This window comes from Cannabis sativa, chromosome 9, assembly GCF_029168945.1.
Source record: "Cannabis sativa cultivar Pink pepper isolate KNU-18-1 chromosome 9, ASM2916894v1, whole genome shotgun sequence".
NCBI lineage: Eukaryota > Viridiplantae > Streptophyta > Magnoliopsida > Rosales > Cannabaceae > Cannabis > Cannabis sativa.
In genome coordinates this window covers 23433724-23505812 of record NC_083609.1, presented here as the reverse complement: position 1 = coordinate 23505812, position 72089 = coordinate 23433724, and the positions used below count along the sequence as shown (strand labels likewise).

The 72089-nt window shown below is 32.9% G+C and overlaps 3 protein-coding genes, 1 long non-coding RNA gene, 1 other non-coding gene and 1 pseudogene across 5 annotated transcripts; 2 read left to right on the top strand and 4 right to left on the bottom strand.

The window, feature by feature from the left end:
* Positions 1 to 9626: 9626 nt before the first annotated feature.
* LOC115721525 (small nucleolar RNA R71) lies at positions 9627 to 9734 on the bottom strand. The gene has a single exon (XR_004012541.1). It is a non-coding gene; the product is annotated as a small nucleolar RNA R71 (small nucleolar RNA).
* Positions 9735 to 29793: 20059 nt separating this feature from the next.
* Positions 29794 to 31475, bottom strand: LOC133030912 (uncharacterized). The gene is made up of 2 exons (XR_009684445.1): positions 31175 to 31475; positions 29794 to 30281 (listed from the first exon to the last, which is right to left on the bottom strand). It is a non-coding gene; the product is annotated as an uncharacterized LOC133030912 (long non-coding RNA).
* Positions 31476 to 34003: 2528 nt separating this feature from the next.
* LOC133031304 (uncharacterized) lies at positions 34004 to 35640 on the top strand. Its single transcript, XM_061104784.1, has 2 exons — positions 34004 to 34071; positions 35064 to 35640. The coding sequence occupies exon 2, from the start codon at positions 35074 to 35076 to the stop codon at positions 35638 to 35640; it is 567 nt and encodes a 188-aa protein (XP_060960767.1). The 5' UTR covers positions 34004 to 34071; positions 35064 to 35073.
* A 6893-nt stretch (positions 35641 to 42533) lies between these two features.
* LOC133031303 (uncharacterized) lies at positions 42534 to 43419 on the top strand. The gene is made up of 2 exons (XM_061104783.1): positions 42534 to 42719; positions 42832 to 43419. The coding sequence occupies exons 1-2, from the start codon at positions 42534 to 42536 to the stop codon at positions 43417 to 43419; spliced, it is 774 nt and encodes a 257-aa protein (XP_060960766.1).
* A 10717-nt stretch (positions 43420 to 54136) lies between these two features.
* On the bottom strand, positions 54137 to 55964 carry LOC115721048 (vacuolar-processing enzyme-like; annotated as a pseudogene).
* A 2254-nt stretch (positions 55965 to 58218) lies between these two features.
* LOC133031302 (hexokinase-2-like) lies at positions 58219 to 58906 on the bottom strand. Its single transcript, XM_061104782.1, has 4 exons — positions 58902 to 58906; positions 58599 to 58749; positions 58365 to 58514; positions 58219 to 58275 (listed from the first exon to the last, which is right to left on the bottom strand). Exons 1-4 carry the CDS (start codon positions 58904 to 58906, stop codon positions 58219 to 58221), a joined length of 363 nt encoding a protein of 120 aa, XP_060960765.1.
* Positions 58907 to 72089: the final 13183 nt, after the last annotated feature.

The window sequence follows — 72089 nt, the reverse complement described above, 5'->3', positions numbered from 1 at the left end:
CAAAGGATGATCTCCTTCGAGCTTGACCAAACGAACATAAATGGTGGAGTACTCATTTCACATAAGCTGAAATATCATTTATACGAGGTCAAGTGTTTTAAGGAATAAATACATTGTAGGGTGTAACGGTAATTTAATCCCTTTACAGTGTAGATCATTCATATAGAGGATCATTGATCAAATTAGGATTATAACAATGGATAACTAATGATGTGTCTATATGGTGGAACAGATAGAGCATTCTATATACTGAGAGTGCAATTCTAAGTTCTATGCGTGGATTCAACGAAGAATTAATAAGTTAGTGAATTTTAGTGCTAAATTCTTGATCTACTTATTGGAAGCTCGGTTATATAGACCCATGGTCCCCGCACTAGTTGAGATAATATTGCTTGTAAGACTCATGTAATTGTTTTTGATTAATCAATTATAATTCTCAATTTAGACTATGTCTATTTGTGAATTTTCACTAAGTAAGGGCGAAATTGTAAAGAAAGAGTTTTAGGGGCATATTTGTTAATTATGATACTTTGTATGGTTCAATTAATAAATATGATAAATGACAATATTATTTAATAATTATTTATAGTTATTAAATAGTTAGAATTGGCATTTGAATGGTTGAATTAGAAAATTGGCGTTTTTAAGAAAATCAGATGCAAAAAAAGATAAAACTGCAAAATTGCAAAAAGTGAGGCCCAAATCCACTAGTATAGGGCGTGCCACTTTTGTAGGAAATTTAAACTGATATTTTCATAATTTTAATGCCAAATAATTCAAACCTAACCCTAGTGGAATGCTATAAATAGATAGTGAAGGCTTCAGGAAAATTACACTAAAATTTCTAGACTTTTCTTCTGACACTTCTGATTCAGAAAAACCTGAGCCTTCTCTCTCCCTATCTTTGGCCGAACCCACTCTCTCTCTTCCTCTTGAATTTCGAAATCCTTAGTGTATGAGTAGTGCCCACACACAACAAGTGATACCTCAATCATAGTGAGGAAGATCGTGAAGAAAGACTTTTAGCAAGAAGGAGTTTCAGCATCAAAGATTCAGAGAAAGAGATCCAGGTTCAGATATTGATAATACTCTGCTACAGAAAGGAATCAAGGGCTAGATATCTGAACGGAAGGAATCATATTATTCTGCTGCACCCAATGTAAGGTTTCCTAAACTTTATATGTGTTTATTTCATCGTTTTAGAAAGTTCATATTTAGGGTGTTAATAAACATACTTGTGAGTAGATCTAAGATCTTGGTAAAATAAATTCCAACAACTGGCCTCAGAGCCATGGTAATTGATTTACTTGCAAGAAATTTGGACTTTAAAACGATTGTTTGTTTGTTTTTGGATGGTATCATGTTGTATTGAATGTTATTTGATGATTGATTGATGTTTGTGAATTTTCATGAAAAATAATTGCGATTCTGTTTCTGGAATTATTTTTATTGGATAGTATGGAAAAAATTAAGCAAGTTACTTTTTTACAGAACTCAATTTTGATTTAATTTGAATTAGTTATGATTTTTTGAAGATTTGAAAAAATCGGAGCTGTGCTGAAATTTTCCTGCGATCGCGAAAACTGTCCGTACAACTCACAATTTTCTCGTTTTTCTTCGATTTTTCATGCTTTTTCATGGAATTAACTTCCGATTTTTTGTGTAGTTCTATATTTATACTATTACTATTCCTAATTCAATTCTAATTATTATTATGAATTAATTTAATATTTTTTAAATTTAATTCAAGATATTAGTGTAATTTGAATTTAAAATAGTTAGTATTTATCTTTTTTGCTTAATTATCTATCTTATTTTTAAATTTGATTATACCTTATCTTATTTTTAAATTTAAGGTCAGATTTTAAATTTTTAAATTATTTTTTTTTAAATAATTTGACCTTATTTAAATTTAAAATAAGATAACTATAATCATGTAATTTTAAATAGATATAAGATATTTTGCTAACTTTTAAATTTTGTTATTTTATTTATTTAAATTACATTTAAAATCTGAAAAAGATATTCATTTATCTTTTTTAATTTTTTATTTAATTTTTATTTATAAAATAACATTTAAATTTTAAAAGTAGTTAGCAAATTTTGAAATGATATTTAGGTTGGTTGAAACCTAATTTTTCAAAATTGTAGGTTTAATTTTAAATTTAATTTTTTTTTTAAAATTACGAATTATTCAAATTTTTTTAAAATTTTCGAAAAATTATTTTTTATTTAATTAATTATTTCGAAATTAATAATTTAATTTAAAATTAAATAAATCCTACATCCAACTATCCAGCTAACCTTGTTGCAGGAGTATGTGTTTTAGCTTGTTTGTAAGTTTTCAAAACCTATTATTACTTGATTGCAAATAGCCATGGTTACCTTTTGCCAGATCTAATGATCTGATGGCTCCCTTGGTCAAGTTAATAATTTGTAACATGTATATTTACAATCTTCTTTCATCTGTGTATGACCTAGCAACATGATAGGACCCATCCAAAGTGTGCCTGTGAGAGCCTATGTGTTTAATTTTATTATAGATGCATATAGGTTGATGTTGCTAAAATAAATTATCATAGTTCTTGATAGAATTTATTTAGGCCCATTTAGTTTTTGGGCGTATTCAATTAATAACAGTTGTTCTTATTAAGGTTAAATTCCTCTCTTTTGGGCCTTATGTGAGAGTTGGGAGCCATAGTAGTGGGTACGACATACTGAACCCAGCACCCCCTCACATGAACTACCCCAATCGTGAAGGCCCATTTGCCTGATTTGAATAACTGTACTAGGTTAATTAAACTAGTTTAACCTAATAAAATTGATTAGCAACATAATTAATTTCATTTATTTTGAAATTAATTTAAGAAAAATATAGTTTAAAGAATTTTTATTCTAAGCTAAACTATATGTATTTTCTTATATTTAATTAAATATAGAATTATAACCATCTAGATTCTTTCTGAAGCTTAATTCAAATTTTTCATTCGATATTCCTATTTAAGTTGATATTTAGTTATTTCTAACTAATCAACTTGAATCTGAATATCTTTTGAATTTAAAATTTCAAAATTAAGTTGAGTAATTTTAGGCATTGGTTATTAAGATTCATTAGATATTTTTTAAGTTAATATCTCTTCGAATATTAACTTAAAATGGAATATTTTAGATATTTTTTAAGTTAATATCTTTTCGAATATTAACTTAAAATGGAATATTTTCAAATTAAGTGGTTACAACTTAATTTTTAATATTTAATTAAATTTAAATTTGAAAAATATTTAGGTTCTAGATTTTTTCTAATACAACCTAAATTAGATATTTTTTCAAATTTTGTGGAAAAGATACTTAGTCAAATAAGATATTTTCTAGATAGTTATTTCTAGACTACTTATTATTTCTAATATTTAAAAGGAAAATATTATACATTGTGAAATTAAATATTTAAATAATTAATTTTGATACAATTTATTTTAAGTATATTTTTCCTAGTATTAAACTAGAGATTAATAATTAAGTCTTCTCTACACTTAATTATTTATTTCTTGAATTTAATACATTTAATTAATTTGAAAATTAAATATCTAAGTTGATTCTCATCATGATACTTAAATATTTCTTTTTCATGACACTTAAATAAATAGAAAATTATTTTTAGTTGAAATTTATTTTTTCAACCAAATTTAAATAATTTTCAAAATATATTTTTTCTTTATTAATCAAATTTCAAAATTGCATTTCTTAAATGCTGGAATTTCGAATTTTATTTGAAAAATAGATTAAAGTTGTAAATTATTTATTTTAATTTTGGACCAACTTAAATCAATGATTTTTTCATTTAATGATTAATTAAAATAAATTGAATTAAAGTATATTATTAGAAATTGAATTAATTAGTCAAAGGAAAATCTAGATAAATGATATTTTTGCTTGAAGTATTTTTCTAGTGTATTTAATTAAATAGAAAGTTAATATTTAAGTTGATTTTCATCATCATACTTAAATATTTGAAATTTTTCTTACATATTTAATTAAATAGGAAAATTATATTTTTTGTTGTAAATTAATTTTATTAATTAATTTTAGGCCAACATTAAATTAGAATAATTTTTCCAGGATTTATTTTTGATTTTAACATGCATTTTTCGAAAATTGTATTCATAAATACTTTAATTTTTCGAAATGCAATATATATTTATAAAAAATAAAATTTGAGTTGTAAATTAATTTAAATTAATTTTGTAACAACTTAAATTGAATATTTTTCTAAATATTTATTGGAAATTATTACTAAGATGGAAATAATTCATGTTATTTTCTTATCCATCTAAGTAAAATTTATAAATATTAAATTAAAATTTATATTTAGAATTTTTCATTCTAAATTGGAAATTTTAAATAAATATATATTTAAAATAAATAAATTAAACAAAGAGAATCAAAGAAAATGCAACTCACTTTAAATAATGAGCTTGATTATTATTAAGATATTCGATCTCCATTGTTGGTCTTACAAAAGTTAAATGTTTTCAATATAACCTCGAGATGCTAGACTTCGTCCCCCTATGGATGGTTATTCCTTGAACGCATTTAACACCGTAAGATTTCATTTGATAAGTGTTTTGTGAGTTTTCGTCTCTATTTAGACTCTCCCCTACGGTGACTATTTAGAGATAAACTCATAAAACATGAAACAATGGTGGAAGCTCATAAAATAAGAATAACCTTGACTCTCGCCTACCGGGACAACGTTGGATTCTTATTTTGATCGAATAAAAGGTTGCTAGAATGGTTTCTATTTTAGATGAGCTGACAACTCTATTCAATAAATGATACTTTGACTCTCGCCTACCTAGGGACCTTTGTATCGCCTTGTTGAAAACCTTGGAAATTATTTAGGATTGTATGTTTTAGTATTTTCACTAGTCATTCCTACTTGCTATATGTTTATAATTTTTGAATTGTGTATGAATTTATATTGAACCATGTTATTTTCTGTTATTAAGTTGTAGTTTAATTTCGAATCTTCATTGTTGGTCTAACATGTTTGTTTTTCTAATGAGATAAATCCCTAATGGATTTTCACCATTAGACATACATAATAGTGTAAGATCTCGAAAGATAAATATTGTATATGCAACATCTAGCTGTTCATCAATTGATGACACCTTAGACTAGTATTTTTACAATATGAAACAAGAAGATAACATAAATAAGATTACTTTGTCTTTCGCTAATCGAAGCATCGTTGGATTCTTATTTATAAACGAAATTATCCTAATTCCTCTTAGCTTATTCATTTCGAATTAGCTCAATAATATATCATTGGATGAATGGTCTATAAATCATTTCATGTCATTATATTTTCTCTTAAGAATTTAAATGACGCATATGATTATAATCCCGAAATTCTATTCCCAATTGATATAAATCCTCAATCTTAGAAATCTCCTACTTGTATGGGCAAATCTGACTTAGAGTTTGTATTAGTAGTGCTGGTCCAAGATAGAATTACTCATTATATTTGGTATAAATTTAAGTCTTTGACTTTAATTTTAGATTCCAAATAGAAATTTTCTTATATTTCTAATTCCAGAATACAATACAGTTACACTTTCTTAAGTGTTTAATATCCATCTTCTATTAATAGATTAAAACTGTATGGAATATGAGTTAGGTATTCTGTGACCAGGATCCACTTGCAGTATTCTAAGAACTCTTTGGTGTAACTAAACCTATGTCATCAATAGACACTACCACATTTTTTTTTATCTATGGCATTTGTATCTTGTTCATAGTGAATTTGACAAGATCAATCTCTGCAAAGAGTTAATATGCCTATATCCACTGAAAGTAGTTCATCTCATTCGCAGATGGATGTACATTCAGGGGTGGTTATGAGTTTTTCGTTGTATTCTTAAAACGATAACTCTAGATTATACCTTTTAGCAAAGAAATTTGAAATGTTTGAAAAATTTCATTAATTTCTAGCAATGGTTAAAACCATTAAGGTAAGTGGTTAAAGATCTTGCGAACTGATAGGGGTGGAGAAATAGTTAGTAGATATGCAGTTCAAAGATCATTAAATTGATTTTTGAATTATATCCAAACTTACCTCCCCAGAAATTTCGAGTTGCATGTTGATGATTAGTTACTAGTCGTTGCCTAATTCCTTCTATGGTAATACAATTTCAGAATGATTTAATGGTTGTATACTTAATGTAAATCATTACTAGATTCATGGATGACCTAATCAAAATCTTAAGAAAAGCTAGAACTGTTAACCATGGTTTGTTAGCTATTCTAAGTGATTAGGGGTGGACCATCCCATTGTCAATAGATAAGAAAGTGTTTGTTCAAACAAATACTACTTTTCTAAGAAAATGACTAAGTGTGAAAACAAGTAGCAAATAAAGGAGACATTTAATTCTTGATTCCAAAAGTGTTCTATCATCTTATTTGATATATGATGATCCCACTGCCTCTGTTGTCTTGTCACAACTGAAGAGATTAATACCATTTAGTTTTCTTAGACATAATTCACGGTACCTTGTCGTAGTGGGAGAGTTTCTAGGAACTCACCTTCTCATGACTTGGGAGACACTAGTGATTAAAATCCATTGTGAGTTTAAACAAGTAATGGATTGTCAAGATAAGAAACTAAGAAGAAAAGCCAATAGAACTATAGTTTTATCCATTCACATGGAATAACCTAAAGTTTTCTATTACAAGGACATAAAAGGAAATTTTAGTTAACAAGTCTATTCTATGGTGATTAGTGGTCAAAAATATCATTTTATTGATGTTAAAGTTTAAATTAAATTAAGTTTTGATTAATATTTTCATGAAATTAATATGATATGTTATATAATTGAAAATATTATTTTAAATTTAGTTTATGTTCATTTTGCAGGAAAGAAAATGATTTTTGGTAAAGTTGACAAAAGGAGAAGCCCAATAGCATAAACCCATGAGAAAATCTAAGATTGATTTTATTCTCTCTAGTTTGCACAACTCAATAGCAGTTGTAAAATTGGATCACATTCAAAGAGGATTAACAATTTTGATTGATTCCATTTCCCTATGAGTACGACATGTGGCAAGGAAGTTGGGGATTGTAATTTAATGGCCACGTTCAAGATTATCTTCTTTCTGATTTGGCTTAATCAAATTGTATATTTTCAATTTGATTAGTTGTTGCTGACAAGGAACGTCTCAAGCATGCCTCAATTGTGCGCTTTAAATTTCTAATCCCAAAAATTAAGCTATTTTCAATTTAAATTTATTCAGCTTTCCTTTTTAATTCTATGCATGGATTTTATTTCACATTTGTGTCTCCAAAAACACTATATAAAGGAGACCTCTTGTACACATTTGGTGTGTAATTTTTCATTGGCAAAAACTATAGTAAATTTTAGTTTTATTTTATCTATCTCTTCTCATATTTTCTTTTTAGATTATTGTGAGAATGACTAGCATTGTTGGCTAGTTTCCTAGATAAGGTAAAGGATGATCTTATATGTGAGGTAATATTTACTTGTGTTTTGATTCACCAAGTGCTTAAAGTTTATACATTTGAGTAGTATATTTTTCTTCTTTTTTTTTATCTCTATATTAATATATTTATCTATCTAGTATTATATAGAAATAGTCATGCTTTTTCTATGTGAATATGATTAGGATAAATATACATTAATATTATAATTTTATGATTAATCTCTTATTGCATTATTACCAAACAAAAGGTATATTGTCATTCTTAGATTTTTCATAAGATTATTTTCTACAATCTTAATGTGAGAGTTCTATATTACTCAAATACATTTTTTTTTATTATATGTTCTTCAAGTTTTATCTTCCGATTAAATTATTGGGAAGTGAATAATTTAATTGTGTTATATGTGTGAATCAAAACCCAAATAAATGAGCCAAACATATAGGTGATTCTTGAAACCTTATCATTTTTTTTATTATAATTTTCTACCAATTTTATTTGCTTTAAATTTATTTTCAAAATTTTCTCAAAAACCACCAACGATTTATTTACTTTTTGCGCTTAAAGTTCTACTAATCACTTTTTGATAAGATATCTCTCTGTGGACACGACCGCCCATGCTACACTACAACAACCGCTTTGTGAAGACAAGTTTGGGCGTAATCAAATTTTGGCGCCGTTGCCGGGGAGATTGAAATCAAAACTTAGTGGACTTTTCAGCCAAGAGGTAAGTCATTCTATAATGTGTATATATAACACTTGTATTTTTTTTTAATTATTAATTTTTCTCTTTGTGTCTAATAACTTAAAAAAAAAAATTGTCATATTTATTATACGCTTATATATTTATATACATATATTTTTATTTTCTCTTTTCGTTCAATTATATATGTGGTATTAGTTATATATAATATATATATTAGTCATTAATTTTTTTTTACATATTTTTCTTTTCTTTTCTACATTTATTGTGTTCAAATTATCATTCATTGTTAATTTTGTAATTATTTGTCATTTATTATTTTTTTTCTTTAGCTTTAAATTTATAGATTTCAAATTATTAGGTTTAGTCCCTTAATTTGTGTAACCTTAGGTTTTAGATTAGCTTTAATTTAGGTTCCACCTCTTTATTTTTTTAAAAAAAAAAAAAATTCATAAAATTCTAAAATAAAATTATTCATAAAACTTTATAGTATTAGGAACAAAGTGTAATGCAACAAGTGGTAAAAACTGAGAGTATTCTGTCTAGAAAGATTGGCTTTTAAGGCTTGTGATAGAGTACCCTCTACACTTTCCTGGGAACCTTGGTTCTGTCTAGGAAAGTGTGGGACGAAGCGGTACCTTGGCAACCTTCCCAATCGGCCTGGGAATATTTCTTGTGTATGCCCTTGTCTTATTACATTTTTGGACTTATTACTATTTAAAAAAAAACCAAGCTTGTTCCTTCAAAATAAGTAATTTATTTTACTTATTGGTCATTTGGTTAGAAATATTTGAATTGTGATTTTTCATACTCACTTAGTACCCCGGGGAGTCTGGTGAGGCATGTAAGATCATTTCAAATTGTCCAAATTTACCAAGAAACAAGTTTAACAAAAAAAAAAAAATTAAAAAAAAAAATTAAGTGAATGAATCGTCATAGAGATGAACTAGGGAGATTTGTAAGGAGACCCAACACCCCTAGTGATAACTCTTCCGATACATCAAGCATTGCCTCTCCCACCTCAACAATTGCTCATAATCCATTCGCCATGGCCCATCATGATGAAATTCAGCAGAGAAGTCTTAATGACTATCTCCATCCTACTCGCACTCCTACCCCTTCTTGTATCCTCTTTCCACCTAATATGCCCAATTTTGAATTCAAACCTGGCATGATTCAACTCTTGCCAAATTTCCATGGTTTAGAAAATGAAAATCCTTATGTGCATATTAGGGAATTTGAGGATGTGGTAGCCACTTTTTATAACCAAGCTAATATCGCGGATACTGTGCGATTAAAGTTTTTTCCCTTCTCTTTGAAGGATAAAGCTAAAAGCTGGTTATACTCTCTGAGACCAAGGTCTATTGGAACATGGGAAGAAATGACATCATCATTCTTTCACAAATACTTCCCTAACCACAAGACCAATGGTTTAAAAAGGCAGATTTCTACCTTTTCCCAAAAAGACAATGAAACTCTTTATCAAGTCTGGGAAAGGTTTAAAGAACTGTTAACTCTTTGTCCCCACCATGGTTATGAAAAATGGCGCCTAGTTAGTTATTTCTATGAAGGCCTCACTAGTCGTGAACGCCAGTTTATAGAAATGACGTGCAATGGTGAATTCCTCAAAAAAAAAACCTGAAGAAGCCTTTGAATATCTCAATGAGCTTGCAGAAAAATCTCATACTTGGACTGGTCCAAGTGCTACTGAAAGCACTAACAGAAATCGACCAGCAGGAATTTACCAACTAAGGGAGGAGGACAGTCTCAAAGCCCAAGTTGAGTCCTTAACAAAGCAACTTGAGGCCTTTAAAAAAAAAAGTGGGCAAGGACTGAATATGGTTGCCAAAGCAGAAATACATGAGCCATGTTTTGTGTGTGGAGAATCGGATCATTTAGCTAAGGATTGTTTAGCCTTTAGAGAAATGAAGGGGGTTTATGAAGAGCAATGCAATGCCTTAGGGACCTACAATAAGCCATTCTCTAATACGTACAACCCTGGTTGGAGAAACCACCCAAATTTCAGTTGGAAAGATCCCAACCAAGCACAATCTTCCGGAGGGCAATGGAGAAATGAGCACCAAAATCAACCATCAAAAGCTCAGCCTGCTCCTCAATACAATTCTCCACCTCAAAGGAGTTCTCTTGAGAACACCGTTCAATCATTCATGGAGGAGCAAACTAAAATAAATCGCCAAATGATGGAAGAAATCAAAGAAATGAAGAGTCAATTTTCAAAATTGACTGGGTCCTTGGCTATTTCTGAAAGAGGCAAACTTCCTTCTCAGCCTCAATTCAATGCACAAGGGCAACATATGGCTCAAACCTCCAGCTCTAACGATCAAATAGTTAAGGAGGCTAATGCCATCACAACTAGAAGTGGTAAAACTTTGGAAGATCAACCAATAACAGCTACCACTTCAAAATCTCCACATGTTGTCCATAAAAGTGTGCCATCCAATGCTTCTGCAAAAGTTCCATTTCCCCAGGCTTTGAGACCTGCTGGGAAAAATCTTGAAAATCGAGGAGAAATCCTTGAGCACTTGACACAAGTGAAGATTAATCTTCCTTTGCTTCACGTCATCAAACAAGTGCCAACCTATGCTAAAATCATCAAGGATCTTTGCACTGTAAAAAGGAAGCATCATGTCAAAAAGACTGCTTTCTTGACTGAGCAAGTTAGTGCGGTAATTGAACAAAAGACACCGCTGAAATACAAAGATCCTGGCTGTCCCACCATTTCTTGTCAAATCGGGACTCATGAATTTAGTCAAGCTTTGCTAGACTTAGGAGCGAGTGTTAATCTCATGCCTTATTCTGTCTACTCGCAACTTGGTCTTGGTGAAATCAAGCCTACTTCTGTTGTCTTACAGTTGGCTGATCGTTCTATCAAGAAGCCTCGGGGAATTGTTGAGGATGTTCTTGTTCAAGTTGACAAATTCTATTACCCCGTGGACTTTCTTATCCTGGATACTCAATCTGTGGTTAACATGGAATCCAAAATCCCTATCATACTTGGAAGACCTTTCCTCGCTACAGCTAATGCCCTTATTAACTGTAGGAATGGTCTAATGAAAATATCTTTTGGGAATATGACTCTTGAGGTCAATATTTTTCATGTTGCAAAGCAACCACATGACGATGATGAGTGTTATCAGACATTTTTGATTGACACGCTCATTTCTGAGGAGATTCAATTGCAAAAAAATTCTGATGATCTTGATGAACTCTTCTCAGTTTCTGAAAGTTCTGGTTTTAATGAGTCAATTAATGAAATTTCTTGTTATAAAGACTCACAAAACGGAAGAGCAAAGTTTTGGCAGCCTCGATTTGAAGAGCTACCTGGTGAAAGGGAAAAGCCAAAACCTTCTACTGAAGAGGTTCCCACTGTTAAGCTAGCCCAACTACCTGAGGGTTTAAAACATGTTTTCTTGGGAGATGGTGATACCTTTCCTGTTATCATCTCGTCCAAACTTGATCCTTCACAGGAAATGCAATTAGTCAAGCTACTAAAGAAGCATAAACCTGCAATAGGTTGGACGTTTGCTGATATTAAAGGTATTAGCCCTTTAATTTGCTCCCATAGAATCAAGTTGGAGGAGGGAGCAATCCCTCGAAGAGATCCTCAAAGAAGACTGAACCCCACCATGAAAGAAGTTGTGAAAACTGAAGTGTTGAAACTTTTGGATGCTAACATCGCTTATCCAGTGGCTGATAGCAAATGGGTCAGTCCAATTCAGGTAGTACCTAAGAAATCGGGTGTAACTGTTATTGAAAATGATAAAGGGGCCCTTGTTCCCACAAGGACTGTGACGGGTTGGCGCATGTGCATTGATTATCGAAAGTTGAATGCTGCCACCCGTAAGGATCATTTCCCACTTCCATTTATCGACCAAATCCTTGAACGTGTGGCTGGGCATCCTTTTTATTGCTTTCTTGATGGCTATTCAGGCTATTATCAAATCGAGATTGCATTGGAGGATCAAGATAAGACCACTTTTACATGTCCTTTCGGTACTTATGCTTTTCGGCGTATGCCATTTGGACTGTGTAATGCACCAGCCACCTTCCAAAGGTGCATGATGAGCATTTTCAGTGACATGGTTGAAAAATGTATGGAAGTATTTATGGATGATCTAACAGTCTTTGGAAGTTCTTTTGAAACATGCCTTCTTAATTTAGAAGTTGTTTTAACACGATGTATTGAGAAAGGTCTTGTACTCAATTGGGAGAAATGCCATTTCATGGTATCTTCAGGCATAGTCTTGGGACACATTGTCTCCGAAAGAGGGATTGAGGTAGATCAGTCTAAGATTGATCTCATTTCTAATTTGCCCACTCCAAAGTCTGTCAAAGATGTTAGATCTTTTCTTGGGCATGCTGGTTTTTATAGGAGGTTCATCCAAAACTTTTCAATGATTTCTCGTCCACTGTGCAACCTCCTCGCCAAAGATGCTAATTTTGAGTGGACACAAAAGTGTGAGGATGCATTCCGAACACTTGTTGCAAAATTAACGTCCGCTCCCATCATACAGTCACCTGATTGGAATTTGCCTTTTGAAATCATGTGTGATGCAAGTAATTTTGCTGTTGGAGCTGTTTTGGGACAACGAAGGGAGGGGAAACCTTTTGTTGTCTATTATGCAAGTCGAACTCTTAATAGTGCTCAAATGAACTATTCCACTACTGAAAAAGAGTTGCTTGCTGTTGTCTTTGCTCTTGACAAATTTCGAGCTTACTTGATTGGTTCACCTATTACGATCTTCACAGATCATTCTGCCCTTAAGTACCTCCTTTCCAAAAAGGATACTAAGGCGCGCTTAATACTAGTGGATCCTTCTATTGCAAGAATTTGACATCACAATCAAAGACAAGAAAGGTGTTGAGAATGTCGTCGCGGATCACTTGTCTCGACTTGAATTTAGTGATTCTGGCGATGATCCACCTATTCGTGATGATTTCCCCAGATGAACAAGCTCGCTTGCTGTTACTAAGTTACCGTGGTATGCACACATAGTTAACTACTTAGTAACAGGTGAACTTCCTTCTGAGTGGAGTTCACAAGATAGACGCAAGTTTCTGGTCGAGGTGCGCAATTTCTATTGGGATGATCCATACTTGTTCAAGTATTGCCCCGATCAGATCATACGAAGATGCATCCCTGATGATGAGGTGTCTAGTGTTTTGAACTTTTGTCACAATGATGCTTGTGGTGGTCACTTCTCTGTGAAGAAAACTACTGCAAAAATCTTACAGTGTGGCCTTTATTGGCCCACTTTGTTCAAAGACACCAACGAATTTTGTCGTTCATGTGTGAGGTGCCAAAAGTTAGGCTCTCTATCTCGTCGTCACATGATGCCCTTGAACCCTATTCTTGTGATTGAGATATTTGATTGTTGGGGTATAGATTTCATGGGACCATTTCCATCATCTTCTGGTTACCTTTACATTCTCCTTGCTGTGGATTATGTTTCTAAATGGGTTGAGGCTGTACCTTGTCGAACCAATGATAATGCAACAGTTACCAAGTTCTTGAAGGAAAACATTTTGTCAAGGTTCGGTACGCCTCGTGCTATCATTAGTGATCAAGGCACACACTTTTGCAACAAGTCTTTTGAGGCTCTCATGCGGAAGTACGGTGTGCTCCATAAGGTTGCTAATTCTTACCATCCGCAGACCAATGGGCAAGCGGAGTTAGCCAATAGGGAGATAAAACAAATTCTGGAAAAAACGGTAAATCCAGACAGAAAAGATTGGTCTTCTCGTCTTCTTGACGCTCTCTGGGCATACCGTACTGCTTTCAAATCCCCTCTTGGGATGTCTCCCTATCGGCTTGTTTATGGGAAAGCTTGTCATTTGCCTGTTGAACTTGAGCATAAGGCATATTGGGCTGTCAAAGCCTTTAATTTTGATCTTAATGCTGCAGGCATTAATCGCAAACTCCAGCTGTCTGAAATTGAGGAGTTGAGAAATGAGGCATATGATAATTCCAGGATCTACAAGGAAAAAATGAAAGTTGCTCATGATAAACAGATCCTGCGAAAGAATTTTGAGGTGAATCAAAAGGTGCATCTTTATGATTCTCGGTTGCATTTCCACCCAGGTAAGTTGAGATCACGGTGGACTGGCCCATTTGTGGTGAAAAAGGTTTTTCCGAATGGTTCTGTTGAAGTTGAGGACCCAACTGATGGGAGAATTTTTAGAGTCAATGGCCAGAGATTGAAGCATTACATCGAGAGTGTGAGTCATGTTGAAGAGGTCCTTCTTAAGGACCCTATCTATACACTCTGAGTTGTTCATTTCTTTTACATGTTTTATTTTATTTTATATATATATATATATTTTTTTTTACTTTTCTATTAGTTTTGTGTGTTTTCGTTTTCGTTTTCGTTTGTTTTGGGTTTGTTTTGTGTTATCAGGTTGTTTCAATTACCGCCCCATGGATATTGTCATCTTCCAGGTGTTCTCTTTCCCCTATCTTTTTCATTGCATATTTATTTTGACATTGAGGACACTGTCTGATTTTCGGTTGGGGGTGGTAAGTTCTGGTGAGCTTTCATTTGGAGAATTACATTGTTGTGTTGAACTTTTAAGTCAAATTTTCTCAAAATTTTCTAAGCATGATTGAAATATTTTGTTTGAGTTGGATTTTGCTATGTTTAGCTATTAAGGAGTGATTTTCAGAGTTCTTTAATGCACTTTCCAAACATGTGGTAAGATGGTTGTTAACACAAATAGTTGAAAAAATTTTCAAGCTTAAAGTTTTCCATATTTTTTTTGTAAGTTGTGAGAGTTGAGAAAACGACTTTTTGAACTTTTATTGATCATTTGAGTTGGTCAATTTAGATTTTTAGAATTTAAACACATGACATATACTGGAGGGACAATTTCATTTGTTAAAAGAGCCTTTGTTGTAATGTTATTTTTCATATTTCTTTTTATTCATGTATTTTTATGTTGCCTCTTGTAAAAAAAATCAAAAAAAAAATTCAAAAAAAAAAATTAATAAATAAAAAAAATAAGAAAAAAAATAGAACAAGAGCAACATTTCGTTATTGTGTTTTCTTTTTACAAAAAAAAAAAAAAAAAAAAAATTTGTTCCATATAAAAAATTGAATGAAAGAAACATCACTTCATGTGTTTCTTAAAAAAAAAAAAGTGTTCTTTTCTAATATTTACAATTTTCTTTTAGTTGGCTCTTTATTCTTCAAGTCTCTTGTAAATCCCAAAGGTTGTTTGTCATTTAAATTCTAATTATTTGATTTTCCTATCTTATGATCAATATTTGTTCAAATTGTTTGTCCTAAAAAGTTTGTCTTCTCTCATTTGAGCGTTAATTGTTACAATTCCAACTCCAAGAGTGTCATCTCTCCCATAAAAAAAAAATACTTTCAATGCCTGTGAGGAAATTGGAGTTGAGACCTTTACGCTTTTGAGATTTTTCGATGCTATTTGTGTTATGGCTTGTGGTAAGAAATGGATATGGTTTGGTGCACACACCCACAACTCTGGGGTTACAACTAAGTAGTTTGCTTAGCAATTTCTGATTTCTTGATGATATTTTAAAATGCATGGCTGGTTTTGATTGGTGTGACTTGATTATTCAGCTTGATAATTTTCTTCTCCGCTTGAATTGCTAGAGACTAGCAATAAGCTAGTTGGGGGTTGTGATTAGTGGTCAAAAATATCATTTTATTGATGTTAAAGTTTAAATTAAATTAAGTTTTGATTAATATTTTCATGAAATTAATATGATATGTTATATAATTGAAAATATTATTTTAAATTTAGTTTATGTTCATTTTGCAGGAAAGAAAATGATTTTTGGTAAAGTTGACAAAAGGAGAAGCCCAATAGCATAAACCCATGAGAAAATCTAAGATTGATTTTATTCTCTCTAGTTTGTACAACTCAATAGCAGTTGTAAAATTGGATCACATTCAAAGAGGATTAACAATTTTGATTGATTCCATTTCCCTATGAGTACGACATGTGGCAAGGAAGTTGGGGATTGTAATTTAATGGCCACGTTCAAGATTATCTTCTTTCTGATTTGGCTTAATCAAATTGTATATTTTCAATTTGATTAGTTGTTGCTGACAAGGAACGTCTCAAGCATGCCTCAATTGTGCGCTTTAAATTTCTAATCCCAAAAATTAAGCTATTTTCAATTTAAATTTATTCAGCTTTCCTTTTTAATTCTATGCATGGATTTTATTTCACATTTGTGTCTCCAAAAACACTATATAAAGGAGACCTCTTGTACACATTTGGTGTGTAATTTTTCATTGGCAAAAACTATAGTAAATTTTAGTTTTATTTTATCTATCTCTTCTCATATTTTCTTTTTAGATTATTGTGAGAATGACTAGCATTGTTGGCTAGTTTCCTAGATAAGGTAAAGGATGATCTTATATGTGAGGTAATATTTACTTGTGTTTTGATTCACCAAGTGCTTAAAGTTTATACATTTGAGTAGTATATTTTTCTTCTTTTTTTTTATCTCTATATTAATATATTTATCTATCTAGTATTATATAGAAATAGTCATGCTTTTTCTATGTGAATATGATTAGGATAAATATACATTAATATTAAAATTTTATGATTAATCTCTTATTGCATTATTACCAAACAAAAGGTATATTGTCATTCTTAGATTTTTCATAAGATTATTTTCTACAATCTTAATGTGAGAGTTCTATATTACTCAAATACATTTTTTTTTTTATTATATGTTCTTCAAGTTTTATCTTCCGATTAAATTATTGGGAAGTGAATAATTTAATTGTGTTATATGTGTGAATCAAAACCCAAATAAATGAGCCAAACATATAGGTGATTCTTGAAACCTTATCATTTTTTTTATTATAATTTTCTACCAATTTTATTTGCTTTAAATTTATTTTCAAAATTTTCTCAAAAACCACCAACGATTTATTTACTTTTTGCGCTTAAAGTTCTACTAATCACTTTTTGATAAGATATCTCTCTGTGGACACGACCGCCCATGCTACACTACAACAACCGCTTTGTGAAGACAAGTTTGGGCGTAATCATATGGACTTAACAAACTTCCTGTTCCTAGTATTATAGGTTTGAGTTTATCTAAACCTATGGCTTATGGTATACCTGGTAATTACTTACTCTAATGCAAGCAACTTACTTTAGTAAGATGCTGAAGCATTTTCTTTCTAACGGCAATCTATAGAAGCTTCACAACTTCTTAGACATAGATTTTATTTATCTAAGGAAAAGTATCAACTATTCCAGAAAAGATAAAGCCATGAAAGAATTTCTTAAATCAACAGTGAGAGGTCTTAGATATGCTTTTGTATGCCTTAGACCAGACACCTGCTGTTGAGTGGGAGTAATGAGTAGGTATCAGATTAATCTAGGAGAAGAACATTGGAAGACAATCAAGTAAATCTTAAGATTAAGAAGATGAACTATATGTTAGTCTATAAGGGTGTGTTTAAAACTCTTAGACTACACGATATCAGATTTCGAAATTTGCCTTTGTGCTAGAAAATCTTTCTGATAAGATGGTGATTACTCTGGTGGTGGAATAGTGATTTTGGAGAAGTGTAAAAACCTATCTGAAGTCTCTAGGTCTACCAGAGAGAGACTGAATGTTAAAGTTGCAGGAAAGGTACTTATTCAGTCTAAGGAAAGTTCTATACATCTTTGGCACCATTCCAAATTTCCTTAAACTACTAGTGTTAATTTCCTGATTAACCAAAAGTAGTTGCCAAAGGTATAGAATCCAGTATCCCAAGAGAGTAGGAATATAGAGAGGAATTTCACATTATCAATGATTTTGTGATTAAGGAAGAGTAATGATGGAGAAAAGGTTGTGGTTAATTCAACCTTTCAGATCCTATTACGAGGAGTTTACTACTACTACACTTGATTTGTATATCGAGGTGCTGAGATTATTTGAAACGCACTTTTTGTTTTATGTTAGTGCAAGTGGGAGTTTGTTGGGTTTTATGCCCTAAATAAAACTCATTTCAATATAATCAGATATTCTTATTAATATAGATCAGAAATAACATTTAATGTTGCATGGTTCACATGATTTATTTCATGATTATATGTACATAATGTATAAATTCATCTGAAACCCTTTTCACATACTTGATCCTGTTTATTGTGCCGTCAACACATTGGAAAGTAAACATGACTATGTGAATAAAGTTTCCTTAATTTATCAGACATAGGGTTTTACTTATATGATAATCTACAACAGAGTTTACTTGTATTTGGAGAAATACTATGTTCTTTTCAGAACATTGGTTAAAGTAAAGCTCAGGTTGGATGCATGGAGTATGCATCGGAAGGGACCGATATTGTACTTTGACTTAGATTTATTAAACTTACCGTAATATCTATTCAAGTCAATATCGCCTAGTTGATCCTAGATCAAATGATCTTAATCCTGTTATGATTAGGCTCAATCTCAGGAGGCTATTCGTGTTCTTTGATTTGTTAGTTAAGCCTACTTTTAGATCAGGGTGATACGTACATTTTGAGAACACGGTAGTGCAATTGAGTGGGAGCGCTATCATAAACATGGAATCTATAGCTTTTATCTGGCGAATAGTAAGCAAAGGATGATCTCCTTTGAGCTTGACCAAATGAACATAAATGGTGGAGTACTCATTTCACATAAGCTGAAATATCATTTATACGGGGTCCAGTGTTTTAAGGAATAAATACATTGTAGGGTGTAACGGTAATTTAATCCCTTTACAGTGTAGATCATTCATATAGAGGATCATTGATCAAATTAGGATTATAACAATGGATAACTAATGATGTGTCTATATGGTGGAACATATAGAGCATTCTATATACTGAGAGTGCAATTCTAAGTTCTATGCGTGGATTCAACGAAGAATTAATAAGTTAGTGAATTTTAGTGCTAAATTCTTGATCTACTTATTGGAAGCTCGGTTATATAGACCCATGGTCCCCGCACTAGTTGAGATAATATTGCTTGTAAGACTCATGTAATTGTTTTTGATTAATCAATTATAATTCTCAATTTAGACTATGTCTATTTGTGAATTTTCACTAAGTAAGGGCGAAATTGTAAAGAAAGAGTTTTAGGGGCATATTTGTTAATTATGATACTTTGTATGGTTCAATTAATAAATATGATAAATGACAATATTATTTAATAATTATTTATAGTTATTAAATAGTTAGAATTTGCATTTAAATGGTTGAATTAGAAATTGGCGTTTTTGAGAAAATCAGATGCAGAAAAGATAAAACTGCAAAATTGCAAAAAGTGAGTCCCAAATCCACTAGTATAGGGCGTGCCACTTTTGTAGGAAATTTAAACTGATATTTTCATAATTTTAATGCCAAAAAATTCAAACCTAACCCTAGTGGAATGCTATAAATAGATAGTGAAAGCTTCAGGAAAATTACACTAAAATTTCTAGACTTTTCTTCTGACACTTCTGATTCAGAAAAACCTGAGCCTTCTCTCTCCCTATCTTTGGTCGAACCCACTCTCTCTCTTCCTCTTGAATTTCGAAATCCTTAGTGTATGAGTAGTGCCCACACACAGCAAGTGATACCTCAATCATAGTGAGGAAGATCGTGAAGAAACACTTTCAGCAAGAAGGAGTTTCAGCATCAAAGATTCAGAGAAAGAGATCCAGGTTCATATATTGATAATGCTCTGCTACAGAAAGGAATCAAGGGCTAGATATCTGAACGGAAGGAGTCATATTATTCCGCTGCACCCAATTTAAGGTTTCCTAAACTTTATATGTGTTTATTTCATCGTTTTAGAAAGTTCATATTTAGGGTGTTAATAAACATACTTGTGAGTAGATCTAAGATCCTGGTAAAATAAATTCCAACAGGAATTTGTGAGGAGTTTTTTAGTATAATATTACTTTCTCCAAGGTGTTCTTAAAAAAAAATATCTCTTGCCCCTATCTCGTGTTTTACAAGAGTATTTATAGGCCAACTTTTCTTCATGCGCTGGCTTGGATTGATCATCCTTGGGCGGAGATCTGACCGTTGGTTTGGTAGTTGGATTTTTCCCATATGGCATCTAAGGGTGTCAGATTGTACAGGCTGGGCATCATACACGTGTCGGCCCAGGGCCTTTCCTTTTTGAATTTTCCTTATTCTTAGTCGTTGGATCATTCGGTTAGGTACAATGGTACACGCATGCTTCATACGATAACGTGTCGTGGGGGACAACCTCTGATGTCGTACCTGAAAAAGCCTGGTCACTAGGTCCGTAGTCTAACATGTACGAGCAGAGCCTCCACGGAATGAGGTTGTGGCTTGGTTAGGCACATTTCAAAATGCCTTTGTCCCTCTGGGAAAAACCCATACCCTTTGCGGGAGCCGATGGCTTCAGTTCCCGGGACTGGGGAAGACTTCGGCTTACGGATGTCCCTCGCATAACTGACTAACAGGGAACTTCAAATCACAGAGGCCTTTTCCGCGAGCTGGGGCCTTTATCTTCCTGGAGCGTCTGTGGAGGAAATTGATCGGTTGATGACTTCTTAACTTTTCTTCATTAAAATCCACGTGTCACAATCACAAAAATCCGAATAACACGTATCTATATTGGATCTATAGAGCGTTCTATGTAATCAAGAGTGCAATTCCAAATCTATAATGGAGTTAGGAGGAATTAATAAGTTAAGAAATTTACTCGTTAAATTTTAAATCTACTTATTGGGAGCTTGATTTAATAGGCCCATGGTCCCCACATTATCTAGGATAATATCATCGTGTAGACTCAATTAATTGATTTAATAAGTCAATTAGAATTCGAAAATAGACTATGTTTTATTAGAGAATTTTCACTTAGTTTGGGCTAATTTGAGAAAAAAATAGAAATAATAGTTTAATTGTTAATTAAGATATTTTGTAGATCTAATTAATAAATATATTTAACTTGTATTTTTGTTTGATAATAATTTATAATTATTAGATTAAAATCGGGGTTTAAATAATTAAATGTGATAAGTGGTAAAATTAAAAAAAGACTTATTTCTTTCATTAAGTTGAAATAAAGTGACAAAATAAAAGAGATTTTTACACTACATACTGAAATTTTCAACTTTTTTACTGTGAGGCAGAATATTTTTTCAAAAATACTGTGTTTTTTTTTTAAAAATATTGTATAAGTTTTTGTTGGAAATTATTTTACCAGGATCTTAGATCTACTCACAAGTATGTTGATTAACACCCTAAATATGAACTTTCTAAAACGATGAAATAAACACATATAAAGTTTAGTAAACCTTACATTGGGTGCAGCGGAATATAATGACTCCTTCCGTTCAGATATCTAGCCATTGATTCCTTTCTGTAGCAGAGCATTATCAATATCTGAACCTGGATCTCTTTCTCTGATTCTTTAGTGCTGAAACTCTTTCTTCACGATCTTCCTCACTATGATTGAGGTATCACTTGCTGTGTGTGGGCACTATTCTCACACTAAGAATTTCGAAATTGAAGAGGGAAGAGAAAGAAGAAGTGGCGGCTAAAGATAGGGAGAGAGAAAGGCTCAAGTTTTTCTCTGAAGGAAAAATAGAAAATCTAAGGGTAATTTTCCTGAAGCCTTCACTATCTATTTATAGCATTCCACTAGGGTTAGGTTTGAATTATTTGGCATTAAAATAATGAAAATATCAGTTTAAATTCCCTACAAAAGTGGCCGGCCATGCATAGTGGATTTGGGCCTCACTTTTTGCAATTTTGCAGTTTATCTTTTTTTGCATCTGATTTTCTCAAAAACGCCAATTTTCTAATTCAACCATTTAAATGCCAATTCTAATTATTTAATAACTATAAATAATTATTAAATAATATTGTCATTTATCATATTTATTAATTGAACCATACAAAGTATCATAATTAACAAATATGCCCCTAAAACTCTTTCTTTCCAATTTCGCCCTTACTTAGTGAAAAATTCACAAATAGACATAGTCTAAATTGAGAATTATAATTGATTAATCAAAACCAATTATATGAGTCTTACAAGAAATATTATCTCAACTAGTGCGGGGACCATGGGTCTATATAACCGAGCTTCCAATAAGCAGATCAAGAATTTATTACTAAAATTCACTAACTTATTAATTCTTCGTTGAACCCACGCATAGAACTTAGAATTGCACTCTCAGTATATAGAATGCTCTATATGTTCCACCATATAGACACATCATTAGTTATCCATTGTTATAATCCTAATTTGATCAATGATCCTCTATATGAATGATCTACACTATAAAGGGATTAGATTACCGTTACACCCTACAATGTATTTAATCCTTAAAATACTTAGCCACGTATAAATGATATTTCAGCTTATGTAAAATGAGATCTCCACCATTTATTTTCGTTTGGTCAAGCTCAAAGGAGATCATCCTTTACTTACTATTCGCCAGATAGATGCTATAGATTCCATGTTTATGTTAGCGCTCCCACTCAATTGCACTATCGTGCTCCCAAAATGTACGTATCACCCTGACCTAAAAGTAGGCTTAACTAACAAATCAAAGAACACGAATAGCCTCCTGAGATTGAGCCTAATCATAACAGGATTAAGATCATTTGATCTAGGATCACCTAGGCGATATTGACTTGAATAGATATTACGGTAAGTTTAATAAATCTAAGTCAAAGTTCAATATCGGTCCCTTTCGATGCATACTCCATGCATCCAACCTGAGCTTTACTTCAACCAATGCTCTGTAAAGAACATAGCACTTCTCCAAATGCAAGTAAACTCTGTTGTAGATTATCATCTCAGTAAAACCCTATGTCTGATAAATCTAGGAAACTTTATTCACATAGTCATGTTTATTTTCCAATGTGTTGACATCACAATAAACAGGATCAAGTATGTGAAAAGGGTTTCAGATGAATTCATACATTATATACATATAATCATGAAATAAATCACGTGAACCATGCAACATTAAATGTTATTTCTGATCTATATTAATAACTAAATCTGATTATATTGAAATGAGTTTTATTTAGGGCATAAATCCCAACAAACTCCCACTTGCACTAATATAAAACAAAAAAGAGTGTTTCAAATAATCTCAACACCTCGATATACAAATCAAGTGTAGTAGTAAACTCCTCGTAATAGGATCTGAAAGGTTGATTTAACCACAACCTTTTCTCCACTATTACTCTTCCTTAATCACAAAATCATTGATAATGTGAAATTCCTCTCTATATGTCTACTCTCTTGGGATACTGGATTCTATACCTTTGGAAACTACTTTTGGTTAATAGGGAAATAACACTAGTAGTTTAGGCAATTTGGAATGGTGCCAAAAATGTATAGAACTTTCCATAGACTGAATAAGTACCTTTCCTGTAACATAAACATTCAGTCCCTTTCTGGTAGACCTAGAGACTTCAGATAAGTTTTTACACTTCTCCAAAATCACTATTCCACCCCCAAAGTAATCACCATCTTATCAGAAAGATTTTCTAGCACCAAGGCAAGTCTAGAAATCTGATGTGGTGTAGTCTAAGAGTTTTAAACGCACTCTTATTGACTAACATATAGTTCCTCTTCTTAATCTTAAGATTTACTTGATTGTCTTCCAATGTTCTTCTCCTGGATTAATTTGATACCTACTCATTACTCCCACTCAACAGTAGGTGTCTGGTCTAAGGCATACAAAAGCATATCTAAGACCTCTCACTGTTGATATAAGAAATTCTTTCATGGCTTTATCTTTTCTGGAATAGTTGAGACTTTTCCTTAGATAAATAAAATCTATGCCTAAGAAGTTGTGAAGCTTCTATAGATTGCCATTAGAAAGAAAATGCTTCAGCATCTTACTAAAGTAAGTTGCTTGCATTAGAGTAAGTTATTACCAGGTATACCACAAGCCATAGGTTTAGATAAACTCAAACCTATAATACTAGGAACAGGAAGTTTTGTTAAGTCCATAGAATAGACTTATTAACTAAAATTTCCTTTTATGTCCTTGTAATAGAAAACTTTAGGTTACTCCATGTGAATGGATTAAACCATAGTTCTCGTGGCTTTTCTTCTTAGTTTCTTATCTTGACAATCCATTACTTGCTTAAACTCACAATGGATTTTAATCACTAGTGTCTTCCGAGTCATAAGAAGGTGAGTTCCTAGAAACTCTCCCACTACGACAAGGTACCGTGAATTATGTCTAAGAAAACTAAATGGTATTGATCTCTTCGGTTGTGACAAGACAACAGAGGCAGTGGGATCATCATATGTTATATAAGATGATAGAACACTTTTGAAATCAAGAAAAATATCTCATTTATTTGGTACTTTATTTTCAGACTTAGTCATTATCTTAAAAAAGTAGTATTTGTTTGAACAAACACTTTCTTATCGATTGACTATGGGATGATCCACCCCTAATTACTTAGAATAGCTAACAAACCATGGTTAACAATTCTAGCTTTTCTTAAGATTTTGATTAGGTCATCCATGAATCTAGTAATGATTTACATTAAGTATACAACCATTACATCATTCTGAAATTGTATTACCATAGAAGGATTTAGGCAACGACTAGTAACTAATCATCAATATGCAACTCAAAATTTCTGGGGAGGTAAGTTTGGATATAATTCAAAAATCAATTTAATGATCTTTGAACTGCATATTTACTAACTATTTCTCCACCCCTATCAGTTCGCAAGATCTTTAACCACTTACCTTAATGGTTTTTCACCATTGCTAGAAATTTATGAAATTTTTTAATTATTTCAAATTTCTTTGCATAAGGTATAATCTAGAGTGATCGTTTTAAGAATACAACGAAAAACTCATATCCACCACAGAATGTACATCCATCTTCGAATGAGATGAACTACTTTCAGTGGATATAGGCATATTAACTCTTTGTAGAGATTGATCTTGTCAAAACCACTATGAACAAGATACAAATGCCATAGATTAAAAAAATGTGGTAGTGTCTTTTGATGACTTATGTTTAGTTACATCAAAGAGTTCTTAGAATACTGCAAGTGGATCCTGGTTACAGAATACTAAACTCATATTCCATACAGTTTGAATCCATTAATAGAAGATGGATATTAAACACTTGAGAAAGTGTAACTGTATTGTATTCTGGAATTAGAAATATAAGAAAATTTCTGTTTGGAATCTAAAATTAGTCAAAGACTTAAATTTATACCAAATATTATGAGTAATTGTATCTTGGACCACCACTACTAATTTAACTCTAAGTCAGATTTGCCCATAAAGTAGGAGATTTCTAAGATTGAGGATTTATATCAATTGGGAATAGAATTTCGGGATTATAATCATATGCATCATTTAATTTCTTAAGAGAAAATATAGAATGACATGAAATGATTTATAGACCATTCATCCAATGATATGTTATTGAGCTAATTCGCAATGAATAAGCTAAGAGGAATTAGAATAATTTCGTTTATAAATAAGAATCCAACGATGCTTCGATTAGCGAGAGTCAAAGTAATCTTATTTATACAATCTTCTTGTTTCATATTGTAAAAATACTAGTCTAAGGTGTCCTCTATTGATGAACAGCTAGATGTCGCATATACAATATTTATCTTTCGAGATTTAACACTATTATGTATGTCTAATGGTGAAAATCCATTAGGGATTTATCTCATTAGATAAACAAACCAAGTTAGACCAACTATGAAGATTTGAAATTAAACTACAATTTAATAACAGAAAATAACATGGTTCAATATAAATTCATACACAATTCAGAAATTATTAAACATATAGCAAGTAGGAATGACAAGCGAAAATACTAAAACATACAATCCTAAATAATTTCCAAGGTTTTCAACAAACTGATATTAGTGTCCCGTTTAGGCGAGAGTCAAAGCTACCATCCATTGAATAGAGTTGTCAACTCATCTAAAATGTTAAACATTCTAGCAACCTTTTATTCGATCAAGATTGGAATTCAGCGTTGTCCCGTTTAGGCGAGAGTCAAGGCAATTCTATCTTATGAGCTTCCACCATTGTTTCATAATTTCCAAGTCAAATATGGTCGCCACCATTAGGTTGATCCATACCATATAAAATACTTAAAAACTACTTATCTTTCGAGATTAAACGGTGCGAAATTGCTAATGAACGTTCCTCCATTATGGAGGATTACTCACTAAAAAAAACGCGATGTAAAACCAAGAATTAGATCGAATATCTTAATAATAATAAAGCTCATTATTTAAAGACAGTTGTATTTTCTTTGATACATATTTTAATCTATTTATTTTAAATATATATTTATTTAATTAGAATTTCTAATTTAGAATGAAAAATTCTAAATATAAATTTTAATTTAATATTTATAAATTTTACTTAGATGGATATCAAAATAACATGAATTATTTTTATCTTAGTAATAATTTCCAATAAATATTTAGAAAAATATTCAATTTAAGTTGTTACAAAATTTATTTAAATTAATTTACAACTCAAATTTAATTTTCTATAAATATATATTGCATTTCGAAAAATTAAAGTATTTAAGAATACAATTTCGAAATTGCATGTTAAAAAATAAATCCTAGAAAAATTATTCTAATTTAATTTTGGCCCAAAATTAATTAATAAAATTAATTTACAACAAAAAATATAATTTTCCTATTTAATTAAATATATAAGAAAAATTCCAAATATTTAAGTATGATGATGAAAATCAACTTAAACATTAATTTTCTATTTAATTAAATACACTAGAAAAATACTTCAAGCAAACACAGATAATATCTACCTAGATTTTCCTTTGACTAATTAATTCAATTTCTAATAATATACTTTAATTCATTTATTTTAAATTAATCAATAAATGAAAAAAATTATTGATTTATGTTGGTCCAAAAATTAATTAAAATAAATAATTAATTTACAACTTAATCTATTTTTCAAGATAAATTCAAAATCATCTTGCATTATGAAATGCAATTTGGAAAATTGATTAATAAAATAAAGGAAAAATATATATTTTGAAAATTATTTAAATTTAAGTTGAAAAAATAAATTTCAACTAAAAATAATTTTCTATTTAATTAAGTGTCATGAAAAAGAAATATTTAAGTATCATGATGAAAATCAACTTAGATATTTAATTTTCAATTTAATTAAATGTATTAAATTTAAGAAATAAATAATTAAGTGTAGAGAAGGCTTAATTATTAATCTTTAGTTTAATACTAGGAAAAAATATACTTAAAATAAATTGTAAAAAATTAATTATTTAAATAATTAATTTCACAATGTATTATATTTTCCTATTTAATATTAGAAATAATAAGTAGTCTAGAAATAACTATCTAGAAAATACCTTATTTGACTAAGTATCTTTTCCACAAAATTTGGAAAAAAATATCTAATTTAAGTTGTATTAGAAAAAATCTAGAACTTAAATATTTTCAAATTTAAATTTAATTAAATATCAAAAATTAAGTTGTAACCATTTAATTTAAAAATATTCCATTTTAAGTTAATATTCGAAAAGATATCAACTTAAAAAATATCTAAAGAATCTTAATAACCAATTCCTAAAATTCCTCAACTTAATTTTGAAATTTTAAATCGAAAAGATGTTCAGATTTAAGTTGATTAGTTAGTGATAATTAATTTTCAACTTAAATAGGAATATTTAATGAAAAATTTAAATTAAGCTTTAGAAAGAATCTAGATGGTTATAATTCCATATTTAATTAAATACAAGAAAATACATATAGTTTAACTTAGAATAAAATTCTTTAAACTATGGTTTTCTTAAATTAATTTCAAAATAATTGAAATTAATTATGTTGCTAATCAATTTTATTAAGTTAAACTAATTTAATTAACCTAGTACAGTTATTCAAATCAGGCAAATGGACCTTCACAATTGGGGTGGTTCATGTGAGGGGGTGATGGGTTCAGTATGTCGTACCCACTACTATGGCTCCCAACTCTCACACAAGGCCCAAAAGAGAGGAATTTAACCTTAAAATGAACAACTGTTATTAATTGAATAGGCCCAAAAACTAAATGGGCCTAAATAAAATCTATCAAGAACTATGATATTTTATTTAGCAACAACAACCTATATGCATCTATAATAAAATTAAACACATAGACTCACACATGCACACAATTTGGATGGATCCTATCATGTTGCTAGGTCATACACAGATGAAAGAAGATTGTAAATATACCTGTTACAAATTATTTACTTGACCAAGGGAGCCATGAGTTAAAATCATATCATTGGATCTGTCAACAAGTTAACCATGGCTATTTGCAATCAAGCAATAATAGGTTTTAAAAACTTACAAACAAGCCAAAACACATACTCCTGCAACAAGGTTAGCTGGATAGTTGGATGTAGGATTTATTTAATTTTAAATAAATAATTTCGAAAAATTAATTAAATAAAAAAAATTAACGAAAATTTAAAAAATTTAAAAAAAAAAATCAAAATTAAAATATATAAAATATTTAAAATTAAACCTACAATTTTGAAAAATTAGGTTTCAACCAACCTAAATATCATTTCAAAATTTGCTAACTACTTTTAAAAATTTAATGTTATTTTATAAATAAAAATTAAATAAAATTAAAAAAGATAAATAAATATATTTTTCAGATTTTAAATTTAATTTAAATAGATAAAATAACAAAATTTGAAAGTTAGCAAAATATCTTACATCTATTTAAAATTACATGATTATAGTTATCTTATTTTAAATTTAAATAAGGTCAAATTATTTTAAAAAAAAATTAATTTAAAAAATTTAATATCTGACCTTAAATTTAAAAATAAGATAAGATATAATCAAACTTAAAAATAAGATAGATAATTAAGCAAAAAAGATAGATATTTACTATTTTTCAAATTCAAATTACACTAATATGATGAATTAAATTTAAAAAATATTAATTAATTTAATTATGATAATTAGAATTGAATTAGGAATAGTAAATATATAAATACAGAACTACACAAAAAATCGGAAGTTAAATCCATGAAAAAGCATGAAAAATCGAAGAAAAACGAAAAAAATGCGAGCTGTACGGACAGTATGCTCAACATACTGTCCATGGGCGCGCAAGGGGCTGCATGGGCGAGGGATGTGGGCGCAGGAGGCTGCATGCAGCCTGTTCCGCGCGCATGTCCCCGTTGCTCGACCCTGATTTTTTTCGAAACTTTAAAAAATCATAACTAATTCAAATTAAATCGAAATTGAGTTCTATAAAAAAGTAACTTGCTTAATTTTTTCCATACTATCCAATAAAAATAATTCCAGAAACAGATATTCAATTATTTTTCACGAAAATACACAAACATCAATCAATCATCAAGTAACACTCAATACAACATGATACCATCCAAAACATCAAACAAACGTTTTAAAGTCCAGATTTCTTGCAAGCAAATCAATTACCATGGCTCTGAGGCCAGTTGTTGGAAATTATTTTACCAGGATCTTAGATCTACTCACAAGTATGTTGATTAACACCCTAAATATGAACTTTCTAAAACGATGAAATAAACACATATAAAGTCAGGAAATAATTTGAACCACTTTTACCAACCCAAAATTAGAAACATCTGAACTAGATATGTCAAGAACCTCCCAGGAACTATCAGCTAGAGACACAATAACCTCATCGTTCTGGGCTAGAGCTAAGTTTAATGGCCAAGCTCAAGAACTTGACTTGTCCAAACTCCCAAAGCTACCAAGGGTCGGACCAAAACTAGGTCTATTATTGAGGATTGTATTACCAAACAAGCATAGCAATAATGAGTGTTGTGTAATCTCAATGCAAATGGTATGAAGATAAGTTTAACTATATATCAATCTCTTTTCTCATTGATCGGCCCATAAGCATGTCTTTTGAAACCATTAAAAGATCACTCAACGCATTGAGAAGAAGAAAAGATTTAAATTCACCATTCCACGCTGTTTGTCATCACCCTCACCGCAATGCTCTTCTTCTTCTGGCACATCATCAGCATCCATGCCAAACATATCAGTAAGCTATCTAGACTAATTGCCAACCTGCATCACAAGCACAATTCTTTAGTAAAAAACCCTTGAAATTATTATCTTTACACACATCATAACTCTCAAAGTACACATAAAAATAATAAGTCAAATGTCAACATTCTTGGGGTTACTATACTTGGTACTTATTTATATCATATTTTGATGTAATTGGAATATTCAAATTAAGTACCTTTAAATACAGGCTATAATTTTTTTAGCTGTAATGACACTTTAATGGATTGCAGGGAAACCCATTATGAGGACAACCATTTGGTGCCCAATCAAGAATTCAAACCACACAATCACAAATAAGGACAACCAACACCTAATATGAACTTACTTGACCACACCATAGAGCTTTATCTTTACGCCCTATCACACAAGAAAAAATCTACACAAAAGAGGTATGGACCTAAGTTAGAAAACATAAAAAATTTAGGTTGAAATTTTAAGCACCAATTTTTGTTTGGATTGAAAGATTTTTCATAACAAGGAATCTCATAGCTTTAAAGCTATAGAGTCAAAAACATGAAACAAATGATGAAAGCTGCTTTTTCTGTACTTTTAATTTCTCTTTTTTCACTTTAAACATAAATTTTGACACCTGCCCATAATTATGGAATGCCCTAACTCCTTAATTTCTTGTTCTTCTTCTTCCTTTACAATACAAAGACACACAACAGTATAACACTGAGTCAATACCCTTACAAATTCACATTTATAGAGCATGGAGACATTAACAGCTCCAAATAACCAAACCCATTATCAAACCTAGAATATAACTCAATTGTTTCCCAAATATTACATATTAACCCCACCCCATAACAAGTTTCTTACTAAGTTATCCTCCATTAGATTGAGAAGAGAAGAGATGGAGACAAAGAGATTGAGAAGAGAAACATTACCTTCAACCTTTATCTTCTTCCACAGTCGATCGTTCAAAACCACCTCCATCATTCTTCGGTCGCAAGATGGAGACAAAGAGATTGAGAAGAGAAGCTTTCGGTGGATGGTGATGATGATCAATGAATAATTAGAGGAGGTTTCTAATGTGTGTGAGAGAGAGAGATTAATCAATTGGAGGAGGTTAAAAAAAATAAATATTTATTTAAATAATTATTATTTAATTTAAAAATATTATTAAAAAATAATTTTAGGAATAATCTAATACATTGTAAGTATAACCTATTTATATGCACTCATCAATTTATGACACTTAGATTAAATATTTATGGTTCTAAAAATGTACCTACCATAGGGACAAAAATAAAGTACTTACCATAGACATGTCCTATATTTATATTCAACTACAGGAAAATATGCACTATTAGTTTTGGGGGCATTAGTGTAATTTTAAGTAGACGGGAAGTTATATTTGCACCCCATAAAATGATAAATACACTCTATTATTAAAAAAATATAAATTTAAATAATTTAATTACTCCCAATATATATATTTTTTTTAATTTTTTTCCTCACATTATTTTATATTAATTTCAATACTTATTTTGATTTCAATTTTATAATTTTTTTTAACTCATGTATATATATTTTTTATATTTTTCTAAGAAAATTTTATGTCATTTTTTATTTTAATTTTTTTGTCATAATATTTAAAATGTAATTTATTTTTATTTGATAGGTATATTTTTTAAGAATATGAATTTGAAGAAAAAAAATAAAAAAAACTTAGTACAATTAAAGTATAAATTTTATAAGGTGCTTTCAAAAGTTCTTGCTAACCGTGTGACAAGCCTTATAGACCTTTGTAATATCCGCTCACTCCGAAAGGGTATTTTTGTAATTTTATTTAGCTGAGAGTATTTTTTTTTTATGTTACATATTTATGGATTTAAATATGTATGGGATTATTTTTATGATGATATAATATTTGATTTTATTGGCATGTGTATAATGCCTAATAGATACATATGTCTGGATATTGTTATATGGGTATATTATTATTATTATACGTATTATTATTATTATTACTATTATCATTATTATTATTAATATTATTATTATTATGATTATATTTATTAACTGTTACGATATATACACGAATGAACGGAACGAACCGAACGCTTATTTTGGTGGAATGGGAATCGCTCCACTTCGGTTCAATGCGATATTTTGCTTGGGTTTAAACACGATAGAAATTAGGTTTTAAACTCTATTTTCGTTCACCCAAAACAGAGAACCAACGAGAGAGAGAGAGAGAGAGAGCACGTATACGGCGTATACGGTACCGAAAATTTTCGTTTCTTCAAGCGGAGTGAAACCTGGGTAAATGTGGGGGTTTGGGATCACTTATATACGACCTAAGGAAGCTTTTTAACGTGGTATAAGGGGCGGAAGTCGTCGTTTTAAGATTCGCCATTTTTGAAGCTTCAAAGGTGCGGCTTAGTTACGGACTCGAATTCGAACGTGTTTAAGCTTGTTCTTGGGTCAAGGGAGGTTATATTTGAGTGCATGGGACCCTAAGGATTGTTTTTGACGTAAGAAAACGAAGCTTTAACGTCCAAAACGAAAATCCAAAATTTTGGACTCCATTAAAGACGGTACACCGCCAACGAAGAAGACAACCCCGATCTGCCTTCTCGGACCACTTTTCTTGATCATTTTGAGGTCCTGAGCATTGTGGAGAGCCTCCCCAATCGAAAGGACGCTTCAAGAGCAATCGGAGATAAAGTTACACTTTACCGGCGACGAAACCGACGAGAACGCCGGCGACCGCGTTCTGACCGTTTCTGAGGTGTTTTTCTTAGATATTTTTGTATATTTTGATTCCTTATTTTATTCTAAGGTGCTTGGTGAAGTTTCATAATTTTCTGAATTTATTTGGAATTATTGTGAATTATTTAGTATAATTAATAGATTAATTATGAAAAATACTTAGATTACTCAGAAAAATCTAAATATATTTTATATGATTAGTTATGAGATATAAACTATTGCAAATTTGGTAGATTCGAATTTCGGTTAATTTTGTATTTTTCATGAATTATTTGTGTTATTTATTAAATTAATTATGAAAAATACTTAGGTTGCTCAGAAAAATCTAGATTAATTTTATTTGATGGACTATGATATATAAACTGTTATAAAATTGGTAGATTGAATTTTCAGGCGATTATGTATTTTTCATGAATTATTGATGTTATTTCTTATTTAAATTATGAAAAATACCTAGGTTGCTTAGAAAATTCAAAGAAAATTATTTATGACTTATTACAGATTATAAAGTGTATTAGAAGAGTTAGATTCGGTTTTTAATCAATTTTGGTATTTTTCATGAATTTACTTAATTAATGCTTAAGTTAAATATGAAAAATAGATAAGTGTTGTTAAAATAGTAAAATGTATTTTTGAAATACCATTTACTGTCTATGATGTCAAAAGGAATAGGTTTTATTATTTATTAGTTGCTGTAGGTATTTATTATAATTATTGGTGATTAATTAACTATTTATTTGGACTTTAATAAGAATAAATGGTATTTTAGTAAATTTTACGTAAAAATGTGTTGTATGAATTCATGTTTTACGTTAAGAATGTTTGTTTGAGTCCATGCAATATGTTTGTGTGAATCTAAATAATAAATGCTTATGTATGGTGTGTCATGCAAGCGAAATGGACCTATGTGTTACGTATTTTTACGTAAGTTTCTGTATGAGTTTAGAGATTCATACTTGAATGTATTTTGAGTGTATTGTTGTGTTAATAAATGTTTAGGATCTTGTTCTCAACAAGGAAATTCGTTGAGGTGCTCGAGGTAGCAAGTGTGGTCTTAGCAACTGAGGTAAGAAGAGTGGACATCTGTACACAGGGTGTATGTTATGCATACAACTTGGGTTGGTTGTTATTTAATTTGATAGTGTTGTGATTTCCTTATATTTTGTGAGCATCATTAGCATGAGAATAATATTAGGGTCTTGGTGCTTGTGTGAGCATAACACTTGCAGGTTATAACATTATCATAGGTGAGTACAACTTATGGTAATTAATTACCCTGTTGGATGCCAAGTGTGAGAATAACACAAGGCAGGGCAGTTTACCTCATGTCTGATCAACATGAGTGTATAGTTTATTATCGTATGTGAGTATAATGTGCGATATGAGACATGATTGGTGCATGTGAGAACAACATGCGTTGTGGATATATTTATGGAATGTGAATTACTATTGATTAATATTAAAGAGCAAATTATGTCAAGTAACTAGTTAGGAGGGTTATGTCCTACATAGCTCTTCTTACTGGGCGTTAGCTCACGGGTACTCTGTGTGCAGGTAAGGGTAAGGCTAAGCAGTGAGAATGAAGAGCTCGAGGCGTGGACCGCATGTTAGGGGGCTGGCACAGTATTTTGCTTTTAATGTTTTTAACTGCTAAATATTTTGGAACTATTATTTTGACTTAACTAGTTCTTATTTAAGTTTACAGTACTAAAAGTATTTTGTTTTAAACAATGAGATCTCATGCTTGGATATTTTTCAATAAAGAAGTATTTGATTGTCTTTATCTTATTAAATTATTTTATACGGACTATCCTATGTGACATCTCGGGAAATCGGGGTGTTACAATATGGTACCAGAGCAATACGGTCCTAAAGAATGTGGCTAGCCCTAACATGTAAAGATTCACCGCCATGAGACGAGCTCGACTCACTGTACTGTAAGTGGTTATTACTTATAATTAAGTTGCCTTAAATTTCTGCATGCGAGAGGGTAACATTATTTTCATGTAAAATTGATGATCAAAATGATCTTGATGTGTATTGGTTTGTGTGGTTCAGGAGTTTAGAAATGCCTCCTAGAAGGTCAGTTAGAGTGGGTCGAGGTCGAGGTCGAGGTCGAGGCCAAGGCCAAGGCCGAGATGATGGAGGGATCAATGAACCACCTCAAGCACCACAGGGATGGGAAGAGCGCATTGCCGCACTGGAAGGAATCATTCATAGGCAGGATGAAGAACTTCGTCAGCTGAGACGTCAACCGGAGCCGCCAGTCCAAATAAGGCAGGATGCAGAAAATAGAGACCCACCAGCTGCAGTGGTATATCCTGCTATAGAGGCTAGACATGAGTTGTTAGCAGAGAGATTTCGGAAACAACACCCACCTGAGTTTGAGGGAGGCATAGACCCGGTAGTGGCTGAGGAGTGGATAAGTCGCATAGAAAGCATTTTGCAGATGCTAAGGGTGGATGGGAATGACCGAGTGAAGTGTGCATCTTACATGCTGAGGAAAGATGCTCGTATCTGGTGGGAGGTGGTGGAACAAACAAAGGATGTAGATACCATGAACTGGGACGATTTCAAAAGGGTCTTTAATGAGAAGTATTATAACTCGGCGGCTTCTAGCAGCAAAGGTCGATGAATTTACTGGGTTAGTCCAAGGGAGTCTTACTGTGACTGAGTATGCACAAAAATTTGATAGATTGGCGAAATTTGCTCCAGATCTGGTACCTACTGATAGATGTGAGCACATCGATTTGTGGAAGGCCTGAAACCAATGGTTGCTCGAGATGTGGAAATTGTGTCAAGGGGTCAATTCAGCTATGCTCAAGTTGTCGAAATGGCTCTTACGGCTGAGCGGAGTGAAAACAAAATTTGGAAGGAAAATGCTGCCAGGAGAGAATCGAAGAAAGGTGGAGCCAATTCTAATGACCACAAGAAACGAGGACAGGACCAGTCCGGGCAGCCAAGTCAAGACAAGAGGTACAAAAGTGATAACGACCAACGATTTAATGGCAGCAGTGGGCGAAACATTCCAGAATGCCCTAAATGTACCAAACGTCATCTCGGTGAGTGTCGCGCAAAAGCATGCTACAAATGTGGAAAAGAAGGACACATCAAACGCAATTGCCCACTGTGGGGCAGACTGGGAACAGAGAAGAACCCAAGAAAGATGACAAGTATGTTCCAGCCAGAGTTTTTGCCATCACTCAAGCAGAAGCTGAGGCCAGTCCTTCGGTTGTATCAGGTCAGATTCCTATGGCCAACACCACTTGTAAAGTTTTGTTTGATTCTGGTGCAACTCATTCCTTTATTGCTAGCACAATTGTAAATCATATAAATGCACCGAGTGAATTATTTACTGTGGGGTTTGGGACCATGTTACCATCTGGGGAGGTTGTAATCTCTAGAAGTTGGCTTAGGGGTATACCTGTCAGGATAGATGGTAGAGAATTATTTGTAGACCTGATTGTATTAGATTTATTTGATTTTGATGTAATCTTGGGCATGGATTTTCTTACCAAATATGGAGCATCAATTGACTGCAAGCAAAAGAAAGTTGTTTTCACACCAGAAGATGGAGAGACCTTCGAGTTCAGAGGGGTAGGAAAGAAACCTCGCACCCCTATTATTTCGGCAATGAAGGCTGGGCAACTATTGCAGCGTGGGTGCTTAGGGTATCTAGTTAATGTGGTTGATGACACCAAGAAAATTGAAAGAAAGCCGGAGGAAACACGGGTAGTTGCTGAGTTTCTTGATGTATTTCCAGAGGAGTTACCCGGGTTACCACCACACAGAGAAATCGAATTTGTGATAGAATTAGTGCCCGGGACAGCACCAGTTTCCCGTGCACCATATAGAATGGCACCATCTGAATTGAAAGAACTCAAAATACAGTTAGAAGAATTGCTTAAGTTAGGGTTTATCAGACCTAGCTACTCTCCGTGGGGCGCACCAGTTCTATTTGTTAAAAAGAAAGACGGTACTATGAGAATGTGCATAGATTACCGAGAATTGAACAAGGTGACTATAAAGAATCGGTACCCACTACCGAGGATTGACGATCTGTTTGACCAGCTTCAAGGGAAAAAGGTGTTTTCTAAGATTGATCTTCGTTCAGGGTATCATCAGTTAAGAATCAAAAATGAAGATATACCGAAGACAGCCTTCAGAACGAGATACGGGCATTATGAGTTCATGGTGATGTCATTTGGACTTACAAATGCCCCAGCAGCTTTTATGGACCTCATGAACCGAGTCTTCAAGGAATATCTGGATCAGTTTGTCATTGTATTCATAGATGATATACTGATTTATTCTAAGACAGAGGAGGAACATGAGGAGCACTTACGCTTGACCTTGCAGCGACTGAGAGAACATCAATTGTATGCCAAGTACAAAAAATGTGAGTTTTGGTTGTCCGAGGTTGCATTTTTGGGCCACATTGTCACTAACGGGGGAATAAAAGTAGATCCTGCCAAGGTTGCTGCAGTGAAAGAATGGCCTAGACCAAAGACCGCCTCAGAGGTTCGAAGCTTTTTGGGTTTAGCAGGCTATTATAGAAGGTTTGTTGAGGGGTTCTCAAAGATAGCCACACCCTTAACAGAATTAACTAGGAAGAATCTAAAATTTTCCTGGTCAGACAAGTGTGAGCAAAGCTTCCAAGAGTTGAAGAATAGACTTATCTCAGCACCAATCCTCAGTTTACCAACAGAAGAGGGACAATTTGCGGTATATTGTGATGCATCTAAACAAGGGTTGGGTTGTGTTCTAATGCAAGAAGGGAAGGTAATTGCTTACGCTTCAAGGCAATTAAAAGAATACGAACAGAGATACCCGACACATGACCTAGAGTTAGCCGCAGTGGTTTTTGCACTAAAAATTTGGCGTCATTATCTCTATGGAGTGAAATGTGAAATCTACACCGATCATAAGAGTTTAAAGTACTTTTTCACCCAGAGGGAGTTAAACATGAGGCAGAGAAGATGGTTGGAGTTGGTCAAAGACTACGACTGCGAGATAATGTACCATCCCGGTAAAGCCAATGTGGTAGCGGATGCACTCAGCCGTAGAGGTCCCGGACTAGTTTCCACTTTACAGGGAGTATCAAGGGAATTAGAGGAAGACATGGAACGAGCTGGTATAGAGTTTATTACAGGGCAACTTGCAAAGGTCACACTTCAATCCACTTTGTTAGAAAGAATTAAGGAGGGGCAGACGACAGATCAAAAGCTCAGTGAACTAAAGCAAGAAATTTTGAATAGTAACGCCAAAGATTATGAAATATCAGACACGGGATTAATTCGGTTCAAGGGACGAATTTATGTGCCCGATAATGATGAGCTCAAGAAGGGGATATTGGTAGAAGCTCATACTACACCTTATTCAGTTCATCCCGGGACCACTAAAATGTACCATGACCTAAAAGCATTGTATTGGTGGCCTGGTATGAAAAAGGATGTAGTTGAATTTGTGGCCAAATGCTTAACATGTCAACAAGTTAAAGTAGAGCATCAAAGACCAGCGAGATTGTTACAACCACTGAAGCTCCCTGAATGGAAGTGGGAAGAGATTTCCATGGATTTTGTGACTGGATTACCTAAGACTACAAAGCAACATGACGCCATTTGGGTAGTCGTCGATAGGTATACAAAATCTGCCCATTTTCTACCAGTACGCATGACTTACTCCATGGACCATTTTGCTGAACTTTATGTGAATGAGATTGTGATATTACATGGGGCACCGTATTCTATTGTTTGTGATCGAGATGCTCGATTCACTTCGTCTTTTTGGGAAAGCTTACAGAGAGCAATGGGAACTCGATTGAAGTTCAGCACTGCATATCATCCAGAGACAGATGGTCAGACTGAGAGAACAAATCAGATCTTGGAAGATATGTTGAGGGCATGTGTGATAGATTTCCAAGGATCATGGAGCAAATACCTGACTTTGATTGAATTTTCTTACAACAACAGCTATCATTCTACAATCGGGGTAGCACCCTATGAGATGTTGTATGGAAGAAAATGCAGGTCTCCACTGCATTGGGATGAGTTGGGAGAGAACAAACTCCTAGGGCCAGATGCAGTTCAGCACACCAACGACGCTATTCAGAAGATCAGGGCTAGAATGATCACAGCTCAGAGCAGACAGAAATCTTACGCAGACCTGAAGCGGAGGGACATTGAGTTCGAAGTGGGTGATCATGTGTTTCTTCGAGTGACACCACGAAAAGGACTCTCGGTGAAGAGATTTGGCAAGAGAGGGAAACTAAGTCCCAGATATGTTGGTCCATTTCAGATATTGGATAGAGTGGGCAGTGTAGCTTATAGAACAGCTTTACCGCCATCATTATCTGGGGTGCACAATGTATTTCATGTATCTCAACTCCGGAAATATGTGTCAGACCCATCGCATGTTTTGAGCTATGAAACACTGGGTTTGCAGGAAGATTTGTCCTACAATGAACGTCCGGTAAAGATTCTTGATCAAACGGATAGGATTTTGAGAAATAAGACAATTATCCTGGTGAAAGTCCTATGGAGAAACAGTGTGGTTGAGGAAGCTACTTGGGAGCTTGAATCTGATATGCGAGAACAATATCCAGAATTATTTGAGTAAAATTTTGGGACGAAATTTTCTTTTAGAGGGGGATAATTGTAATATCCGCTAACTCCGAAAGGGTATTTTTGTAATTTTATTTAGCTGAGAGTATTTTTTTTTATGTTACATATTTATGGATTTAAATATGTATGGGATTATTTTTATGATGATATAATATTTGATTTTATTGGCATGTGTATAATGCCTAATGGATACATATGTCTGGATATTGTTATATGGGTATATTATTATTATTATACGTATTATTATTATTATCATTATTATTATTATTAATAATATTATTATTATGATTATATTTATTAACTGTTACGATATATACACGAACGAACGGAACGAACCGAACGCCTATTTTGGTGGAATGGGAATCGCTCCACTTCGGTTCAATGCGATATTTTGCTTGGGTTTAAACACGATAGAAATTAGGTTTTAAACTCTATTTTCGTTCACCCAAAACAGAGAACCAACGAGAGAGAGAGAGAGAGAGAGAGAGCACGTATACGGCGTATACGGTACCAAAAATTTTCGTTTCTTCAAGCGGAGTGAAACCTGGGTGAACGTGGGGGTTTGGGATCACTTATATACGACCTAAGGAAGCTTTTTAACATGGTATAAGGGGCGGAAGTCGTCGTTTTAAGATTCACCATTTTTGAAGCTTCAAAGGTGCGGCTTAGTTACGGACTCGAATTCGAACGTGTTTAAGCTTGTTCTTGGGTCAAGGGAGGTTATATTTGAGTGCATGGGACCCTAAGGATTGTTTTTTACGTAAGAAAACGAAGCTTTAACGTCCAAAACGAAAATCCAAAATTTTGGACTCCATTAAAGACGGTACCCCGCCAACGAAGAAGACAACCCCGATCTGCCTTCTCGGACCACTTTTCTTGATCGTTTTGAGGTCCTGAGCATTGTGGAGAGCTTCCCCAATCGAAAGGACGCTTCAAGAGCAATCGGAGATAAAGTTACACTTTACCGGCGACGAAACCGACGAGAACGCCGGCGACCGCGTTCTGACCGTTTCTGAGGTGTTTTTCTTAGATATTTTTGTATATTTTGATTCCTTATTTTATTCTAAGGTGCTTGGTGAAGTTTCATAATTTTCTGAATTTATTTGGAATTATTGTGAATTATTTAGTATAATTAATAGATTAATTATGAAAAATACTTAGATTACTCAGAAAAATCTAAATATATTTTATATGATTAGTTATGAGATATAAACTATTGCAAATTTGGTAGATTCGAATTTCGGTTAATTTTGTATTTTTCATGAATTATTTGTGTTATTTATTAAATTAATTATGAAAAATACTTAGGTTGCTCAGAAAAATCTAGATTAATTTTATTTGATGGACTATGATATATAAACTGTTATAAAATTGGTAGATTGAATTTTCAGGTGATTATGTATTTTTCATGAATTATTGATGTTATTTCTTATTTAAATTATGAAAAATACCTAGGTTGCTTAGAAAATTCAAAGAAAATTATTTATGACTTATTACAGATTATAAAGTGTATTAGAAGAGTTAGATTCGGTTTTTAATCAATTTTGGTATTTTTCATGAATTTACTTAATTAATGCTTAAGTTAAATATGAAAAATAGATAAGTGTTGTTAAAATAGTAAAATGTATTTTTGAAATACCATTTACTGTCTATGATGTCAAAAGGAATAGGTTTTATTATTTATTAGTTGCTGTAGGTATTTATTATAATTATTGGTGATTAATTAACTATTTATTTGGACTTTAATAAGAATAAATGGTATTTTAGTAAATTTTACGTAAAAATGTGTTGTATGAATTCATGTTTTACGTTAAGAATGTTTGTTTGAGTCCATGCAATATGTTTGTGTGAATCTAAATAATAAATGCTTATGTATGGTGTGTCATGCAAGCGAAATGGACCTATGTGTTACGTATTTTTACGTAAGTTTCTGTATGAGTTTAGAGATTCATACTTGAATGTATTTTGAGTGTATTGTTGTGTTAATGAATGTTTAGGATCTTGTTCTCAACAAGGAAATTCGTTGAGGTGCTCGAGGTAGCAAGTGTGGTCTTAGCAACTGAGGTAAGAAGAGTGGACATCTGTACACAGGGTGTATGTTATGCATACAACTTGGGTTGGTTGTTATTTAATTTGATAGTGTTGTGATTTCCTTATATTTTGTGAGCATCATTAGCATGAGAATAATATTAGGGTCTTGCTGCTTGTGTGAGCATAACACTTGCAGGTTGTAACATTATCATGGGTGAGTACAACTTATGGTAATTAATTACCCAGTTGGATGCCAAGTGTGAGAATAACACAAGGCAGGGCAGTTTACCTCATGTCTGATCAACATGAGTGTATAGTTGATTATCGTATGTGAGTATAATGTGCGATATGAGACATGATTGGTGCATGTGAGAACAACATGCGTTGTGGATATATTTATGGAATGTGAATTACTATTGATTAATATTAAAGAGCAAATTATGTCAAGTAACTAGTTAGGAGGGTTATGTCCTACATAGCTCTTCTTACTGGGCGTTAGCTCACGGGTACTCTGTGTGCAGGTAAGGGTAAGGCTAAGCAGTGAGAATGAAGAGCTCGAGGCGTGGACCGCATGTTAGGGGGCTGGCACAGTATTTTGCTTTTAATGTTTTTAACTGCTAAATATTTTGGAACTATTATTCTGACTTAACTAGTTCTTATTTAAGTTTACAGTACTAAAAGTATTTTGTTTTAAACAATGAGATCTCATGCTTGGATATTTTTCAATAAAGAAGTATTTGATTGTCTTTATCTTATTAAATTATTTTATACGGACTATCCTATGTGACATCTCGGGAAATCGGGGTGTTACAACCTTGTCATTTCTGATACCCAAAGCGCTTTCATCCCTGGACGTCTCATTTCAGATAATGTTATGGTGGCGTTTGAAGTGATGCATTATCTTAAGAGGAAGACTAAAGGCAAAAAATGTTTTATGGCTCTCAAGTTAGATATGAGCAAGGCCTGTGACCGTGTGGAGTGGGATTATCTTAGGCTCGTTATGGCTCGTATAGGTTTCTCTGAGAGATGGATTAATCTAATTATGGCATGTGTCAATTCGGTCAGTTATATTGTTATTCATGGAAGCCTCAATATGGGTCCAATCATTCCTTCGAGAGGTATTCGGCAGGGTGACCCTCTTTCAACATAGCTTTTCATCATCTGTATTAAAGGTCTTTCTTCACTTATCAAGAAGTTTGAATCTCAACGACTTTTACAAGGATGCAAGGTGGCTCATGAGGCACCACCTATCACTCATATGTTCTTTGCAGACGATAGCTATCTGTTTTGTCAATCAACTACTAGTGCTTCCGGCAGTGTCTCAAACTTGCTCAATCAATTTTGAAACTGCATCTGGACAAAAGGTAAACTTTTCTAAGTCTATTGTGTTCTTCAGTCCTAATATGTGTCCTGCAACTCGTGTCCAGATTTGTGATATTCTCCATATGTCTGAAGCCTCTGAAGGAAGCCTCTATCTCGGACTTCCAAACATTATTGGGAGAAATAAAAATGTTGTACTAAGATTTTTGAAGACCAAGGTAATAGCAAGAATTGATAGTTGGGATGCTAAACTTCTTTCTCGTGCCGACAAAGAAATTCTCTTGAAAAGTGTTATCCAATCGCTCCCCACATATGCTATGAGTGTTTACCTCCTTCCACTTGGCACATGTAAAGAAATTGAAAAACTTATGGCCCGATTTTGGTGGAAGACATCTTATAGTAAAGGGAAAGGTATTATTTGGAGGTCTTGGATTGTATGACTACTCATAAATACGATGGTGGCATGGGTTTTCGGCACTTCCATGATTTCAACATTGCCATGCTCGCTAAATAAGGTTGGCGTCTACTTTGCAATCCAGATATCTTGTTGGAAAAGTATATAAAGCTAGATACTTTCAACACTCTGATTTCTTGTCAGCAGAGCTAGGAAGTAACCCAAGCTTTGTCTGGAGAGGTATTTAGACTACCCAATCTCTACTCCGTTCGAGTGTCAAAAGAATAATCGTATCAGGAGACACAGTATGCATACTAAACCACCCGTGGCTACCTGTACAGGACAATCCATATGTTTCTGTTGGAAATTATTTTACTAGGATCTTAGATCTACTCACAAGTATGTTGATTAACACCCTAAATATGAACTTTCTAAAACGATGAAATAAACACATATAAAGTTTAGGAAACCTTACATTGGGTGCAGCGGAATAATATGACTCATTCCGTTCAGATATCTAGCCCTTGATTCCTTTCTGTAGCAAAGCAGTATCAATATCTGAACCTGGATCTCTTTCTCTGAATCTTTGATGCTGAAACTCCTTCTTGCTGAAAGTCTTTCTTCACGATCTTCCTCACTATGGTTGAGGTATCACTTGCTCTGTGTGGGCACTATTCATACACTAAGAATTTCGAAATTTGAGAGGGAAGAAAAAGAGAGGGAGTGGTCGGCCAGATAGGGAGAGAGAAAGGCTCAGGTTTTTCTGAATCAGAAGTGTCAGAAGAAAAGTGTAATTTTTCCTGAAGCCTTCACTATCTATTTATAGCATTCCACTAGGGTTAGGTTTGAATTATTTGGCATTAAAATAATAAAAATATCAGTTTAAATTTCCTACAAAAGTGGTCGGCCCTATACAAGTGGATTTGGGCCTCACTTTTTGAAATTTTGCAGTTTTATCTTTTCTACATCTGATTTTCTCAAAAACGCCAATTTTCTAATTCAACCATTTAAATGCCAATTCTAACTATTTAATAACTATAAATAATTATTAAATAATATTTTCATTTATCATATTTATTAATTGAACCATACAAAGTATCATAATTAACAAATATGGCCCTAAAACTCTTTCTTTACAATTTCGCTCTTACTTAGTGAAAAATTCACAAATAGACATAGTCTAATTTGAGAATTATAATTGATTAATCAAAACCAATTATATGAGTCTTACAAGCAATATTATCTCAACTAGTGCGGGGACCATGAGTCTATATAACTGAGCTTCCAATAAGTAGATCAAGAATTTAGCACTAAAATTCACTAACTTATTAATTCTTCGTTGAATCCACGCATAGAACTTAGAATTGCACTCTCAGTATATAGAATGCTCTATATGTTCCACCATATAGAAGCATCATTAGTTATCCATTGTTATAAACCTAATGTGATCAATGACCCTCTATATGAATGATATACAATGTAAAAGGATTAGATTACCGTTACACCCTACAATGTATTTAATCCTTAAGACACTTAACCCCGTATAAATGATATTTCAGCTTATGTGAAATGAGTACTCCACCATTTATGTTCGTTTGGTCAAGCTCGAAGGAGATCATCCTTTGCTTACTATTCTCCAGATAGAAGCTATAGATTCCATGTTTATGCTAGCGCTCCCACTCAATTGCACTACCGTGTTCCCAAAATGTACGTATCACCCTGACCTAAAAGTAGGCTTAACTAACAAATCAAAGAACACGAATAGCCTTTCAAGATTGAGCCTAATCATAACAGGATTAAGAACATTTTATCTAGGATCAACTAGGCGATATTGACTTGAATAGATATTACGGTAAGTTTAATAAATCTAAGTCAAAGTTCAATATCGGTCCCTTCCAATGCATACTCCATGCATCCAACCTGAGCTTACTTTAACCAATGCTCTGGAAAGAACATAGCACTTCTCCAAATGGAAGTAAACTCTATTGTAGATTATCATATCAGTAAAACCCTATGTCTGATAAATCTAGGAAACTTTATTCACATAGTCATGTTTACTTTTCAATGTGTTGACGGCACAATAAACAGGATCAAGTATGTGAAAAGGGTTTCAGATGAATTCATACATTATGTACATATAATCATGAAATAAATCATGTGAACCGTGGAACATTAAATGTTATTTCTGATCTATATTAATAAGTAAATCTGATTATATTGAAATGAGTTTTATTTAGGGCATAAAACCCAACAAACTCCCACTTGCACTAATATAAAACAAAAAGTGTGTTTCAAATAATCTCAACACCTTGATATACAAATCAAGTGTAGTAGTAGTAAACAATCCTTACATCACTACTAATACAAACTCTAATTCAGATTTGCCCATACAAGTAGGAGATTTCTAAGATTGAGGATTTATATCAATTGGGAATAGAATTTCGGGATTATAATCATATGCGTCATTTAATTTCTATAGAATGACATGAAATAATTTATAGACCATTCATCCAATGATATGTTATTGAGCTAATTTGAAATGAATAAGCTAAGAGGAATTAGGATAATTTCGTTTAAAATAAGAATCCAACGATGCTTCGATTAGCGAATGTCAAAGTAATCTTATTTGTACAATCTTCTTTTTTCATATCGTAAAAATACTAGTCTAAGGTGTCATCAATTGATGAATAGCTAGATGTCGCATATACAATATTTATCTTTCGAGATCTAACACTATTATGTATTTCTAATGGTGAAAATCCACTAGGGATTTATCTCATTAGATAAACAAGCCAAGTTAGACCAACAATGAAGATTCGAAATTAAACTACAACTTAATAACAGAAAATAACATGGTTCAAAATAAATTCATACACAATTCAGAAATTATTAAACATATAGCAAGTAGGAATGATAAGTGAAAATACTAAAACATACAATCCTAAATAATTTCCAAGGTTTTTCAACAAACTGATATAGTGTCCCGTTTAGGCGAGAGTCAAAGCATCATCCATTGAATAGAGTTGTCAGCTCATCTAAAATGATAACCATTCTAGCAACCTTTTATTCGATCAAGATTGGAATTCAGCGTTGTCCCGTTTAGGCGAGAGTCAAGGCAAATCTATCTTATGAGCTTCCACCATTGTTTCATAATTTGCAAGTCAAGTATGGTCGCCAGCATTAGGGTGATCTATACCATACAAAACACTTACAAACTACTTATCATTCGAGATTAAACTGTGCGAAATTGCTAATGAACGTTCCTCCATTAGGGAGGATTACTCACTAAAACAAACGCGTGGTAAAACCCACAATGGAGATCGAATGTCTTTTGATTAAAAGCTCATTATTTAAAAGAGTTGTATTTTCATTGATTCTCTTTATATATTCTATTTATTTTAAATATATATTTATTTAATTAAAATTTCCAATTTAGAATGAAAAATTCTAAATATAAATTTTAATTTAATATTTATAAATTTTACTTAGATGGATATGAAAATAACATGAATTATTTCCATCTTAGTAATAATTTCCAATAAATATTTAGAAAAATATTCAATTTAAGTTGTTACAAAATTAATTTAAATTAATTTTCAACTCAAATTTTATTTTCTATAAATATATATTGCATTTCGAAAAATTAAATAAGAATACAATTTTCGAAAAATGCATGTTAAAATAAAAAAAAATCCTAGAAAAATTATTCTAATTTAATGTTGGCCTAAAATTAATTAATAAAATTAATTTACAACAAAAAATATAATTTTCCTATTTAATTAAATATATAAGAAAAATTTCAAATATTTAAGTATGATGATGAAAATCAACTTAAATACTAATTTTTTATTTAATTAAATACACGAGAAAAATACTTCAAGCAAAAATATCACCTATCTAGATTTTTCTTTGACTAATTAATTCGATTTCTAATAATATATTTTAATTCATTTATTTTAAATTAATCAATTAATGAAAAAAATCGTTGATTTAAGTTGGCCTAAAATTAAAATAAATAATTTACAACTTTAATCTATTTTTCAAATAAAATTCAAAATTCCAGCATTTAAGAAATGTAATTTCGAAATTTGATTAATAAAATAAATAAAAAATATATTTTGAAAATTATTTATATTTAGTTGAAAAAATAAATTTCAACTAAAAATAATTTTCTATTTAATTAAGTGTCATGAAAAAGAAATATTTAAGTATCATGATGAAAATCAACTTAGCTATTTAATTTTCAAATTAATTAAATGTATTAAATTCAAGAAACAAATAATTAAGTGTAGAGAAGGCTTAATTATTAATCTCTAGTTTAATACTAGGAAAAATATAGTTAAAATAAATTGTACCAAAATTAATTATTTAAATAATTAATTTCACAATGTATAATATTTTTCTAAGTCGGAGTCGGAGTCATCTCCTTTCTGTCTCCGGGAGACTCGGGCGATGTCTTTTCGAAGTATGGCGAGTTCTGCCATAATTCCTTCATTTAACGTACCCGTGGAGACCGCGGGTCCGTATCTTTTTTGGTCAAGGTGATCTCGGAGATCACCTTGGTTCCCGTTGATTTGATTTCTCAGATCAACGGGAGGACACCTCTGTCCTCTTCTTCCTCTACCCCCGGGTTCCTGGTGCACGGAAACGCTTTTTCGGTCCCCTCGATCCTGAGGGCCAAAGCTCCCTTTTTGGGGCTTGCCCCTCTGCGGACCTTTCCCTTTAGGGAAATCTGAGTGGACCTTTCGCGGATCCTGCGCCTTTTTCTTTTGCCCTGGGGTAGAAGTAGGGTTTTTTATTTGGTTCCCTTCAGCAGGGTATCTTATAGGGCTAGGCTCCCTAGATTTCTGCTGTTGGGAACTAGGCGAAGACGTCGCTGGCTCCTTGTCAAGTCCAACGGTCATTGCCTTGGGGTGCACGTGAATGCCAGCTGCCTCCATGTCTTTTTGCATGGCCAACATCACTTCTTGCATTTTCTGGTTTTGCGCTTTCTGAGCTTCGATCTCGGCTTTGTGATCGATAGCTTTTTGTCTGAGAAGCACCAGTTCTGAGTAACTACCTTCGTCATAGGCATACTCGTCGAGGTTTCCCTCGTAGTCATCATTGGGGATTATTTCCTCGTCCTTGGACTCCTCTGCTGCCCTTGAGGCTACATCTTCCTCATTCGGGTCTTGAGCATCTTCATCAGTTTTTATGTAGAATGTCCTTATTGCCTTTTGATTGACGTGACTCTTCACAGTGTAGCCGTCGCTAGACTTAAATGATCATTACTGTGGCGCTGCTGGTTAGAGGTTGTGCCGTTAGACTTTATTGCGTGTAACAGTCCCAACACGCTTCCTCCCATGCGGTATTTAATGCGACTTGATTGCTCAGGAGAAACCTGACACCTCGCGGAGATGCCTTAGCGTTATATGAGCTTCCGGGAGCATATCGAGTTCTATGTGCCTTCTCCGGGACCTACGTCCGAGACGTTACCTTATGGCATAAAGACTTAGCAAATATTGCGAATTGCTTGATCCACGTGTCCCTGTCTGACTTGTCCACATATATTGGGCAAAACTAGGGGCAACATTTACCCCCCAAGCCTTGTTTATTTGAAAAATGAAACAAGGCTTGTTCAAGTGCCTCCGGTTGACTCCTCGGTTTCTTGGCACGAGCTTTGAGCACGTGAGGGTGTATTTAATGATGGCCTTTAATGCAGCGATTCACTTTTTGCAGAGGTTGATTCGTTTCATGCCCATTGATTGATACGGCGCATTAATGGTGTCAGACGGATACTCAAGCGTTTCCACCGCCTTTATTGCAAATCAATCTGGTCCGTTGATCTTTGAGCATTTAAATCGTGCGCTTCCCTTACCGTTCGATTGGTAGGTGATGACGCCTGTTCTTCATGCATTTTTGCCTATAAAAGCCACCACCTTTTCTTCCTTTCGGTTACTTCCCATTTCTTGCCAACTTTGCTCAAATTTCCTAGAGAGAAAATTCTCAGACCTAGAACAAGGCCTTTAAACACTTAGCGATTTTCCCAGTTCTTCTTCGCTCGTTGCTACCAGTCCTTCTTGTCTTTACTCGACTCGTAACAGGACCCCCAGTTCAACACTTCATCGTAAGTTTTTTGCATCCTTTGCTTTATTATTGAATGGCATGCTATTACTTATCTGTTTGTTCTTTTCTGGGTTTGCATTCGAAATTTCTGGGCATGCAAGTGTTTAAATCCTTCATATAGTCTGTTTTGAATTTACTGCTCTAGTGATAGGATTGCTATTGTCACGCCTCTGTTGTTACTGTGTATTTTCTTTGTAGAAGGCCATACATTCTTCGTATGATGGTTGCTTAGGGTATAGGACAGACTCTTTTCTTTCTGTTTTCTTTATCGCGTAAAGTCGTCTTCTGTGAATTTACTGCACCCGACACTGGTCCAGGGAATCCCTCCAGGGTTTCCTGTGTGACACGTGTCCGGAGGGGGCCTCTTTCCAGCGGTTAGGGGACCCCCATTCCCTTTTTCTTATTTTAGGGTTTGGTATGGGGCCTAACTGCTGGAATTTTACTCTTTTTACAGAATAGAAAAATGTCTGCTTCTAGCTCAAAGTCCTCAAAGAAAAGTGGTAAGCGCATGGCTACCCTTGAAGAGGTCTCCCTGGGACCCGTTGCCCAGGAGGGGTATAAGTCCCGGGCGACCGGATGGGAAGCGGCTGAGCTTTATTCCACCTTGACCTGTCCCCACCAATTGGAGAACATTGTGGAGGTTGCTGGAATCAAGCCTTCCACCTCAGGAACCTACCATCGGCCACCTCGCGACGCGGAGACGCCCAACCACAACTATGGCGGCTTCAGGGCCTGGAGCCAAACGCACCTGATGGCTGGGGCCATGCTTCCTCTTCAGGATTACTTTGTTAATTTTCTAGTTATTGTCGGCCTTGCGCCATACCAACTTATTCCCCAAGCTTACCGCCTGCTTTCAGGCTTATTTATTTTTTATGCCGCTCGGGGATGGGGATCTCCTCGCCCGGCGGAAATTTTGTATTTTTATGAACTTGTTTCTGTCCCCAAGAAGGGGGACAAACTTAAGGACGGTTTTTATGGGTTCCGGGCCCACCCTGCTAACGAAGGGGTGGTCCCGTATAACAGGCAGACTCACGTTAAGGAGTATCGCCATCGCTTTTTCTTCTCCTCCGGATTCAGGGCAGTGGACCATCCGGAGCTTCTTACTGAGTGGCTGAGGATTCCTCAATATGAACGGACTGCACCTACTCAGGCTTTTCTTCGGAGAGCCCAGGCCTTTGCCTCTTACGACCGGGCCGATCTTGACGTCGGGGGTCTGGTCACTACGGAGAACTGCAGGAAGGCAAAACTCATCCTTCCGCATCAATCCGTGGAGGACTCTAACCTTTCCCGGGTCATTTGTCCCAATGTGAGGACGTCAGTCGCGGAGAAGACCTTCCGGGACGAGATCATCACCACAGCAGAGAGGAAATACCAGGAGTATCTCTACCGGAAGGCCCAGGAGAAGGCGTACTCTAAGGCCCAGGCAGCTTCCGGGAGGACGCTCCGCGTGGGGAGCCCGGTGGAGAGAAGGAGTCAGGCGATTGCCGGGAAGCCCCTTCATATTGGGGATTCAATGGAGAGAAGGGCTCCCAGGCCACAGCCTTTGGTTCCAGAGCCGAACACTGGGGCTCCTGGTGCTAGCACTTCCGGCACCGGCGGTAAGTCTCCTTTGGTAGTTCATTATGTTCCTTCCGTTGGCGAGTATGCCAGTCTTAGGCCCGTAGGGTTTGACGAGCGTCTGTATAGGTTTAGGATGCCCTCGACCCGATGGGGGGATCACTTGAAGGAATTTTATTTTTCAAACTTAGGAGATTTCCTAGGTCGATCTCGGATGGGTTCTGGTCCTCCGGAGCCCGTTCCCTTAGGTCCCTCGGCTTACATTACATCCAGCTGGTTCCGGCCTTCGGACAGCTATCTCGGAGATGATGCTGCCAGCATAAAAATTCGGAACTTTGCTAGGGCCAAATTAGAGAGTCAGGGTAGGACTAGCTTATTTTCCATATCTTGTGTTGGTGGTTTCCCACGGATGTTCTAACACTTGCTTTCTTTTATTGTAGCAGGTATCTCCATGGACGCCATCTTGGATCAGCTTGCTGGGGTTCACACTCCTGAGGCTCCTCCTGCCTTTACTTCTTCCCCGATGGCCCCTGCTCTAAAGATTTCTTCCAGCGCTCCCCCCGACACTATTGATTTAGTGGATGACGAGGAGGTGCTGCTGGGACAAAGTCAAGAAAAGCAATGGGGCTTTTCTGAGGAAGTTAAAGAAGGTGAAGAAGAGCAAGAGGTTGCTCTGATTCGCAAGCGTAAGGGCAAAATGATTGCCCAGGAGGAGCCCAAGCGGCCTCGGAGAGCTGATACTCCAACCCACGGTCTTGATGGTGGGGTCTCTCCCATGGAAGAGCATACTGCCCCTCCCAACATTGTGCTGACTCCGGTTCCTGGAGACGAGGCGAGGCAGGAGCTCCGGATAGCCAAGCATAACTATGCCATGGATGAATACTCCCGGGGGTTTGCTGAGGTGGAAGCCCTTAGGAGGGTTCTTCGGGTTGAGGTGCAAGACACCATCAACAACACGGAGTACCATGATCCGTGGGACCTAAATTTGGACCCCCTATCAGACTGGTTCCGTCGCTTCCTTGGGCCCACCTTGGCTCCCTTCGCTGCGGAGATGACTGGCGAGTTTTCTTCTCAGCTTACCCGGTGCGCGCCTAAGCGGTTCGCTACTTGTGCCTCCCTGAACTCCATCTTCCAGGTCAAGGATCTCAGCCACTCCCTCACTGTGGTAAGTGTTTCGTGATTTTTCTTTTCCCCTTATTCTTTTTGGAGATTCTTTCTTACACTTGCGTTGTTTTTTAGCTTGCTGCTGAAGCTGGCTGCCTCTCCAAGAACATAATCAACCATGGCTTCGTTCTGTCTGACTTTGGGGACATGAACGAAGTCAGGAAGGTCCTTCAGGATCTTACTGCGGAGAGGCAGCTTTACCAGGAGGCTGCTGAGCGCCGGGAGGCTGCTGCCAAGGCCAATGAGGAGGAGGCCAAGCGGAGGGAAGCCCAGGCGGAGGCCATGATCCGGGATGAGGCCCTGCGGAGAGACAGGCTAGAGGCCAAGCATCAAGAGGAGCTGAAGGCGTAAGGTGAGGCCGCTGCAAAGGCCAAGCGGGAGCTCCGGGAGGCCAGGGAAGCCTTGGACGAGATGGTTGCCAAGGTGGAATCCTTGGAGGAAACTCACCAAGCAAACTTAGAGTCCAGGGTTGCTCTAGCCGCGGAGCTGAAGGAGCTTAGGGACTTCAAGGAACAAGCCTCCAAGAAGGCAAAAAGAGCCGAGCTTCTTTCTCCCGTTTCCTGCGGCCGGTGCCCTAAGCGCTTCGATGATGGAGTCTTCATGGCTTGGTCTACCAACGACCAAAATATCAAGCTTACTTTCTACCCCAAACCTGAGGAGATGATCACCAAATTCCGGGAGAAGAAGAAGAAGCTTGATGCCATGGTAGAGGCGCGCATCGGACCTCACCTTCCTCCGCGCATTGACTGAGCCGCTCGAGATTAACCCAGTACAACCAGGATTCCACCCACTTCTTTTATATATTTTTTTTTTCTTTTTATATATATTTATTTACATACAGCTACTTTTAGACAATACATTTATGAAGCTGTTTTTTATTTAAAGGGGAGACAATTTTTTAAGGCCTGTCCCCGGGCCATTTGTATATATTTTGACCTGCCCTTTGGGCTAGGATGTTTATATGTGATCTCTTTTGACGCACATATTTCTCTTTTTTGACCTGTCCTTTGGATCAAGATTTTTATACTTATGCTTTTTTATTTTTGTGCATACTTTTTTTTACCTGCCCTTTGGGTCAGGATATTTTACTTAGTTTGTTTTCTGTCTATCCGTGCGGTATACCCTAGTACTCCCCTGAGTGGCATAGAAACTTTGTTTTTAAGGCACTCAGTTTTATTCAACATGTGGAGGAGGCATACATTTGGACGGTACAAACTCTTTAAACAAAGTCTAAGTTACATTTTTGGCTATTGGTAATATTTTCTGAGGTGATCGGCATTCCAGGCCCTTGGCACAATGGTTCCATGCATTCTTTTTAGCTTGTAAGTGCCAGAGCCGATTTCGTCCTCGATTTCATATGGCCCTTCCCAATTTGGCCCAAGTACCCCCACTCCGGGTTCCTGGGTGGCTGGGAAGACTCTTCTTAGGACCATATCCCCAATAGCAAATTTTATGTTTTTAACCTTAGAGTTAAAATACTTGGTCACCTTCTTTTGATAAGCTGCCATCCATATTTGAGACTCATCCCGGAGTTCTTCGACCTGATCCAAAGCCTCTTGAAGCAAAGCTTGATTCGTGGCTGGATCGTAAGTCGTCCTCCTACAAAGTTGGTAGCAAATAATCTATATTTGGTAGCTAATACTTTTTTTGCTACCAAATTTTTTGGTAGCAAATTGGTAGTTGTATCTCGGTCGCTGAAAGTTTTTTGCTACCAAATGTTTGGTAGTTGATACTATTTTTTTAGCTTCTAATTTTTTGGTAGCAAATAATATTTATTCTATTAGCAAAATTATTAGCTTTTAATATTCAATATAATTATTTTGCTACCAAAAATTAGTAGCAAAACTAATAAATTATAATGTCCAACTATTTATTACCAGTTTTTGGTAGTAAATTATATAAAATAATTATATAATTAATAATGATATAATTAATAATGGTAATAATTTCTTTTTTCTTTATATAATGAAATATATATTATAGTACAATCTTTAATTACAACAAACTTTTTTTAAAAAAAAACAACAAATGGTTAAAGTTATTAAATTTGTACATGCATCAATTCATAAATATTGAGTCACATTTTTAAGTGCACACATGAGCAAATCTAGAAGTATAGTTGCATCTCTTTGGTTCACAACTTCCATAGCCATGTGTAGTTTGTTATTGTTGGGTGGGAAGTTAACAGTGGCAGGATCAAAACCTTTTGGTAGAGATAGAGCTTCTCTGCTCTTATACTGCTACTCCCATATTCCATCACATGAGATCCACCGTTGACGAAATCGTTGGCATTCGCAGTCCGTTCCTTCACCTACAGAGCAAAACATATTTGTTCATCAAACTCAGCATACAATGGAAGCAAAAATTAGCTGTTTTGAATGGCTTAGTTGTTCTCACATACCATTTCATATTGTTGTTTAATAGTTTCTCTCTTCAAATTGTGGCCCTGGCTGAAATAGAAAGTTAAGCAAGAATAAGCAAAGATCGAGTAATCTTTTGAAGAAGACTATAAATCAAGGTGTTCGTTTGTATTGGTTTGCATACCTATCCTCCATCCAAGCAACACTGTATAAATCACCCAAGCAAGTGATGTACTCTGGGGGTGGAGGAGGCTCCATCTCAGGACAATAGGTTCCCCAACTGTTTTCTTGTGCATTTGAAGCTGTAGTTACATAAATGTTCATATCTTTAGGCATTATACCTTCAAAAATGCTCCCACTCTCACATGCTTCCACATATATGACCTGCAATATTTAATTACAGAACACAAGTTGATTATTTCAGTTAAAATTTCAAGTAATTTCTGGAGTGAGAATTTTATAATATTACCATCTTTCTATAAGTCCCTGCTGCATGTTTCTTCTTCAAAACTTCTATGAAATCCATGCCATAAAGGAAACGCATGTTTGGCATCCCTACAAACGCAGCATGAAGTTGATAACAATGGTCAAGCTTGCTCTTGACTAACCCAAAAGCCTAATGAGCCTATTGGTTATGATGATAAATGGTTAAACTCACTTGGAATTTCTTCCAAATGGGCTTATGTCTATACTAAAGCCTCTTTGGTTTATAACAACAGTTTTGACATCAAAAATTTCGACACAAAATAACATAAAAGGAACTCTTAAGTGATTATAAGTTTGTATTTAGTTACTAAGCCAATGTAACCAAGAACTCCAGGGCCTCCATGATCTGAGTAGTATATGAAGATCCTATATCATTGGGTTTGCTGTCTATAACCTTGCCACTTCCACCTTTCACTGCTTTCTTATCCCTAAGAAGTACTGCATACAGATTCTCTGTGGTCACTTGGTGACCAGTATAATCCTGCCACAATCACATTATCAATATTATTAAACTCAGTCTAGTCGTGCTGACTAAAATTAATTAAATCATAACATATATATTAAGAACTTGCACAAACCGATTCCCTATGGATGATTTTCATGAACCATTTATTAATTAAGGAGCATTGCGATTGACACATAGTTATCTCTTAGTTAAAATAAAATAAATAGTGTGTAGGACCCCTAACATCCCACTTGTCCTTCCTGTGCAAATATTTGTTTATTATATTAATAATATCAGCCAAACATTCTCACAACCTGACAGCCATTATCATAATAGTCCTGATGACTCTCATTGCCACATTAATATGAATGATTATACATACTTTATGTATTAAACAGTAAGGAATATACCTTCACCACTTTGATAAACTATTATTTGACTCCCAAGGGTCAAAACGACCAGCTGCTTTTTCATTTCTAACCAAGACCAATAGTACAAGAAAAATACATAACAGAGAGACCATTGGCCATGGAAAAAAAATAAAATAAAAAAATAGAAACTTTTAAGTGAGAGAGAGATTTATATATATATGTATGGCAGAGAAAGAAACTTCTACCAATATTTTTTTAGACTCATTGACAGCGATGGTAACTCAGCAGCATAATAGTTGTAACCTACTCATTTTTTTTCTCTTCAAAGAGATCGATTGATGTATATAAATTTATAATATATAAATAAATGTGAGAGAAATGTAGAAGAATAGAAGAGAGAAAGAGTAGTAGCATTTGTAGTTGTGAGGATGTTTTGTTGTGAGAGATGTACGTATATATTAGGTAGGTATAGAACAGAACTAAATATAAATATATATATATAGACACAGTCATGAGTAAGTACATGATATTTTTTTAGTGATTGAAAGATTTACTGATTTTAATATGGGAAGGTTTTAGAAATTATTTTAATTGTTTTATTTACTAATTTTTATTGACAATAAATTATTATACTTAAACAAACTGATACGTTATTTTCTAACTAACTAACCTATTTTAAAGCTAGATATATGGATGAATTTGAATTTGAATAACAATAAAATTGCCAGATGAAAAAAAAAAATAAGAATAAAAAAGAGATTATATATCATTAAAATATTTAAGATATTTATATTTAAAAATAATAAAACCCTAAATAAATTATATTTCTGCCAAAAAAAATAGAACTCATCCGAAACCTCAATATCTATATCTATATATTATTATGAAAAGTAAAGATTTTGGGATTGAAGAGCTTTGAAAAACAAGGACTGAAAGACAAAAAGGTATAATGTATATTTATATGTTTAGATTAGATATAGTAATGTATGTATGATATGTGTGGATACTGATTGAAATTTATGATGAATAACATAAATTTCTTTATAATAGGTGTGTGAGGCCATTTTTGAAGGAAAAATTCCAAATCGAGGCAATTGGAGGACTTGATCACAATAAGGTATATTGTTTGTTTATTTAAATGTTTTGATAAATGGATACTGTTTTTTTTTTGATACTGTGTAGACTATATACAGATAATTTTTATTTTTTTTTTTTGAAAAAAAATTTGCAATCTTATAATTAGTTAACACACATTATTCCAATAAAAATGACCTAATTTTTCTCAAGTGAAAGATTGAATAACTATCCATTAAGGCCGACCAGCTATCGGCTGCCTCACTCATGGCTTTACTGAAAAGAAAAATATTGTTTTGCTCAGATAGCGAAAAACAATATAAATAAACATCTGAACTCTTCTAGAATAATGAGAAAACATTATATTCAACTTATGCAGACTCTCACTCCCCAACCCATCTCTCTTTCTCTCTCTCATCATATTCATTTTATTTTAAACTGAATCCATCCATGTCCATTGTTAAGCAAAGATTAAACATAAAATACTTGAATCATATATCACACCATAATTATTGTAACCACCTAATCAACAGCATACCTTGGTTTAAACCTAGCTTGTAAGAAATGGTTAATAGATTCATCTTCCAATTCTTCAGGTACAGATGGAATAGGTTTACTCACAACCTTCTTTGCCGAGGGCATTGGAACCCAAGGTTTGCTAGGTTTGAAATATTTCAATAACTGATTTAATAAGAAGTAATTGGTAAGAACAGCATGTAACCAATATAAGACCACAAGAAAAACTAGACTAACATTTTTCTTATAATTTAATTTCAGGACAAACACATAATTAAATATATTTATAATCAAACACATATAAACATTTTTTATGGCATTGTCACAGTAATAAAAAACAGATTTGCATTAATGCAGTCATATATATGTAATATCAAAAATAACTAAAAGAGAGGGATATGGTCTATAAATAATATTATAAATTTTAACATATTCTCACCTTGTTTAGGGAAAAGCCTACTTTTGGTGATTACTATCAAGAATCTTAGAAATAAAAAAAGGACTCTCTTGGTAAAATTGGTGTATCCCTAAAAAAAACTAGTCACCAAACCTAAAACATACATTGGCATACTATATATATATATATATGTTTATATGAAATTTTAATATTGCAATATAACAGAAATATATTCCTTTCTAAATATTATTATGAATCAATTAAGTCATTAAACTTACAAGAATGTTGACCTTTCCTTGGAAAATTAATGAAACAGCTTTCATAAGTTTTTCTCTGTGATCTCTTTGTGAAACATTGAACACTGAACCAGTTACCTTGAAACCCTTCTATTTCCACTCTTCCAAACACACTTCTCCAAATCACTTTCCTTGCGACAACACGTGTGAAAACTATCATGAAAGCAAAATAGTAATAAAGAAAACGAGTCATGTTAGAATCAAATAGAATGCATATCACCATAAGGGTCCCAGAAGAAATCGATAATTGCTTCACAGGAAATGAAAAGGTAAAGCCCAGCTCCCTTTGCCTACCTGGTGCAGGGTGAAAACCCTCACCTTCTTCAGAAACAAACTTTGCAAGTGCTGCGGCTATAAAGTCAAGTAAACCCTGAAATATTTGAACATTTTTCTTAGTTTAAAGCCAATGTAACAAGCTTAGACCTTAATACATTTGCTGAATCAAATTACTAACCTCTAAAGATACAGTCATCACATTAGGTGGAATTGAAACCTCATCAAATTCTTGTCTAACAACATGGTGATCTTTACCACCTAGCTGTACGCGTAGCACGCGGAAATTAGTACCACCGAGATCTAAAGCATAGAATAGACCTTTCTCATCACTGAAAATAAGAAAAAATTCAATTAAAATGAGCAAAAACAACTAACCAATTTACAACAACAAAAAAAGTGAAGCAGTTAATCAATATCACAAACTTGGTGTTAAAATAGCCACCAAGATATTTTCCAGACATCATGATAACAAGCAAAATACCTCATTTTTTACATGTATAAAAGAAATCCTGGTCTATATAAATAGACAAGTAATCAATGAATAGCACGACAAATTCATACAAAATCCAAATTCAAAAGGAAATTTATACAATCTAGACTCAGGATCAAACGAAACAGTAAAAAACAGTTAGAAAGCTATAACGGATAGAACTTGAAGGAATTCATGTGAGTTTTCCATTCTAATCTCATCAACTTCAATTCGATTCAATTGAATTTGAATTAAACTGTTTTGGGGTATACAAAAAGAGCATCTTTTTGAAGAACATATTAAGTGTTTTTGCTTTACCCTTTTTTTCCGGGAAAGTTGTTTATCAAGCATCGATAATTGAGAGATAGTATACTATGAAAGGTCTAGGGATATGTAAAAAAAATATGAGCCTAGAATTGGAATCTTAGCATTCTTTTTTATTGGGATGATGATATGGTGAGAATGGAGGAATAGTTGAATTGGGTTATATTTTATGCATATCCAAGGCTCACTTGTCTTGCCATTGTCTACGAGTGCCTGCCTGTGCCAGTGGTGGTCAGCAGCAACAGCAACAGCAGGTGCAAACTAGTACAATACACCTTTGCAGGAAATTTCTTATCTTCTCACTATGCACACCTTTTTTTTTGGCTGAATTTACATGTATTTTAATGTGTGTCTCGAACAAAAAGCCAACACAGCAAACAAATCAATGTATAGATAGGCTGAAGCAATAGATAAATTATTTAAAGACAAAACAAAAGACATCAAACCCATATATAGATGAGCGGATAGAACTTGAAGGCAGCGTCATTGTCGTTTGTAAGGAAGGAGCTATCGTCGTCGACTGTGAGTAGGGGAGAAGCTGCGCCATCATCGTCTGCGAGTGGGGGAGTTGGAGTCGTCTTCTGCGAGTCGTCTGTTGTCGTCGACTCTTCTGGGCTTGGTCAGAGATGAGCGGATAGAACTGGAGAGTGATACGATAGAGGTAAGTACTGGATCTGATCCCTGAGAGAGTGCGAGAAGGAGAGGAAACGAGAGAGAGAGAGCGATTGATCGGATCCATTCGCACAAAGTAAGCTGCGGTTGAAGAAGCTGATAGCTGGATCGAGGTGGAAGAGGGATAATGATGAAATTAGGGTTTCTTTACCCAAATTAATGTACTGTTTTTGCCAATTGGTACTCAAAAAAAATTAAAAAAAAAATAAATAGTGTTTAATAATAAAATTTTATTAATATTTTATTTTATATAAAATTTATTTATTTAATTGTATTAAATTTTTTTAATTTTTTTTCTCAATTTATATTTTTAAAAAGACTTAAGTTTTTTTAATTTTTTTTTTCCAATTTATATTTTTAAAATATTTATTTATATATTTTTGAAAAATAATTCTAGTGAAAATTCTTTTTTTTTATTAATTAAAAATTAAAAAGTGTTAGTAGTTAATATTTGAATAAAAAAATTATAATATAATTACTTTTAAAAAATATTCAGTAATATTATTTTTTTATTGTTTTTTTTTTAAATTTGGTCATATTGTTTCTTTGGATTTTTTTTTTCTAGTGTAACACATCATCCTCACACCTCTGAAAAGGAATAAACAAGCTATGGATAAGAGTTGGATTTCTAATAACAATAGATTGTCTGCCAAGTACAATAAGGGATTGCAAAAATTCATTAGATTATCAAGTAGTCATCTGAATGAGGAGAATAAGATTCGGTGCCCATGTGTTATGTGTATGAATTTATACTTTCATGACTTACAGACAATTGAGCGTCATATCTACGTAAAAGGGTTTTATACTCGATATGTTAACTGGGTACATCACGGGGAAGATATTTTAGAAGAAAGTGATCATGATAATGATGATGCTACTGATGTCGAAGATTTCAGTGATATTGGCGATAATAATAATGACATTGACCATGATGACAATGATGATATGATCCCAGCAATTGAAGACTTGGCTCAAGAAGTTCCTACACATAATGCTTCTGAGAATTTTGAGGATTCAAGTCATAAGGAGAAATGGAAAAACTTCCATAACTTATTTGATGAAGTAGAAAAAGAATTGTATCCTGGATGTACAAAGTTTTTAAGTTTCACTTTCATGGTTAAGCTAATGCATATAAAAGTATTGACTAGCTTGAGTATTAAAGGCTTCGACATGATTCTTGAGCTTCTTAAGGATGCATTTCCTGATGATAACAAAATCCCAAATTCTTATTATGAGGTTAAGAAAATATTGAGTGGTCTTGGTTTAGAGTGCGAAACAATAGATGTATGTAAGGATGATTGTTGTTTGTACTGGTAAAACAATAAAGATGCTACAAATTGTCCTATATGTGGTCATGAAAGATATGAGTACCAAGGAACTAAAGGAAAAAAAAATACCACATAAAAAGATGCATTATTTTCCAATAACTCCCTGTTTACAACGACTTTTTATGTCAAGACACACCGCAGCAGATATGAGGTGGCACAAAGAAAAACGTGTGGATACTGAAGGTGTACTTAGACATCCGGCAGATGCAGAGGCTTGGAAAGATTTCGATAAGCAATATCCTGATTTTGCCAAAGAGCCTCGAAACATTAGGTTGGGATTTGCAACAGATGGGTTTAATCCGTTTGGTGATTTATCAAACTCATACAGCATGTGGCCAGTAATACTAAGGCCATATAATATGCCACCATGGATATGCATGAAACGAGAATCCTTAATGATGGCAGTACTTATTCCTGGACGTCATGCTCCAGGTAAGGACATAGATGTCTATTTATAACCCTTAATTGAAGAACTAAAAGAATTATGGGAGAAAGGAGTAAGAACTTTTGATGTTGTTGATAAAACATATTTTACAATGTGTGCTGCTGTGTTATGGACAATTAATGATTTCCCTGCATATGGTACTGTGTCCGGCTATAGCACTCAAGGGTATAAGACATGTCCAGTTTGTGAGGATGACACATCTTCATTTCGAGTTAGGGGTAAGATCTCTTACATGGGACATCGTCGATATTTGTGTGCTGAACATCAGTGGTGCAATGATAAGGAATACGATGGTACAATTGAAACACGAAATCCCCCTCAAGAGTTAACAAGTGATGAAATTTTAACTAAATTAGATGGTATGTGGAAATGTAGGCCGGGTAAAAATGTTGATATTGTAAAAGATGATCAGAATCAGATGAAGAATGCAGGCTATGAAAATAAAACAAATTGGAGGCGTAAAAGTATTTTGTGGGAGTTAGCATACTGGCCCAAACTTAAACTAAGGCATAATTTGGATGTGATGCATATTGAGAAAAATATATGTGACAGTGTGGTTGGAACAATGTTTAGCATCGACGGCAAGTGTAAGGATACCGATAAGGCACGACTTGACTTACAAGATTTGAAAATTCGTAAGCAATTGCAAATGAAGAAACGGGGGAACAAGTGGGTGAAACCTACGGCTTGTTATACATTATCGATGAAGGAACGACAAACTATTTGTAAGTTCTTGGAGTCTGTTAAATTTCCAGATGGATATGCAGCAAACTTGTCTCGAAATATAATTATGAAAGATGGGAAGATTACTGGTTTAAAAAGTCACGATTGTCATATATTATTACAGATATTGCTACCTATTTGTGTAAGGCCATACTTGAAAAAAAAAGTGATGAGTGTAATTGCTGAATTATCCTTATTTTTTCAAAAACTATGTGCGAAGACATTGTATGTGAAAGACTTAAATGATTTGGAAGAAGGCATCGTGTTCACACTTTGTAAGATGGAAAGTATTTTCCCCCCTGCCTATTTCGATGTGATGATTCATCTAGCGGTCCACTTGCCAAAGGAAGCCAAGTTAGGTGGTCCTATCCAAATGCGATGGGTGTATTCAATTGAAAGGTAACAAAATTTTTGTTACCTTAACAAATAATGAATTTTAAAAATGTGCACTAATGTATATATTAATTATATAACCTTTTATAGGGAAATGGGTCATTTGAAAAAATATGTAAAGAACAAAGCTCGGCCTGAAGGTTCCATTGCTAAAGGATATATAATTAGTGAGGCATTAAATTTTTGTTCTATGTATCTTCATGGGATAGAAACTCGTTTCAATCGTCCAGATCGAAATCCAGATGATGTCGGAGTAAGAAGAGAATCAACATTATCCATATTCAACTTACCAACTAGACCATTTGGGAAACAATCATCAATCAGAATAAGTGAAGATGAACGAAATATGGTTCATTGGTACATTCTGAATAATTGTCCTGAATTGGAGCCATATTTGGAGTAAGTTTTCTTTAATTCATCTTAAATATATCCTAAAAAATTTATGTTGTCGTAAATAAAATAATTCTTATCTGAGAGTTACTTACTTTGAATCAGAGAACACAGATTGTTTTTACAATCTAAAGGTGTTTTGGATATTGACGAATCACAGAAAAAAAAATTTCCATCTTTGTTTGAAAATAAAGTAAGTTCGTAAATTTGTATATCTTTCAAATGGAATATGCATATTTATTCTCATTTTAACTATACAAATTATTATCTCAGGTTAAAAGAATGAATGAATGCTCATATTCTACAGCCCAAGATGATTTATATGCCATTGCAATTCAGCCTAATTTTTTAATTTGCAAGTATGCTGGTTGTATGGTTAATGGTGTTAGATATCACACAAAAACTCGAGATGAAAAACGAGTCACTCAAAATTATGGAATTCGAGTTGAGGCAGAATATAATGGGAACCTTTGTGATTTTTATGGTGTCATCGATGAAATATGGGAAGTACATTACATCTATTTCAATAAGGTGATATTGTTCAAATGTTCTTGGTATAACACCAGTGAGAGTCCACGTAGAATCTATACGGAATATCATATGACTAGCATAAATATTAGCTCATATTGGTTTGAAGACGACCCGTTTCTTCTTGCAAATCAAGTTAATCCAGTATTCTATTTAGATGACATTAAAAAAGGAGAAAATTGGAAAGTGGTGCACAAGGTAAACCATCGTCATATTTGGGAAATACCATCAGAGCCTGAAGTTGATGATGGAGAACGAGTTGTCCAGAATCGTGAAGCATATCAAGAAGATTCCTCAAACAACATTAATCTCACATTGGATTCTTCAAACAACATGGACGACGTTCTTATTCGAAAAGATATTGATGAAGTTGAAACTGATGAGTTATTGATTGACTCCCCAAAAGATCAAAATAATCAAGTTCAACACGAATTAAACATTGATGATATTGATGAAGAAGCACTACTTAGTGGTTCGTATTCGAAACCGATCGTGATGAAAGTGATTAATATAAAGGGTGTGTAAATAACTTTATTTTGTTAATGGGATAATTTAATATTAGCTACTAATAATTTATCATTTCAGATTTTATTATGTCCAGTAGTACGAGAAAAGGTAGCTCAAAACGGGGACGCACTGATACTTCAGATCAACCCTTGAGTAGTACGAGAAGATTTAGCTCTAAACGGGCACACAATGATACTCAATCACCATCAGATTCACCGCAATCCTTGACACCTTCTACTGATGACCCTTCAACAGTTCCATTACATGATGAACAACGTCAATCTTCAAAAGGTACAAAATTTTATCATCACTCTTATTTTGGAAAAAAAAAATACATTTATAAATACTTATTAATTATATATTTTTCTTACAAAAAATAGAAATACAAAAGAACGTACGTGGTCCTACTCGTGGAGATCGCTTAAGCCGTGAACTGAAGAATGACAAAATAACTAATTTAACTATTACCTATAATAAGGGCGAGCTTCGAGTTTATGGTGATAATGCTTCTGATTTTACAACTAATGTTGGCATAAATGTACGCCATCATGCTCCATTGCAATATAGTGGTTGGAGCAAAGTTCCACCTGCAGAAAAAAAAAAAGTTGTATATTATGGGTCCTCCCAAGCGGTTAGATCAAGATAAGACAGATAAGAATGTTATTAAATGGTTGTCTTCTTCTTTCCTTTGGTGCCTAGGACACTAGTAGACACCCAGAAGGAGTTGTAAGGGAGAACTCCGATTGTTGATCGGACGATTTTCAACAGACAAGATCAGATCGTAGAATAGAGAAGGATTTGCTGCCGCTACTGAATCAGAGTCCAATCAAGCTACTTGCCCTTTAGTATACAGGTACATTTGTTAATATATTCATTTTTCAATATTTTTTTTAATTAGGTAATTTTATATTTATTTATTCAAAACTTATGCAGGATGTATTCAAATTGGACTTTGCAAAAGATCCATATCTTGAGGTAATTTGTGATGAATATTGCAAAAATGCATACAGCAATCATCGTCATAATTGTCACCGACATTATAAAAAAATGATCGAGGAAGGAAAAGATCCATTAGAGCATCGACCTACGGGTTTGGTGATAAAAGAAGCTGACTGGAAATGGATGTGCACTGCATGTTTCTCCAGCGAAGAGTGGAAGGTATCATAATGTCTATTTCATCATATAAATTTTTAATTTTCTTAAAAAATTATTAATGTCAATTACTTTTTTTTTGCAGAAAAAGTCTGTGGCTGGCTCAAAAAATAGATCAAAAGTAAAATTTATGCATAGGGGTGGAAGTAAATCATTTACTCAACACTTACATGAGACGGTAAAAATAATTTATTATTACTAATTAATTTTAAATTACTATGTATAAGTTTTAAAAAAAAATTCACTTAATTATTTCAGAAGTCTACACCGGTAATGGATATAGATGAAGGACAATCAAAGTCTATTAAAGCTGGAGAGATTGAAACATTCAAAAAAACTCACTACACAGAAAAAAAATGGATGGATCAACCAAATTGCTGAGGAAAAATATGTATGCAACACATTCACTATAAGTTAATAACATTTTCTCCACTATTTACATTTTATATAAATATATTACACAATTTTTTTTATCTTTGTAGAAAGAGATGATTGAGTTACGTGAAGATCAACTTAATCAACTCGAAGCTGGTACATTAATAATGGTAGACGATGCTGCTATCTATAGACAAGTTTTAGGTGATGCTAAGTATGGGTGGCTAAGAGGGACTGGACCTGTAATAGGAAAAAAATTATCAATAGAGTTATCATCTAAATCCAAGGAGCTTCAAGAACAACGCATTGAGAAATTAGAAAAAATCATCAAAGATTTTACCAGTGAAAAAGATGGTGTTTTTGAAAAATATATTCAAGAAAAAGTGGACAAGCGGGTTGAATCATTGGAAAGAAAATTCTTGGAAGGACATAAATTTCAATCATCATCAAATAAAGAGACAAATCCACCACAACAGTGCCCAATTCCACCAACAATGGTTTTTTTTTTTTTTTTATTTAAAATAATATTGATTTTACTACTATTATAACTAATTCTTCTACGTTGTTTGTAGGATAAAACTTATAGATTAACTTTGGGAGACGGTGATGTAGTTGCTATTGGTGAAATTTTTCCGGGAAAACAAGTTCATGGGAAGGATTTGGAAAAAGGCAATGTACGAGTACGCATAATTGAATGTTTGAATGAAAATGCTCGTCTTCCTGTCCATGTTCGTGATGATTTAATCTTCGTAAAAGATGCAGTCCAAAGCTTTGTTGCATGGCCGGAACACTTAATCATCTTTGGTGATTCTGAGGTAAAAGAAAATAGTTTGATTTGTATTTAGCCTTTCTATTATAATTATTTATTGTTTAATAATATTTTAGGCATTAAAAACTATGGAGAAAAATGAACATTTATCTCCACACATGCCAACTCAGAAAGCTTCAACAAGTTCGATGAATGTGAAAGACTCTCCTGTTCCATTTGTTATGCCCAAAGTCATCCCAAGGAGCGTCAAAGCTATATTGTTAAGTGTTCAATATCGCAAAAGTAGAGAAGAGTATCGTATTGAAATGGATCCAAATATTTTTGGGTCTGATCAAGATTTGTATATTTAACCTAAAGATATAGTTCATCTTGGCACAAATGTTGAGATTGGAGCTGAGTGTATCGCATTTTATATAAGGTAAGAGATTTTTTTATCATATTTTTTAATCGCACACTTAATAACATTATTTAATTTGGTATTGTTATAATGTTTAGGATCTTACATGAAAGGTTAAAAAATTCAAAAAGAGAGAAGTATTTTCGTTTTATTCATCCAAGTTGGGCTTCTATAGTGGGATCCTATTTGCAGCAAAATGTAGAATCAATAGCAGATCGATTAGCAAGCGCAGGGGAGATGCAACTTTCATTGATCCCTATTAATTTAGGGTAAGATTAACTTAAATTATTATTTTAGCTATATAGTAATATATTTATATATTAAAATTTTTTCTTCCATCACTAGTTATTATTGGGTGCTAATAATAATTGATCCATCACGTGAGATGTGCTTCTGGCTCAATCCAACTGGAGAACTACCAAGTGATACCATTAAGAATTTTATCGCAATGTAAGTGAATAATATTTATCATTAGTATAATAAGCATCAAATTAAAATTTATATGTAATAGTGTTGATGTTAATTTGTTTATTATTTAGGATTTTTGACTATTACAATGCTTCAAAAAACAAAACTCCAAGAGCAGCTGGTATTATATGGAAAATTATAAAAGTGAGTAGTCTTTATCTCTCAAAATATATAATAAATTTTTGTATTTCACAAATATTTAATGATTTTACAACAAAATATTACTTTTAATTATTTATTTTAAGAGATTCTTACACATCTATATAAATGTGCAGTGTCCTCGACAACCCAAACACTTTGAATGTGAATATTATGTTATGAAATACATGCGAGATTTATGCATGGATTCAAGACCTCTCAATTGGTTAAATACTAATGTATATGAAATATACATCTTTTTCAATATATATATATAAATAATATTTAAGTTCACTAATATTTATTAATATTTTTTTTTCAGTGCAACAATAGAATGGAGAATTATTACACAAATGAAGAAATTGATGAAATTCGAATAGAGTGGGCCGATGCATTCATAGAATTGATTTAATATTTTATTATGTTTTTATTCATTTTTATTGAACAAATGAATCATACTATATTCATTAATTATTTAATTTATACATTATCATTTTATTTTATTTGTTTATATTAATATTTTAGTTTATCTTTTTTCTCTTCTAAATTATTTTTCAACACTCTTTAGAAGTTTCAATAAAGCAACGATATAAGTTTTTATTTTGTGAGAAAATTATAATTCTACTCTTTAAAATTTTTTATTTTTAAAATAATATTTAGTAATACTGTTTGTAATATTAGGTGCGAACTTAATTATAATTAATTTTAATTTTTTAAAAAAATACATGCAAATTGTATATATTTATCAAATTAATAATTTAGGTAATAAATGCAATAAAGGATAAAAAAAATAAAATAATTTCACTAAAATTAATAAAAAAATTACATAAATAATTTACGTTCATTGGAGAAACATTAAAAATAATATTTATATTTTAGTAAAAAAATCAATTATTTACTCTATTTTCTAATATTTAGTATAACAATTTTATAAATAATAATTATATTTTTACTCTAATAAATTAATTAGTAGGTAACAAAATATTATATTTTATTAAATATAAAATACAAAAGTGGTAAATAATATTTTTATACAAGAAAAAATAATTGCTGAGTATTGATTGCGAGAAGAAATATGTTTCTACTAAAAAAATGCATATGGTAGCAAAAATTAGTAGCTGAAAATATTATTTTGCTACTAAACACAATTGGTAGTAAAATTGGTAGCAAAAAATACAAAGATCTTTGGCTATTATGAAATATGGTAGTTAAATTGGTAGCTAAACACAAAAATTTTGCTACCAAAATTTATTGGTAGCTAAAAATCACAATTGCCTATTAAATAATTTGGCAGTAGAAATATTTGGTCTTATTTGTTTGGTATTGGCTACTGAGAAATTTTGCTACTAAAATTTGGTAGCAATAAGCTACATTTTGCTACCAATAAAATTTGGTAGCTAAAAGCATGGTAGCTAAAAGATATTTTTCTTGTAGTGGATTAAAAAAATGTGGTAGTGTCTTTTGATGACTTAGGTTTAGTTACATCAAAGAATTCTTAGAATAGTGCAAGTGGATCCTCGTCACAGAATACCTAACTCATATTCCATACAGTTTGAATCCATTAATAAAAGATGAATATTAAACCCTTGTGAAGGTGTAACTGTATTGCATCCTGGAATTAGAAATATAAGAAAATTTCTGTTTAGAATCTAAAATTAAAGTCAAAGACTTAAATTCATACCAAATATTATGAGTAATTCTATCTTGGACCAGCACTACTAATACAAACTCTAAGTCAGATTTGCCCATACAAGTAGGAGATTTCTAAGATTGAGGATTTATATCAATTGGGAATAGAATTTTGGGATTATAATCATATGCGTCATTTAATTTCTATAGAATGACATGAAATAATTTATAGACCATTCATCCAATGATATGTTATTGAGCTAATTCGAAATGAATAAGCTAAGAGGAATTAGGATAATTTCGTTTAAAATAAGAATCCAACGATGCTTCGATTAGCGAATGTCAAAGTAATCTTATTTGTACAATCTTTTTTTTTCATATCGTAAAAATACTAGTCTAAGGTGTCATCAATTGATGAACAGCTAGATGTCGCATATACAATATTTATCTTACGAGATCTAACACTATTATGTATTTCTAATGGTGAAAATCCACTAGGGATTTATCTCATTAGATAAACAAGCCAAGTTAGACCAACAATGAAGATTCGAAATTAAACTACAACTTAATAACAGAAAATAACATGGTTCAAAATAAATTCATACACAATTCAGAAATTATTAAACATATAGCAAGTAGGAATGATAAGTGAAAATACTAAAACATACAATCCTAAATAATTTCCAAGGTTTTTCAACAAACTGATATAGTGTCCCGTTTAGGCGAGAGTCAAAGCATCATCCATTGAATAGAGTTGTCAGCTCATCTAAAATGATAACCATTCTAGCAACCTTTTATTCGATCAAGATTGGAATTCAGCGTTGTCCCGTTTAGGCGAGAGTCAAGGCAATTCTATCTTATGAGCTTCCACCATTGTTTCATAATTTGCAAGTCAAGTATGGTCGCCACCATTAGGGTGATCTATACCATACAAAACACTTACAAACTACTTATCATTCGAGATTAAACTGTGCGAAATTGCTAATGAACGTTCCTCCATTAGGGAGGATTACTCACTAAAACAAACGCGTGGTAAAACCCACAATGGAGATCGAATGTCTTTTGATTAAAAGCTCATTATTTAAAAGAGTTGTATTTTCTTTGATTCTCTTTATATATTCTATTTATTTTAAATATATATTTATTTAATTAAAATTTCCAATTTAGAATGAAAAAATCTAAATATAAATTTTAATTTAATATTTATAAATTTTACTTAGATGGATATGAAAATAACATGAATTATTTCCATCTTAGTAATAATTTCCAATAAATATTTAGAAAAATATTCAATTTAAGTTGTTACAAAATTAATTTAAATTAATTTACAACTCAAATTTTATTTTCTATAAATATATATTGCATTTCGAAAAATTAAATAAGAATACAATTTTCGAAAAATGCATGTTAAAATAAAAAAAAATCCTGAAAAAATTATTCTAATTTAATGTTGGCCCAAAATTAATTAATAAAATTAATTTACAACAAAAAATATAATTTTTCTATTTAATTAAATATATAAGAAAAATTTCAAATATTTAAGTATGATGATGAAAATCAACTTAAATATTAATTTTTTATTTAATTAAATACACTAGAAAAATACTTCAAGCAAAAATATCACCTATCTAGATTTTCCTTTGACTAATTAATTCAATTTCTAATAATATATTTTAGTTCAATTATTTTAAATTAATCAATTAATGAAAAAAAATCATTGATTTAAGTTGGTCTAAAATTAAAATAAATAATTTACAACTTTAATCTATTTTTCAAATAAAATTCAAAATTCCAGCATTTAAGAAATGTAATTTCGAAATTTCACTACTACAAAGTTGGCTTTTCCCAACAGTTAATAAGAGGGTCAATTATGAAAACCGTTGGAAAAGGTAAGTGGAGACTTTTTCCAACGGTTTAGAACCGAAGCAAAAAAACCGTTGGGAAAAACTAATGCCAACGGTGGAGAACCGTGGGCAATACAAAATATAATTTTTTAAAGGAAATAATGAATGCCAACAGTTTATAACTGTTGGGAATACTAAGTATACCCAACGGTTTACAACTGTTGGGAATACTAAGTATACCCAACGGTTTACAACTGTGGGGAATAATTATTATTCCCAACAGTGATAAACTGTTGGGAAAGGTTCTTTATTTTATTTTATTTTTTTTTTAAAAAAAAAGAGAGAGAGAGAGAGAGAAAGGTTCTTTTTAGTATGTTATTTTATATCAAATTTTGTTTAATTTTAAAAAAGTAAAAAATAAAATAATTAATTAAGGGTAAATTTAAATAGGATAATAATAAAATAATTAATTGGGGGTAAAATTAAATAGTGTAAATAATAAAATAAGAGGAGTTCTATTTTAACCCCATAAAATAAAAGTGCACCCCATTATTAAAAAAATAAACTTAAAATAATTTTTAAAAATTACTCTTATCTTTTTTAATTTTTTTCCTCACATTATTTTATATCAATTTCAATATTTATTGTGATTTTATTTTCATGTATATATTTTTTTAAATCATGTATAATTTTTTTTAAGAAAATTTTATATAATTTTTTATTTTAACTTTTTTATCGTAATAATTAAAATATTATTTATTTTTATTTTATATGTATATTTTTTTAAGAATATATATTTTTTAAGAATATAGTCAATTGAAAGAAAAAAGTTAAAAAATCTTGTATAATTAAAGATATATATTTATATAAAATAAAAATTATTAAAATAAGATAATTTTATAAATTTTTGAAATGTAAATAAAATTTTCTTTTAATAATTAATTGGGGTTAAAATTAAATAAGATATAATTAATAAAATAATCAGATTTTTTTTTTTTTGAGAATAAATAATCAGATTTAACTTAATTATTTTTTTTTCAAAAAAAAAAGAAACTTAATTATTTTAATAAATAAATATAACCTAGGTATAAAAAGAAAAATATGAACCCAAACCCTAT

Coding starts and splice junctions, on each gene's coding strand:
- LOC133031304 (XM_061104784.1), top strand. CDS start 35,074: ATGCCTCCTAGAAGGTCAGTTAGAGTGGGTCGAGGTCGAGGTCGAGGT.
- LOC133031303 (XM_061104783.1), top strand. CDS start 42,534: ATGGTGGCGTTTGAAGTGATGCATTATCTTAAGAGGAAGACTAAAGGC. Junction 42,720..42,831: donor TTATGGCATGTGTCAATTCG/GTCAGTTATATT, acceptor TCTGTATTAAAG/GTCTTTCTTCACTTATCAAG.
- LOC133031302 (XM_061104782.1), bottom strand. Junction 58,515..58,598: donor TGATGACTGTATCTTTAGAG/GTTAGTAATTTG, acceptor CAAATATTTCAG/GGTTTACTTGACTTTATAGC. Junction 58,276..58,364: donor TTTCTTCTGGGACCCTTATG/GTGATATGCATT, acceptor TGTTGTCGCAAG/GAAAGTGATTTGGAGAAGTG.